Source organism: Lemur catta, chromosome 10 (assembly GCF_020740605.2).
Source record: "Lemur catta isolate mLemCat1 chromosome 10, mLemCat1.pri, whole genome shotgun sequence".
NCBI lineage: Eukaryota > Metazoa > Chordata > Mammalia > Primates > Lemuridae > Lemur > Lemur catta.
Window position 1 is genome coordinate 67,846,748 of NC_059137.1, and position 72,089 is coordinate 67,918,836.

The following is a 72,089-nucleotide window of genomic DNA, read 5'->3' on the forward strand; positions in this document are numbered from 1 at the left end:
GGAGCCCTGGGAAACATTGACAGTGGGGATTCGATTGGCACTAGCCACGTGGACAGACACAGTCCAAGGGGTCCCTTCCCCTGCCCAGCACCCTGATCTCTGACACCAGCTGTGCCTGGTGCTCTGTGAGCCAGGCCGGGGGTGGCCGGGGAGGGGCCAGGTTGCAGTGAGACAAGCTGTGGTTAAGAAACTCATCACAGCAGGCCCAGGAGGCGAACCTAGGTGAGCAGCAGGAACACCGGGGGGTTGTCTCAGAAGCGGCGGAAGCTCACTTCTAGGGGGGTGGGAGAACGCCTCCAAGCTCCTGCTGGATGAATACCAGGGCCTGGTGAAGTATACAGGAGACTGCCATTGCGCTTTGAAGTTCAGGCCTCAGCAAGCCTGTGCATCGGTCAGTCCAGGGAAAGAGGCCGAGCAGACAGAGAATGGCATGCTGGTGATGGACGCTGTGGACAGACAGCTATAGAGACGGCTCAGCAGCTCTTCCTCCCACAGCAAGGATGTCGGCAGGCACCCCATTGTCAACAGGACCCAGGAGCACACTCTGAAGAGCCCTGGACATTTCACAAGAGTGGTAATGGACCTTCCTTTGTAGCAGAGGTAACCCCACAAGTAAGCAAAGCCCTTCACCTAGAATAGAAATTACATGCGTCCTGGAATCGATACAAGAAACCCATCTACAGTGAGATAGGGTGTTGCTGCTTGCCCTCCTCTGGATAAGGGTAGCCTTTTAGAAGCAGGCTGAAGTTAAGCCCCTAAAAAAAAATGTTTGTGAGAGACCCTTCCTAGCACCCTGAAGTAAATATGGTAACGTAACCATAAGTAAAAGAGAATAAAGTAAAACAATTTGTCAAATGAATGGGTCGGGTGCACATGAGTTTGCCTCTTTCAGGGCCCTGCCCCAGTTGGAAGCAGAGAATTGGAAGGGACCCTGTGAAGTGCCTCTAACAACTCACACCTCTTTAAAATTGTCAGAAGTGAAACCTTGCATCCATCATACTAAAGTAAAGAGGTGGAGCCCTCAGTGGAGGGGCCAGCCTTAGGCGATTTAAAGTATCTGCTTGAGAAAAAGGGGGAAAAAATGAAAATGTTGATATTTTCACTAATTGTTTTTACTTCTGTCTATAGGATAGAGGGACAACTCCTCAGTGAGGATTTCCCAGGGCTATCGCCTCTTCTGTTGATCTGTCTTGCTGTTGGGTGTGTTATCCTAAACCTTGTTTGGTACAAGTATTTCTGTACATGATTTCTGAATTTGCAGAAGCTGGTCTCTTGGATGACCAACAGGGTACAACTAATAGCTCCACACTCAGAGGTCTCATGTTTCTTTTCTAACCCAGCCCTGTATCAGACATCGTGTGCAAGGTGACAGTCCATTTCACCTTGTCAATCCTCATGGTTGTAGTTATTGCTTATGCCCTTTTTCACCTGCTAATCTGTACCTTCTGTCTAAAACATCATCCCAGTTCAGCAGGAAGTAGCTCAATGACTATGTCACCCCTCCTCCCATAGATAAGGAAGGGTAAAATTGACAGTGGAGAATATGTAACAGAGAGAATGGCCTGAAAAAGGGTAAAAATGTTTTCTATCTCTTCAAACCACCCCCCCTGTTTTTGAAAACTAAAACCTATCTCCCTGCCGCAGGCTAGTGGTCGGGACAGGCAGGAGATTGTCCATTGTTGTTTGTGCCACAGGAGATGGCTCAGGGGAATTGCCTGGGCAGAGGCCACAAGATTGTCTTAGCCAAAGATGGGATTAATCAGAACCTTTAAAAGCTCTGTACTTCTGCTCAGAGGCAGGATGCTGGTACTTTGAGATGGGAGTCTGCCAGCCTCCTCATTTGCTGGCAAATTAATAAACTTCTCTTTCCTTCTCAAAAAAACAAAAAACAAAACTGTAATTAAGGCAATAGGCTACTATCTGCAGGTAGCCATGTCAGCTGCCCAGTAGCACATCCTTGCCTCCCCTCAGCAGGTCCCCAATGTCATTACATTTCTCATCTCAAGGAGAACTCTATTACCTGGTATACGGTCACTCGCCCTAGTCTGTCTGCACTTGCTGCCACGTGAAACACTTCCTGAAGTCTGCTGCTCTCTGCAGGAGAGACCTCATGAATCCTTCCTAAACACCTTGCAGAGCTCTGCATCTCCCCTAGACCCCCTAACTCCACCCATATTGGGCTGCAGCTGATGACCTGTTCTTGCAACACAGGTAATCTCATTTAGATAAGCATGAATTAGAGGAGTTTCATTTCCAGAGTTCATCTCAGTAGTGATACCCCTTTCCCTTCCATGGAAGAGAGATGAACCATCCCGTTTACTCAATAATCAATGAGAGCTTGGCTTTGACGTCTGTTCCACTCCTTTCCAGCTAAGAGCTTTCTTAACTTGACTGAGATAGCTTATGCCAGAGAGGGCAGAGTGAAGGTGAGATGGCCAAGAAAGTAGGCAAACAGTTTTGAGCATCAGCATCTACTCTGTGCTAAATACTGTACTCAGCTCTTTGGATTTTATTTCACCTAATTGGGACAAAAACACTATAAAATTGTCTTGTTAGGCTCACTTTCCTACTGAAGAAGCATTAAATAACTTGCCCTAAACTACATAGCTTTTAGAACTGAAGCAAAGACTTGAGCCCAGGAATATCTGATTTCAAGGTCCTTAATTTTTTCCTACTACATTTCTCTTGGAGACGCAGTTACTCAGTGATGCTCAGCCTCCTCAGTTAAGGAGGTCACCTCTGACTCATTACATTCTCGGTGCCCTTCCCATGTTTCTGGGAAGATTATGGGGAACACTTCTTCACATGTTTCTGTTCCATATCTCTTGGGACCAAAAAACTATTCCGATAATTCCTCTGTATTTCTCAGTGTATGCTCATGTGGTCCTGGACTCCATTTAGAGAAATGAAGCCAAGACTTTGGTGATAACTAAATATTTATATCTATCTGTTGATTATGTACTTACATTTAATTAAGTGGGTACCTACTGTTCTAAAAATGCTTTTGCACAAGATCCTGAAGTTGTGCCAGGGAAACTTGACAATGGATATGCTGGGAAATGTCTTATTTCCGTGTGCTGTATTCTTGCTCAACTTTTCTAGACAAATCACATAATGCAGTAGAAAAATGATTCTTTATTCCCGTTGCCTTTCCTTAACCCTTTTCCAAAATCGGGAAGTGTGACTATAGCTTTAAATAGCTTTCCTTAAGGATGGTAAATAAAAGCATTGTCAATGAATAAGTAGGTAAGATCAGTGAAGTCCCCATTTGAGTTTGAGTTTTATCATTGAGTTTCACCAAACTCCAAAGAACAATATGATTAAATAGTTACTTTTCAGAAGGATTTTCCAGGTAAAATATCTAAGCTATGTGTTCAGGAACCATAAGATTAAAATTGAAATGGATTTGCTCCTGTGTCAGCATTTTACAAAATATTCTAATGTGGTCCAATGTATAGAAAACAATAAACACAAGAGTTTTAATGAGACCACGTATAGATACTAATGAAATGAGGCTAATATATAGATATCGAAAACCGTATTTACAACAGTTCACATAAGTGAGCCACTGCACTGTCAAAGCTCACCCCTCTTTTTATTGTGTGGGCCTAGTTTGTGGGAGAGGAGATGTATGTTCTAAAGCAGTGTTTCCCAAATCTGGCTGATTAACAGAATCACTTAGGAGAGAGCTGTCAAAAATACAGATTCTCTCCCATGTTCTGATTCAGTGGGAATGAATTGAGACCCAAGTATGTGTTTGTTTTTCACTCTCCAGTTGATTTTGGTGATCCATAGGTTTGTAAATGACCTTGCTAAAAGATTTAGGCTACCTTTGCACTCTTAGATGTGATATAGGCAAATCTCATTAGAAGAGTTTCAAAGATTGATTCTAAGACATCCATCCAGTGATAGCAGGCTGGGGTACAGGTTCAGGGAGAAAGTATACACCCAAAGAGGGATCACTTAGTAATAAAGTGCTGTTGTCCTAAATAGACTCAGACCAAATTTCAACTTCTCCACTATTTTAGCCTTGAAAATAACGGTGCAGAGATGGTTTGGTTTCTCTCCATCACATAGAACAGTGTACCTTGATAAATCAGCCAGGGCTACAATAAGATATTTGGACTTAAACATGGTTGAGAAAAGCACCATTTAAGATGACACACTTGAAACTCACATTTCTTGGCTTGCAAATACATGCATCATGCAAAGCATGACGTCTTGAGACCCTGGTATGCATTTGAGAAGAGTAGGAGAGGGATTATCAGCAAAGCCCAAACTACAATGGCAAGGCAAGATTATTTTTAAAAGGACTAACTGGAGAACTATTCTTGTGACTCATCAATTCATTTCCTCCTTCAGTCTGTGGAACTATTGTTGCTGCCTCTAACAAGTAGAATAAACATATTACATTTTTTGTGATATTGTCTTAGCAAAACAAGGCAGATTTGATATTCCTGGCTTGTGTAACACTATTTCCCTCTTAAAGATCTCAAGTGTCTTCACAGGAAGTCCATTTAGATCCTGGGTCTTCTTTGAGTTATGGATTTCTTTGAAAATTCAACAAAGAGGCTATGGTGGCTCACACCTGTAGTCCTAGCACTCTGGGAGGCTGAGGCGGGAGGATTGCTTGAAGTCAGGAGTTCGAGACCAGCCTGAGCAAGAGCAGACCCTGATTCTACTAAAAATAGAAAAATTAGCCGGGCATGGTGGTGCATGCCTGTAGTTCCAGCTTCTCCGGAGGCTGAGGCAGGAGGATCGCTTGAGCCCAGGAGTTTGAGGTTGCTGTGAGCTAGGCTGATGCCAGAGCACTCTAGCTGGGGCAACAGAGTGAGAATCTGTCTCAAAAAAAAAAAAAAAATTTATTTGGGCATGGTGGCATGTGCCTGTAGTTTTAGCTACTTTGGAGGCTGAGACAGGAGGATCCCTTGAGCCCAGGAGTTCAAGGTTGCAGTGAGCTATATGATATTGCCACTGCTCTCCAGCCTAGGCGAGTGAGACCTTATGGAAGGAAGGAAGTGGGGGTGGGGAAGAAAGGAAAAAAAAGTGAAAGAAAAAAAGAAAGAAAAGAAAATTCTATTAAGAAACACAGACACCAAATTTTGCATGTAACTTTAGGGTCTTATGGACCCAAGCTTGAACTATCAGTCTTGCAGAAAAACTGCTGGTAGAATTTCATTTTCATTCTACCAAATGAATTTCAGTTGATTACATAATGACTGATTGTTACACTCCATAAATTAGAATCTGGCTTTTTATATATCTGTGAATATAGCCTTTTGCTGAGATTATTACCCTGTTAAAAGTGATGTTAAAACACCTAATCCGTATCAAGCCCTCACAATGTGCTTAAAGCTACTAAATGTATTTACATACAACATAATTTTAATTCTTAAAGTCTGCATAGAAGAAGGCAGATACTCAAAGAATAAGTAACTTTTGCGGAGTCACACAGGTTTTGAGTCACAAACTTTATAGGCAAGTATCTAACCATCATCTAGTCCACTGCTTTGCCACCCTGGAATGAAAAATTTATTCTCCACCTGCAACAGTTACCAAGGGTGTATGGTGTTTTCACTGGGAGAAGAGCTTCCATTCAAGTAATGATCTATGCCTAATAATATCCAACATTAATTCTGAATTCTCACCACCCGTCCTCACATAACTCAAATAAATTTACTTTCTTAGTTCTAGAATCAACGTGGCCAATTTAGTACTTCAGGTTATTTTTGTCCATTGTACTAGTTCATGGTCTCCTTGAAAGCTGAAACTATGCATGGCTCACTTACCCTGCTCACACATGGCATACCTAGGCTGTAGGGATATGTTCAGTGTGAAATTCAAGAATTTGTTTGCTCCTCTCAGATCTCAATGACTTCCCAGAAGATGATATAACTTCCCACAGATGCAAGCTGTGAGAATCCTCTTGTAACAACTTTTTGACAAGCTTGTTTTATTTGGTTTCTATTATACTGCATATCATAGTTCTAGCTCATTGGAAACCCAGCTATTGATTCTTAGCTTTACAAATGCATGCCACTGAACAACTCACTTTACTATAAAGTTTGAAACGCTCTAGTTCAGTGCCAAGTATTATAGTCAAACCAATCTGGGGGCTTCTGTATAAGGGCTGCACATCATTGGGTAGATTCGGTTAGCTGTGGGAATTGCCTAGGGTCCTCAAAGACGCCTTTCATAGTCTAGGACTATGCTATGGTGTAGAATAGCCAATAGCCATATATGACTAGTGAGCACTTGAAATGTGGCTATTCTTAATTGAGATGTGCTCAGGAAATCCAACATAGAAAAGAATATAAAATATCTCAATTTTTATGTTGATTACATGTTGAAATGATATTTTGGACATATGGAATTAAATAAAATATATTAAAATTAATTTGAGCCTTTTTATGTTTTAAAATGTGGCTATCAGAAACTTTAAAATTACATATTGACTCGCATTAAATTTTTATTGGACATCACTGATGTAGGGAATTTAAGGCACTAGCTAATGGCGCAAGAACTATTAGTAGACAGTATTTGGAAGAAGTAATTAAAAGCTGTCTATTTTTAATCAATTGTCAATTTTATAGACTATTTAATTGTTTTCATAACTTTAAGTTCTTAGTTTATCAGTATGAGGGTTAAAGGAACAATTCTCTTAGATTCCCTTCTGATTCCTAGAGTTTAATAGCCATCTTTTTAAAACACCCTCCTCAGTCCAGGAAAATTCTCAGAAAAACTCCTCTAGCTTGGACAAAAAGTAGAGTTTGAGATGTCCTAGTCTGCAATTAGTCAGATATTAGAGCACTCATGATGTTTCCTGCCTGGAGAGAGTGGAAATACTTTCTAGCAGTCCCTTAGAGCTTCTCGTGCTGTATGAGACTGTATTTGTGGTGATTTTATAAAACAACTCACATATACATATGGATCACCTCAAAGCCAAATAGAAATGACCATGTAGTATTAACTCCTCAGAAAATTTAACAGCAATTATTAAGAAGTACAAATGAAATAAACTGATGGTGGTTTTGAAGTGCTGTACCTTTCACATGCTCTCAATGTTTCCTAGGAGCAAATCCACACCATTTCTAGGTTTTGTTTAAACACACTTTAATTTTGTGAAACCTGAACCAGCCCATGTTTAATTTTATTAGGTTGCTCTTGGCGGGTGTTATATAAAATCAAATACATTGTGTTTAAGAATCATAGAGTTAAACACAAAATCATGACCTTAAAATGGAAAATCTTGGATTGGATTTACTCTATTCTTGATAAACCCATGAAAAGCCTGTTTGAGGAAAACCTTCACCAAAACAGGCTGAGCATGGTGGCCCATGCCTGCAATCCCAGCACTGAGAGGCCGAGGTGGGGGGATTGCTTAAGTCCAGGAGTTCAAGACCAGCCTGGGCAACATAGTGAAACCGGCTCTACAAAATAAACAAAAAAACCTTTCATGTTCTAAATATGAGTTTAGAGTTAGCCATCATGGAAGATAGGTCCCATAAAGGGATCAAAAAAAGATAAACCTATTCTGTTAATTTTCTCTCCTTTTACTTCATACCCTGAATCTGTACTAGTATAGTCCTTTTAGTATTTTTTCACTATTGCATTTTTTACTAGTGCAATCCTCTTCTTAGTATTATCAAGTTACATAGCTGTTAAATCTGTTTTATACTGAATGGATACCACAGTTCTGTGATAAGTGGGATACCTGCTATATTACCATGGGCACCAATTTATCAAGTAAAAACTGCTGCTCCTTAATCCACTTTAAAAGCCTATCTTTTAATAAAAGACCCAAATAAACATGTCTATCACTTGAATGCTAAAGGGCCCTGCCTGAATATGAGTGTATCATATTTTAATGCCTATAGATTGCACTTGCTTCTAATAGGTATCATTGCTTTATTTATCAAACCTCCAAAGTCTCATGTTACATTAATTTTGTCATCTGATATAATCTAGCCGCCGATAAAACTGGTTATGCTGCCCCAAATATGCAAAACAATCAAATTTTCATGCCAACCAAATAAGCTGCAGTATAGCTATAATAAAAATTAAAAACGAAACTTGTTTAAACATAGATAATTTTTGACTGGGTGTGGTGGTTCACGCCTGTACTCATAGCACTCTGCGAAGCTGAGGCGGGAGGATTGCTTGAGGTCAGGAGTTTACAATCAGCTTGAACAAAAGCAAGACCCCATCTCTACTAAAAATAGAAAAAAGTTATCCAGGCGTGGTGGTGTACACACTTGTAGTCCCACCTACTTGGGAGGCAGAGGCAGGAAGATCGCTTGAGCCCAGGAGTTTGAGGTTGCTGTGAGCTAGGCTGATGCCACAACACTCTAGCCAGGGTGACAGAGCAAGACTGTCTCAAAAATAAAACAAAAAACAAAACAAAAAGAACATAGGTAATTTTAGCAGGCATTTAAACATGACAAATGTTAAAGGCTAATGGATGGATGACAGATTAACCATTCTTATTTATTACAAGTTTTTTGTTTTTGTTTTTTTTTTTGAGACAGGGTCTCACTGTGTCACCCAGGTTGGAGTGCACTGTAACCCTAATTCCTGAGGTCTCAAGGGATCCTATTGCCTCAACCTCCCATGTAGCAGGGAAGTATTACAAATTCTTACTGTAGAATTACTTTTACAATAGCAATTATTACCGTAAACCTTAACATTAGAAGCCAAATATTTTTAGTACGCATTACTTCTATACCTACTGTGGGGTAGGTCTAGGGGAGGATTCATGACTCTAGTAAGAAAGTACTTTTCTCATTGGGGTGGACATAGAACCAGAACACCAGCATGCATAAGACAGTTTTCTTTAAAGAAATGTTTGAGGTTCTGTAAGAGTAGATGCAGTACCACACAATAGACAATCTGAATATTCGTTTACATGGTTTTCTAAGTCGCATGTTTGAACACAGGGTTAGTGATGGGGAGGGACAAGAGGGCAGAAGCATGTTATGTAGCAACAACCAGGTAACATTTTTAATTTGCCATGGATTATGCACACAGGATTAGTCTGAGAAATTACTCAGACTCTAGTATTTAAATTGAGCTCATTAATTAATTTATATTTTTTTCTGGCTGATGCACGAATTTTAAAAGGTAAGTGCTTAAGTAAATGCTATTTTGTGAACAGTTCTTGCACTTGACATTTAAGAATTTAAGAATTTGTTAGAAAGATTTCCTATTAATTTCTCAGTCGACTGATAACCCCAATTCCCGAACAGCCTTGGTTACATTATCAATCATTTGATATATACAATCTGAGGTTCTGTGGTGTCAATAAAAATCAGGAAGACATACTCAAAAGATTAACCAACTAGAAAATAATCCTTAACTTCTTTCATTTTGCTGTTAATGACTTAAGTATCATATGTAAAGTATGACTTAGCAACATCAGTACCCATACTAAAAGGAAAGTAGCACTTAGCATTACAGACAAAATGGAGTCTCACATTTATGCCACAAAATGGTGTTAACTTTTACTTCGAGGACTAGAACAGAAAGGCACACTTGGGGAAAACACAAAAAAGGTGCTCTTTGCTTTCATATAAATTAAAACCCAGCATTTGTGCATGGAATTAGCTATAAGTATTAAATGGCACTTCTGTATTCTCTTGCAAGTGTACACTTGTTTTTAAAGCAAATCGTACAAACACAAGAAACTGCTTTGTGAAATTGCAAGTTTCTTTTCATTAACAGCCTACTGCCTCACCCACAGAAACTCTACTAGGTAGTTTAAGGCTACATAATCTTATTGCTAATCAACTAACAACCATATCCATCACTCTGCAAAGTTATAAGCTAATGTTTAAAAAAATACCATAAAAATCTTGCATTGGAACAATTAGACAAGTCAAATTCTTTGTACATATTCAAATGTTTACATTATGTAGAAAAGATCTAATGACCCTTGTAAGTTATGACAGCTATCTGAAATCTGAGTGTTTTTGGAATGGAGGGTAAGGGTCAGGATGAGAGAGGCTTTGCTTCTCAATGTATTAATTCATTTTTGAACCCCGTGAATGTATTACGAAGCCCCCAAAGTAAAATTAGAACAGTAGTATGCTTAACATCTTGCTATTATTACTCAGTAGACATCTGCCCATTTTTACTTGCTTGCTAGGAACATCATTTAATGCGGACGTCTGCAAAGAAAGCCTTACGGAAAAGAACGATTCTAATCATTTTAAAGTTTAAAAGTTACAGATCTTTACCTTTTCACTATACAACTTAATGTATAACCAATCTTGTTAGTTCTCAACTTTATTTTTCAAGTTCTTGAAGTCATTTCTATAGGACACTAAAACTAACAATAATAAATTTTTACTATATGCCAGGCAGTTTCAAGTGCTGTATCTTCTTCACACTCCTGAAGTAGTTACCATCCTCATCTAACAGATCCAGCAGCCTGTGGGCCTAAAATAACTTGTCCATGACCTTAACCACTGGGCCCTACTGCTAAAACAAAAGCTTTCTTTTGCAAACTAATCCACATTGTGGGAAGCCTACCTAGTTTTACCTGATTTGGCATATTGAAGATTAGATTTGAAAAAAGGAGTAGCCACATCGTAATAGTTAATTTATGTCATCATGGCCTGTCCTAGCAAAATTTTTTGAGGGTTGTAGGTGTAAAGATTAAAGTCTGCTAATGTAATGGGAACATAGTATACTCTTAAAGTGCTTAATATCTCAATATACATTCTAGAGTTAAAGCCCATTCAGTCTGGACGGAAACATTCAGGCTTGAATCTTCCTAGGTGCCTTACTTTCCCTTCTCCCCAATCAATGGATGTTCTTGACAAATTATGTCCAAATCCTTTCTAATGTTTCTTATAAAAGTAGGATCATGGAAACATTTACTACTACAATCTCTTGCTACTATTCAAAGACCTTCAGAGACCCATGGAGCCTGAGGGCCTACCATCTTTCCATCTAAGTTATATTTTTCCACATAGCACTGATTTCATTTTAAACTTGAAAAAACTGTTTCCTTTCTAAATACTATAATTTTCAAGTAAATTGTGAAACCTCAATAGCCTTCACATTTAGGGAAATAGTACTCTTATGTCAGCATAGGGACTTTGACACAAACACATCTCCCCCACTTGGAAGTGGCAGTGCAAACTGTAACAGATAAAGGTAAACTAGGGTAAGTATTTCTATCCCAAACTCCATTACTGAGAAGCAGTGGTTTTTTCAGTTCCCCAGTGGGCAAAGTGTGCCCATAACTGTTCATTCCTTTTGTTCTTCATTATTTGGCATGACACCTGGAAAGATCAAGTCCATGGGTCCTCTACATTACAATCAAGCCCAAAACAAAAATCAAAGTTAACTGTTTTTGTATACAATAGATCATGCCTACTTTCCTCTTCAGAATTTTTATCATAAAATGTCATCTATCAAAGCAAAATATGGAAAAGGGAGAAAGGAAACTTGAACAATTATGGCCTTTCTCCTGAGTTTTAAGATTTTGATCTTTAAGGTGCCTGCCTGTTCATTCTTCAAAAATAAACTGCCTATCATGTACCACACTTGAAAATGTTTCAAACAACTCATCCCACGGTTCTCAAGTTCAGGGATGGCAAAGGAAATCAAAATTACAACGTAGCCATGCAAAGTCTAACATTTTCTAATTTTCCCTTTAGGATTCTAACTGTGGCTTAAAAACCCAATGAACAAGTGAAATTTCCCTCTGTACATGGCTTTTATTATTTACATAATACAATATAGCATCAATGCTGAATAGCATGATTATGTGCAATACATAAATATGAACTATCTGTACACATCTGCAGATCTAACTCAGAACTAAAGTACATAAAATTGAAAGCAAAACTGAATGCTTTAAGAATCAAAGTAAAAACTAGGACTGAACACTGCAGTAAATCAGTAGTGCCTCGTGTACATACTTAACTATTTACAGATGAAAACAGGCATTACCACAACACTAATCTAACTATACTCATTTATATATAAAAAACACAAGTTTCATACATCACAAAAAACCTTCCATTATAACACAGAAGTGATATTACCAGACAAGCATCAGTGAAGTATACTGCCTTTTCTAGTTGTTATTGTACAATGCTGTAGATAATGCAGCCCATGCAATACACCCAAGAACACTAGAGTCCTACACCCAAGTACAATTAATATGATAAAGCAGCCCTCTGCAAGTGGTGCTGGATACCACTAAGAAGTCTACTGCAGCCATGTTGGTTATGATTTTCCATGCAGAAGGGTACAGTTACATTAAGAACTGAAGTCTTTAAAAAGCTTTAAACATTCTTTCTTGAACCAAAACATTCAACAAAAGATGCACATGAAAAATTAACTGTTCAGATACCTTTGCAACTTAAAATTCAGATGCATGTTATTCAATAGAGCTGCTGTATGTGAAAAACCAAACGTAGTATTAATTTCTTCTTGTAAACAAATTCTAGTGCAGTTCTGTGCCACACATTTTTAGCAATGAGAGTAATGCAGACATCTTCTGGTGCAGGCCAGCACAATAAGCTTCAAAGATTATCTCAAGACCCTGTTGTTGGCTTGATGGTTTTACTTATAACAAGTTGCAATGTTTACCTTTCACAGAATGTCTTATTTGACAGCATTTAGAAGACCAAATTAAACCAGGCTTACATATGGCACCATATGGCACCAAATATTTGTTTCACTGGAAGGAAGATAGGTCTGATCCTCTTTACAGCTTTCTTCCTGCTTCCAAAGAACATGTGTAAATTAAGAGGGTGAAGTTTAACTATATATGGTAGAAGTAGACTGCCAGTCCTTTTCTGGTGTACCATTTTTTGAAAAAAATACAGGCACATAACACTAGCCAAAGATTATACCTCGATTACATTCCCAAAAGGCAGATATGCTGCAAACATGCAGAGATTTCTTTTATCTTGTTTGGCACATGGGAACTAAATTTTGTCCCTATTATCTGTGTATTTTACTTCGCTGTGCAGATTTTCATCCAATTTTATTCAGGGGAGGGCATATACATTTTGTAGGGCTGTATCTATCCAATTCTGCCTGTAACAAACACCCAAACACCCTAAAATATCAATTATAAGACAGACAAGTGTAAAGTAAAACTCTGGAGAACATCAAAGGAAAATGGCCATGCATCTGCTCTTTAATGTTTTCCTACGATATATTAAAATAAAAACAAAGTTTTCAGTCTCTTCACAAGTAGTAATTTATATTCTCTGGATTTTTTCAGCCACAACAACTGGATTCTCTTTTCTGATTTTTGCTGCAGCTTCTGCTTTGTAATCATATGGACAGTTGTGCTTGTCAGAGTAACGGTGAAGTCCACAAAATAAATTTCCACATCGGCAGTCAAACCCTGTACAAAACAAGAGGAAGCAGTTACTTGGGAAGTTGAGGCAAGTAAAAGGAAAAAAACAGCCTTAGTCACTACACAAAAGGAACCAGATTGCTTTGCAATGATGAAAAGACAGCCAACTCTTGATAAGAGTCTATCACTTTAAATTGTGAAAGAGTTTTTAACCTCCTTTGACATGGTTAAGAGATTCAAATAACTATGCTTAGTCGTCCTTTCCAAGGGCAATAGGGACTCTGTGAAGGGAAGTGCTTGGCAAGCCAAACTGCATGGAGAAAACAAATGGGCTACCTTCCAGCTAATTCTTCCAGCAATTCTGGATAGGCTAGAATTTACACAGGCTTAAGTCAGGCTGAGCTGGATTCAAAACCAGGTCCTACACCACGTTAACTGGGTAATGTTTCTTCAAGTGATAACTGAGGAAAGAACCATAAAGTTCTGAGATTTAAAGGAACTAAGTAAAAAGTACCTAGAACATTTTATGCCTAGCTCAAAGTAGGTGTTTACTGTTATTAGTTCATCTATACCTTTTCCCTAAATGTACAAAGAAAATAATCAAAAAAGGATGCATTTTAATCTAATAAAAGATAATTCAGAGGGCCTTAAGTTAATAAAAGGTTTTTCATATTAGAGAGACAGATGGAAATGGAAATTGAACCCATCTTCTTGCTACCCTAACACTACCTCCCCACCTTTCTTAGCCCATTTGTTTTCCAAATGTGTATTTTTTTGTGTGTAAGACCAACTAGTCCCATTGTTTCACGTGTTCCGTCATACCTGTAAGACCAACTTTCTTCCTACACATGAAACATCTATTCTTCTTTGGTTTGGGCAACTCAGGAGCTTTTTCTTCATTCTGAGAAGTACTGGGCTGAGAAACTGATGGACTGGGCTGAGTGACAACTGAAAAACAAGGATAAAAATGAGATTTGTTAAGAGTTCACTGGCTGACAATTATCTAAATCAAAAGATGATGCTTCTTAGTGAGAATGTTCAAGAAGCTTTTCTTAAAAATATGAACTTTAAATAAATAGAATCTTCCCTTTTTAACATCAGAACTTTCAAATCTGAGAATTTTCTGCCAATCACCATACCACTACTTGGTCCACTAAATTTTATGAAAGGATCATTTTAAGAAATTCCTTTAAACTCACTCTTAACATCAAGTACTGAAGAACAAAATTCTAATACTATGTTTCAAACAGTTGGGAGATGTTGATCATATGCTCAGTTTTTCTACATTTCAATTTTCTAAATGCAAACTCCTCAATTAGGGCAGTTCAAATTCTACTTCTCAGTAAAGTGGCCAACCTCTGAGGCACTTGGCTATAAAAGTCATTTTGATTTTATGCTTATAGAAGAGATCCTGTAGATGTAACTAGCAAATTTTGACAAATAAAAGCGAAACCATTAATCCCTAAAATCAACTTCAGATTCAAAAACTTCAAGATAATCATTTTGTCATTTTCACAGTTGCATTCCATTTTTATATGTAGAAAAATCACAAAGTTTTTTTAAACTTTCTTTTTAAAGATTAGCAACCAGTCTTTAGGATGTACTTGTCAAGTTTTGATTTCAGACCATTAAGGATTCCACAGGCAGAATAAATTCTTGAAAGTACCTTTACTTTAAGACAGTTACATAAAATGGGCACCAAATTGGACAGAGATAAGACCTACAAAAAGTCTCACCTTTCTTCTACCTAAAAGGGCTTTAACTTTTAACTTATACATGACATCAGTAGAATGTTACAATGAATAAAAAATAGATTACTGTATTAAAGCCTACTTTACTATTCATAGTTCCTTAAAATACCAAAATTCACTTCTACTTATATAAAATTCAGCACCTAGAACACTCTCTTAAGATTTTTTAGTATTAATCCAAACCTCAAGAATAGCAAATTTATGCATGGATTGCTGAAATTACTGCCTAAACGCCAGAACCAATGCTACTGGCATATATCCAAGCTCCTAGAGTAAGCTGATTGGTTTAGTGACAAATTATTCTAAAACTCTGCTGAAATTTATAATTCATCTGCATTAGCTTATCCACTGGGATCAATAGCCCAATATTAGACTAACAGAACAATATTCCACCTACTACTTATTCCTAATAAGCTATTATGACAACCTTAATTTTTCCTGATGGCATGAGGGTAAACCATAATCTACAGGAATAGTTGAGGATGGGGGCAGAATCAACCATTTCGTTGGCCACACCTGAAAAATGAATAGTGGTCCCTGAGACATACAAAGAAAGGGGAAATAAGAGAAAAGTGATACAGAAAAAGCAAATAGCAGTGACCCACAGAATGCTTACTAAGTAATGATAAATGCAGACTCGCTATATAGCTCTAATGTTAGCCAATACTGTTTTTTTTCCAGGGTTAGTAATTTAGTTTTTTTTTAAAAAAAAAAAAACATAAACAAAGGCATCACAAACATACTAATTTGGTCAGGTTTTTTTTGAAGAATGAAATATTTCAAAATACCAGATATAAACAGATTCACCTGCCAAACTTAAGAATTTGATGGTAACTTTATAAGATTCATACAGTACACATAAAGTTGGCTGTGGTATTAGCAAAAGCATGCCTTCAAACCAGTCTGCACAACCACCAGATACTATTTTTTCAGAATAAAGCTATGTATTGCATTAAATCACTCTACCAAAAAAGAACAAATTGGGAGAATAAACTGTGCACTGTGTAAAATGCATAGAACCTTTTTCTAGGACCTAGCATGGGTACTTCAAACAAGCCAGTCCTCCTGCAACATTATGGCACTTCCGGTGGTGCTATAGAAGCACAGCCTCAAAGTCACTATCTCATGAAAACCAAAATGACTTCCCATTTGAGTTTTAAACTCCCACAAAATGATAGGGATCCTGCACTTCAACTTTTAGTGTTCAATATATTGTTTAACTTGAAAGTTTCCTACAACACTGACGATATCAAAACTGAATAGTTACTGCTTTTGATTATAAATTTTTCTTTATGGCCTTGAAATTTAAGTTCGTAACATTCCTCACTGCAGGCATGAGTAGAAGAAAAAAAAAGTTTATAACACATCCAGCCTCTAGATTACAAAGTTTGCTGATTTAAATAAAGGTTATGGAAGTAGATGGGATAGGCAGAGAAGAGAGTAAAGAATGTGACTATTTTACATTTTAAGATACTTTAAAGACAGCCCTTTGCTTGGCCTGGTGCTTTACAGCTCTCCCTCCTCTTTGGTCCTTCAATGGGAAGGAAGGAATCCTCCCACCAACTCCTTCTCATGCTACCGAATTCAGAACTGAACTAGTATTAAACAAAAAGCATACCTGGCTCTGACACCTCTGTTTTCGGGGTAGTTATTTTGTCCTCTCTTGAAATGCTCATTTCTGTCATTTGCTGAGTTACAGGCAAGGCAGCCACAGGCACATTTCTATTTGAGTTCAAGCAAACAGTTATTTTTAAAGATGTTAAGGGTACTTCTCTTTGAGATAATGAGTAAGTTTTCAATTTAACTTTAAATTATGTATTTTTTCCAACATGGTCAAATGGAGATAGATAACCTAAAATTTTAAAAAGGATGTTATAGGATACCCAGAACAAATGATTGAGAATAAAGAAAGTAATTTGATAAATGGTTCATCAACTCAAGGCTGCATCATTTGTATAGGTTACAATATTCTACTATACCAACTAGGAATTTTTAGCTGTGCCTGTAACCTGGTTAAGGGCAAAAGGGGCAGCTTTGCCAAAACACCTTCTGTGGCACTATAATACAGTCTATTGTCTCTCAATCCCTAAATCTCAATTACAAATAAAAACAGCACAGCATTTCCAACACAGTACCCTTGAGGGCGTTAAGGAATACACTGTAATATACATCTTTACTCATAGATCTAAGAATCATATATTAAAGGACACTGGAATTCCTGATCGTATAACACGTGCAAAGCTAAGAGCATCTGATATATTAACATTTTTATTACTGTATGGTTTGTACAGACATCTTAGTTTCCTCTTTGCAGTATCATAAAAATTCTGAAATGTTCAATCTTACCTTGATTTTTCAGATGTGCTGCCAGCAGCACCTTCACAGTTGTTTAAGCTAGTGTCTGCTCTCTGTACAGATGCAGAATCTGAGGTAGGACTGTTGGAACCACTAGCTGTCCCTATTTAAAAACAGGATTTGTAAGGAACCAATCAACACTACAAAAATTCACTCACTATCAAGACTTAGTAACAAATACTTGCATTTAATGAGGTTAGTGATTTAAGCACTTTCACTGTGCTGCAATCCTACACTTGAGTATCCAAACAAAAAAAAAAGGCTGGAAAAAAGCTATAAGATGTTTGTACGTATAGTCATTCATTTTTGATGCAGTCATGTCAAATACTTGGGCTGTTACTTTAATTTCAAGCTCTTGTCAAGTCTTCTCTTTTTGGGCTTTCAGCATTCTTAGTCTTTGGCCCCAATTCTTGGTTCTATATTTTCTGTCCACCAGTTCTTCAAATGTGTTTTTCCTTGGAAACAACTTACCCATTGGGCTCATTCTGCCACTATTCTGCTGCCTCTGAAGATGTTCTTTGTAGCAAACAGAACACATTCCATTTGTCCTAGGATTCCCATAAAAGCCACATCCTGTACTACACAGCATGGGCCCTGGGGTCTGGTTAGTCTCCTGAGCCATATTTTTCTGCTATAAACAAAACAAAACAAAAATTTAGAAATTAGCATGTCACCAATGTACCTTTGTTATTTTTAAACAAGCTGGTTTCTAACAAAGGCCCAAATTGTGCTAATCATTAAAAAGAATGGGCAGAGATAATTAAGACCATTTTGCTGCCTTTATAAAATAAAGGGCTTTAGGACTAAAAAAAAAAATTTCCATCATTAAGTATTAAAATGTATTATTTTTAACTTCTGAGGTCAGTCTGCCAGATATTAGAGTTATATTTTAATCAATTTGGAAAACTGGTATCTTTGAGTTACTTTCTGCTCTCCTGCACTATAGGCAGACCATTTCAAATGATGTTTTTACTTCATTGGCTAAAAATATTATATGAAACTTGCAAATGGGAAAAAACCCACAATCACTGACTCTTGATAAGTATCAACTGGCTGAATATTGGATCTAACCCTAAAGCTTTCTTAAAATTAACACTTAACCATACTTGGGCCCCATCAATAATTTGACAATTCTGCTATGAGGCAAGTTATCTGTACTCTTTAAATGAGGTATCTTTATAAAAGACTGAAAAGAGAGCTGGTAGCTCTTCCTGCTACCCTGGCACCAACAAGTGAAGTTCTTTAAGAATTTAGGGGTCAGCTGCTTTTGAAACTCCTTTTATGATGTTCTACCATTTGAGGTGTGAAAATCTATTTCAGAGTACTTTACAGCCAATGCCTAGAAACCTGTAATCACAAATTATAAGCCATAGATTTATCAGCCAAAGGCTCTTAATTTTGACAAGTACTTGTCTTCCTTAAATCAGAAAATGAAACCTTTCCAAGCTCAAATACAGTAAAGGCAATATAAATACATAACCTTTAGTAATGGTTAATATTTAATGCTAGGTTACCAGAAAAAACTTCACACAGTAAACATACCATTGCTTTTCCAGAGGTCTTGCTAAAATTAGCAAAATATAGTAATGTTGAGCTAAATTTAATATGCTTTCCTCTAGACAAAAGAAAACAAACATTTAAGAAAAAAATCATTTTTAAAAGAAAATTATGGAGGGTTTTCCTGTCATCTTAAACTATGTATAAATGTATAAAAAGCATATCTGAGGCTATTCAATAAGGGAAACTGCGCGCTAAAACTGCCAATTTTCCAAATACCACATACTAGAATATACTCTATTGAATTACTAAAAACAGTATTTTAACAAGTGTTAATTCTTTACCAAGAGGGAAGGAGACCAACTAATTTTGACCTGGCCAGATGTTCATAATTATTTCCCAAAACATTTAAATGACAGTAACCTTTCCTTTTGCTAGTAAAGTGCAGCAGACAAATATTTCAAGCCAATCAAGCTTGTATAAAGAGTAACCAAGATCTACAACATATTTCAAACAATACTATTAATTTGGTTGACACTGTCTCTTTAAATAGTAAATGGAATTTAGCTGACTCATTTTGGAGTCAGGGTATTGTAAACATTTCAACATCACTTATGAAGTTTATTAATAAACACTTTCAGCTGGGTTTTTAAATACTGAGTATAATGAGCAAAATATGATTCAAATAATAAATGAGGTATTTATTTGCATGCCCACCATGCACAAAGTATGTGAATCTTTGCTTTATGCAAAAAGTTGGGCCATTCCTTAAAGCTAGTTAAAGAATTATGCTAGTTTACACTTCCTATACTAACATACACTCATCTGACATTGTCTTTAAATGCAAACCAGTCTATGTTTAAAGATCATCAACCGACACTAAATCATTTTAGTTAATCTGATTCTTAAAATCCATTTTAGATAAATAAAATGGTACGGACTTCATCTATTGATTTCACCCACTTTGCCATATAAAGCAGTCTACCTTTCCATCTTCAATTTATCATAAATATCCTTCAACTGACACACAAGACACCAGGACATTAGAGTCTCCTACACGGCTTCCCATCTTACATTCTTTTCCCCTAGAAAGCCAGCTTTTAAATGCCATCACATGTGCACAGCTTGCTTTAATATTTCTCAGAAGCTTAGATCACATGGGAGGGCGCTTCAGCCTGTCACAAGGCTGCAATGTGACAGGCTGAGCTGGATGGAGGCTCTCACATAAAGCCTAGTCAACAGGGGCCTCTGAAATCAGCTTCTATTTATATCTCAGAGCCTGCCAACTCCTACACAACCCCAAGAACTAAGGATGCAGCGTTCATGTATCTAACATAAAAAGAAAACAAAACAAAAAAGGCTGCTAGTTTTTTTTTTCCCCCTAACATAAGGAAGACTAGAGAACAATCTTAAATTCAATCTATAAGATGCAAGGATGATTAATCACTCATGAAGCTAAAATGGTCACAGTTGTTTAGAAAAAACTAAACAGCAGAGAAAGCATCAGAACAAAGAATTCTTACATCTTACATTTAGTGGTAATTACTGGAGGAGTGATGGGGGGAGGAGGAATCTGTGTTCACCATTAGGTATACTGCCTTTTCCTCCTACTTGTCTGCATTTTAGAAAAATACAATACCATTTCTATTTTGTACCGTTAAAGTAGTTAGAAACTTAGTGTGTGCTTGTGTCAGCACTATCAAGGAATAGCTGGAATGAATTATTTTTATAAAGTTTATGGCTTACTCTAACTCATAGCTAAAAAAAAAAAAAAAAAAAAAAACACACACACACAAACAAAAAACCCGGGTTAACAATAATTCTCCAACCCCAAACCAGAATAAAGGGGTTTTACACCTATGGAATGTATTTCTTTCAGGTAGCACACGATGTTAAAAGACAGCAAGAACGCCTACTCACCTGGGAGTTGAGAACTGAGTTCTAGTCTCTAACCTGCCACTAAGTCAGTGACCTTGGGCAAGTCCTTACTCTCCAGATCTCAGTACCCTCTCTTTGCCAAATGGAGTATATTGATTTTTAAAGACTCCTTTTCAGGCTTACTATCGGGTCCGAGATAGAAAACGGGAGAGAGAACAAACCACAAATTCTCAAATTTTGGGGGGATATTTTAAGGAAAAAAATCTAGAAAGATAAATTGCACTATTTTAACCAATTGACTTCTGAAATCCTACTTTAAAAAAAACCACCATAAAAATAAGGAATAAAATAAAATGCATTTAAATTTCAGAAGTTTGCAAATTACCTCAATCTCGGGCTTAAGAACAGGGCTCTATGACCTATATACTACTTTACCTTAACATCTCCTTAGACATCTTTAGGAAACAATAAAGGTAACTGGACTCTTTCCCCGAAACACAGCTAAACGAAGTGCGTGCAATGAAGCAAAAAAATTTCACGTTCACCAGCCTAAAGGCACGAAACAAAGGGGAAGGTGCTCCATTTCCTCCACGCAAGAGATCTTGGGGGGCAAACGCAGCGATATCGGGAAAACAAACCCAACGACGGAGAACCCCTAACCCCGTGTTCCAGTGCATTCTGGACCAAGTTTGGGTCCCACTGGTGCCCCAACCCCCTCCGTGCAAAGGCCTCACTCAGGAAAGCCCAGCAGGGCCTCCTCCAAAAACCACTGAGTCATGCAGAACAGCAGCTCCGCAGGCCCGGCCGGCCCCACACCCGCCGGCTCCGCGCCGACCTCCGACCCTGAATGGCTCGTCTGAGGAGGGGGAGAGCTAAGGGGTACACCGGGCAGGGGGCGCGGCCGCCGTCTCGGTCCCTTTGTTTATCCGGGTCAGGCTGTCCGCAGCGGCACCGCCGCCGAGGGCAGCCGGGACCGACGCAAGGCCCGGAGCCCGGCACCGCGGAGGCTGCGCGCCGGCCATTGTTCCCCGACCGTGCTGGTGCGAGCGAGCCGGCTGTGCAGGGAGCCAGGTCTCGGGCCGCGACGACAGGATGACGCCTCCGTCTTTGTGCTTCCTGAGCTGGCGGGCGTGCTCCCCTCCCCCGGACGCCGCCATCTGCGGCCTGCTCGAGCTCCGCCGGACGCCCGCGGCGTGCCGGTCCCCTTTCGCCCGCCCCCGGCCCGGCACGAGAAGCAGGGCTCCCGCCCCCAGCCTCGCACCACTCACTCTGCGGGGACCCAAATGCAGGAGCCGGGCTCGCGCGAGACGCCGGCGCGGTGGGGCCGGGCCGAGGCCTCCGGGAAGGGCGAGCCGGGCGCCCTGGAGCGGGTCCGAGCCGCAAGCGGAGGAGGCGCCGCCGCCGCGGGGTCTTCCTTTGTTCCTGAAGCGGCGCCGAGCGCGGCCGGGACACGCCGGAGCTCGGGAGGTGGGAGGAGGGAGGCGGGGGGGCCGAGGAGGAGGCGGAGGGAGGACCGAGGCCGCAGCGGCTAACGCGGCTCGAGGCGCTCGCCCGCCGTCGCCTCGCGCCTCCACAGGCGGCAGGGCAGGCCGACGAGGGGGATGAGCGGAGGGCGTGCGGAGAGGCCTGGGCGCCGTGAAGGCCCACTGATGGCGCTGTCCGTCGCTTCTGCCACTGCCAGAAAAGCTGCGCGGCTCCCGGCAGCGGACGAGCCGGTGCCCGCGATGCTGACTGCTCCGCGACCCGGCCGACTGACGCGCTCTCTCCGCCCGGCTCTCGGGCGGTGAGGGAAAAGGGGGGCAGGGGGTGGGGCCTGTGCGTCAGCGAAAACCCCGACGGCGGCGGCGGGGAGCGCGGTGACGTCACGGGCCCGAGGCCCCGCCCCGGCATCCAGTCACCGGGCCCGGGAGGCGGGGCCGAGCGTGGCGGCGCTGCAGTCGCGCGGCGCCGAGTCACTGGCCCGGCGGCCGGTGTCTGGGTGGGGTTGGAGAGAGCGAGTCCTGAGCAGGCTACGTTTCTATTTTTAACCCAATTGTTCGCTCCCAGCCTCCCTCCTTCGGATTTTCTCACTCTAGCCGCTTTCTGCCATCTGAGTTCTCACGCTTTGTTTCCAGCCCTGGGCAGATATTTCTCTCCCCTCCCCCAAGTACTTTTTTTTTTTTTTTTTTGAAGAAGGATTCGCCTCCAGAAAGGAAAAAGAACTGATTGATGGCTTCTAGGTCGTTTCTACTGTTTGCGAAACCTCTCCATTCCCCACCCGCCCTTTTCAGTTCCACAGTCCAGCCTGGGCCCTGCGCTGACGCCGCCGGGAGGAGCGGGGCGGGCGGCGCGCGCTTGCCAAGGTCACGAGCGCTGGTGCCGAGTCAGGGAACGCTCGGCCGACGGCTGCCAGTCCTCGGCCCGGCGTCGCTGTTCGGAACAAACTGTTTTGGCCAGCCTGTAAGATCCCTGGAAATTGACTATTCCAGCAAAGCATCGTGAACTGGGAAAGCACCAAATGTTCTACTCAAGAAATGCAGTGAAGAGACAAACAAGCCAGACCTGAGGCCGAGATCAGAAAGGAGATGAAGCAGGAGGAGACTGGCCGCAGGAAGTTCAAGAGAGGAGGGCATTAGGCAGGCAGTTCAGAAAGGAGGCACAGGGCCCGGCCAGTATGAAAGGGAGAGTTACTTGAAAACACTGAGAACCTTTCCAAAGCACAAACAACCCCATTTCCAACTGACCTCTCCAAGTGACTTTCAGTTCAACTCAAAATAAAATTACTAAGTCAAAGGACTTCTGAAATGTTCTAGTAAACAATGGTCTACCGATTACATAGAAATGATGTTGACTTTAGCTGTAATTAGAATGGAGTGAGAGGTCTCTTTAGTATTTTTCAAAGTTGTTGATTAGAAAAAAATCACCTGGGGCGATGATTTAAAGATTCCTAGGCCTCTCTCCAGGACATGCTTTTGATTGGTCCAAGGTGGAGCTCAGGAGCCTATATGTTTAAGTTGTGCTTCAGGTGATTCTTATTTATAATCTAGTGTAATTGGAGGAATGCTGCCCTGGTGCCAGGTGCCAACATTTCCAAATCAAACTGCTCTTTGCCACAGTAAGCAGGGTGCCTGGGACATCATAACGTTTGTGTGTGTGTGTGTGTGTGTGTGTGTGTGTGACAACTTCAGGATTATTTCGGTGATCAACGATCAAGATCAATTAATATATTAGAGATTTAAGAGATTTAAGTAGTTTGGAACACTGATCCCAGGACCATTGGAATTTATTTCCTTAAATTAGTAGCTAAATTATTAAAAACAGTAGCTACCATTTACAGGCCATTCTCAGTGCCAGGTATTTTCCATTTAGGGTCTCATTAAATCCTCACAGCAAGTCACTGAGATGGGTACTGTTATCATGTCCCTTTCTACAGATAAAGAGATAATGACTCAACAGGCTTGCTTGGAGTACTGAAGGGCAAGGAGGCAATGGAGTTAGTTATTATTGAGGACAAAATATAAGAGTTTTTCCCCTCCCAGATTTTTAGTTATAACAAGTGACACAAGATAATTCCTGAAGGAGCTTAATTGCAAAAAAAAAAAAAAAAAAAAAAAACAACAAAAAACCAAACCCAAGGATAATAAGGCAAGGTTGTTATTTAATGTATTCCATAATGTATATCACCTTCTGATAACTTACGTTTCTACTAGCCATTTATCATTTTCTCTATGAAATTGTTTCAACCAAGAATGTTGTAGGTATTGAGACTACACAGAGCAAGATGCCCTTTTAGCAACTATTTTCTAGTGTGTTTCAAAAGTATGGGCACCAGACCAGCAGCATCAGCATCACCTGGGAACTTGTTAGAACTATAGTACTAACTCTGCCAGGCATGCTGGCTCACACCTGTAATCCCAATACCTTGGGAGGCCAAGGTGGGAGGATCACTTGAGGTAGGAGTTTCAGGCCAGCCAGGGCAACATAGTGAGACTGGAGACCACCCCCCTTTCTCTACAAAAAAAAAGAAATTAACTGGGTGTGGTGGCATACACCTGTGATCCCAGCTACTTGGGAAGCTGTGGTGGAAGGATCGCTTGAGCCCAAAAGTTCAAGGCTGCAGTGAGCTATAATCATGTAGTAGCAGAATGAAACAACATCTCTTAAAAAAAAAAAAATGCTGTAATCCTAACACTCTGGGAGGCCGAGGTGGGAGGATCACTTGAGCTTAGGAGTTTGAGACCAGCCTGGCTAGAGCAACATACTTGTCTCTACCAAAAATAGAAAAAAATTGAGCCAGGTGAGGTGGTACATGCCTAAGGTCCCAGCTATTTGGGAGGCTGAGGCAGAAGGATCTATTAAGCCCAGGAGTTTGAGGTTGCGGTGAGCTATATGACACCACTGCATTCTAGCTGTGGTGACAGAGCAAGACTCTTGTCTCAAGAAAACCCCCAAAAAAACTACTAAAAGAAAAAGCAAATTCTCAGGCCCCCACGCTGAACCTATGGAATCACAAACTGGGTATTAGCACAGCCATCTGTGCTTTAACAAGTCCTCCAGGTGATTCTGATGCACACTCAAGTTTGAAAACTATCACTGTCCACTTACCCCTGCCATGCCATCAGATGACTCCTTTCTTTCAGATGGCTCACATGATGTGAAGGGGAAGGGTTTTAAAAGAAGGAAAAAATGTCTTCATATGACTGATGTAACAGATTAAGGGATATGCTTCTAACAAAGTTTTTGTTTTCTGGTGTTCTAAATTTTCAGTTGGACTCTAAAGACAAACTGAATTATAAAAAACAAAATATAGAATGTTCCTAATATAATGTGCAAAAGGGCTTTACTCTATACTCATCCATCAGAGAAAGGTCAACTTTGGCCTGAAACCAACCAACCTCTGTAAAGAAGAAAATAAAGAAAATAGGGAAAGTTGGGTGTGCTTGAAAGGTGATATTACCAATTATGGAACTGTTCACAGCAGATACTTTTTGTAGAATTTCATTACATGGGACATACCAAGTGACTGGCACTGATCCATTTTCTTTTTTTGGGGGGGGAGACAGAGTCTCGCTCTTTCACCCCAGCTAGAGTACAGTGGCTTCATCATAGCTCATTGCAACATCAAACTCCTGGGCTCAAGCCATCCTTCTGCCTCAGCCTCCTGAGTAGCTGGACCTAGAGGTGCGCCACCATGCCTGGCTAAATTTCCATTTTTTGTAGAGATGGGGTCTCACCCTTGCTAAGGCTGGTCTCGAACTCCTGAGTTCAAGTGATCCTCCTGCCTCAGCCTCCCAGAGTGTTAGGATTACAGGTATGAGCTACCTCACCCAGCCCATTTTCTAAGTATTCATTGAAAACAATGTAAAATCTTAGTATTTTCTATTTATTTTTTTCCATAAAAGATGTTTTGCACACTTACTGCATTCTGGCCAACTTCTGAACTGGGTGCTGGAATACACATTGGTGGGAAAAATAGACATTACTCTCATGGATCTTACTGTCATGTGGGAGAGAAGGACATTAGTATTATCATACAATATATAATTATGAGCTGGTAAATATTTTGAAAGCAAAGTACAGAATGCTATGGGAGCCTATAACCAATCATAATGGATCCTAAAAACCCACCCAGGTCTAAGTTCCAACGATCTCCATTGCCAACAAAGCCAGGCTTATTTCCTTAAAGTGGATAGATAACCTGGTATTCTGCTTAAGAACTCAGGTTCACTTACAGTTTTCTGTGTAAACTATTAATGGACTGGAAAGGGGATTAATGATTGGAGAAGAGTGAATGTAATTAAATTGCTTAGAAAGTGGAAACTGACATCCCTTAGTAATAGCAATATAAGGTATTAGTCCACTGTAAAATATAAAAGACCTGGAGTTATTTTATCTTGACATGTAACTTCCCATTATGGAGATGAGAATTGCTTCTGTGGCATTATAGTAATACTCTGTCATGGATAACATTTTCTCTCTGTGCCTGAGGAGAACTTTGTGAAGCACAAAGCCTTTGCTGGGGTTTTAAAAACTTTTGGGTATCATTTGACGTTCACCTAGTGCCCTTCCTCCTTCTCCTTCTCCAGCTCCCTCCCAAACTTCAAAGATCAAGCTAAAGAGACTCAATTTTTTTTTTATTATTTTCAAAATGTTTAGCTAAAAGGATTACAGTACTGAATTTAGAGCAAATCAACTAATGAAAAAATTAAAAGTATAAGATATAGTTATTTAATTAAAATGTTTTCCTCTTTAATAATTAATAACTAAATAATAAAGTATCAGTGAATCCAATAATGGATTGTGTCTGGACCCAGCTCAACAAGTGATTGGCTGCATTTTTTCCCAAGAAATTGATAAAGCAAGTAGCAATTTCATTACCATGTAGACCTTCTGGTAATTTAAAATCCATACTTATTTTCACTGAAAACAGCTTGATCAAAGAAACTTCAAATAAATGGTGTGGATAGCTTACTAGATTAAAGAAGACTTTCTAACACAATCTAGATATTGTTAACATATCCCTAAACAATTCTTGAGACTATATGAAAGAACAAAAGCCTTATTATTTATGTAAATCAAGAACTTAAGTTGAAGGAAATTGATGACTTAATATGTATATACATTTTACTGTGAATTTTACCTTTTAAGAAACAAAGTACTTTGGTTTCAAGGACACTAAGAAATTTTTTGACTGAACAAACTAGGTGTGAGGTGTTATGTATTCTGAATCTTAGTAGTTAGCTCTGGGATGGCCTCAGAAACAATGCTTGGGAGCATATCATAAACTTGGATCATGGGTGGTGGGGTGGGCCAGGAAGATAGTCAGGAATGGTATTGCTGATGCAGCTAGAGCCCAGCAACTGGGATGGTATGAAGTTTAGGTAGTGGGCAATTGGCCCTAAGGCCCTGGCAACAGACAAATACTACAGAAGTCAGGAGGCTACCTCAAAGGAGGTCAGGATTCAGGCAGAAGACTGGCATGAGAGAGCAGTGGGTAAAGAGGTCCTCTATCTTAGAGGAATAAAAGTTCTAGGCAGAGAGCCAAAGTAAGTGTCTTAAGTTTGTGTAATATTTTTTCTCTTACAATGTACATGCAAATGCATTAATTTGATAAATTCTCACAACAGCCCATTGAGATAAGTATTATCACTTCTTCTTTCGTGCAAGAGTTGACTGAGGCTCAGAGCAAAGTTATGTGTTCTGTTGATTGGAATATATCTAATAAGAGTACAGCCCTCTGTTCCAGGGTTCAGTGTTCTGCTTCTCCAGGAGCATGTCCCCTTATAATTTACTTCACAATTATGTTTCCCATTATGATGTTAACCATTCTTATCTTGTATGTCATTCATCTCACCTAGCACTGTGACTTACTCTTAATAGAAGCTAATAGGCAACTCCTTCTGTCTCTTTTGCTGGTTCCAACTCCTCTGTCCAGCTTCTAAATGTTGGCCTTCCTTAGGTCTAGGTCTTGAATGAACTCTCTTAGTTTTTCTGTTGCACACACTCTTTCAGAGCGATTTTACCCACTTCCATAGATTGAAATGCTATCTGTACTTATTCTTTGGCTTACAAATACTTGATTTATAAATTTTTCATTTACAAAGATATATCTATCTTAAAATTTTACTTATAATCATTTTTCAATTTAACCCAGAAAACTGTTTTTTGCAAACTGAAGATATACTGTGTCATTGGAAGAGAAGTTCATAGCTAACCAATGCTATTGTTGAATAGTGAATAAGTGGGAGGATCTAGAAATGGAGATGAGTTTATATTTATTCCTTGTGGATCAATGGCTCTAGAGTGGCCAACATAAAGTTAGAACCTTGGAACTCCAGATCAGGTGCTTCAGGTATTGGTATATGTCTGATTTAAATTCTTTTTATACTATAATTTACAACATCATGACCAGTTTTAAATGTGAAACTTATAAATATGTAAAGAAAAATCTTACTTTTTACTACAAAATTAAAAGTGATAAAACAAACTGAAGCAGGACAAACAAATAAAAACATTAATTTCACCAAAGATATGCAAGTGGCGAATAAGCATATGAAAAGATCTCCACATCATATGTCATCAGGGAAATGCAAATTAAAACAATGGGATACACTGTATAGCTATTAGAATGGCTAAAATGCAGAACACTGATGAGGTGTTATGATACATACATACATACATATATATATACACACACATATACATGCATATACATGTATTGATTTTCATCCACAGTTCCTGGCTCATAACTCCCATAGGCCTTGTTGCAGTCTTTTGTTATAATGTTAGGTGTGTTAGGACTCAGCAAACAGAATCTCTCTGACCTTCACCTACCCAAGGCAGGACTCTCATCTTCCCTGCCTTTCTGACTGTGGGTCACTAGACCCTCATTCCAGAGAAGATCCCACCCCATACCCTGAAGGATAATCACAGTTTGACTCAGTGATCCAAGGCAGGTGCAGTGGCTCAAGCCTGTAATTCTAGCACTCTGGGAGGCTAGGAGGATTGCTTGAGGCCAGGAGTTTGAGACTAGGCTGAGGAAGAGGGAGACCTTGTCTCTACACAAAATAGAAAAATTAGGTGGTCACGGTGGCTTGAGCGTATAGTCCTAGCTACTCAGGAGGCTGAGGCAGGAGGATAGCTTGAGCCAGGAATTTGAGGTTGCAGTGGGCTGTGATGATACCATTGCTGTCAAGCACTCTAGCTGGGGCAACAGAGCCAGACTCTGTCTCTAAAAAAATAAAAAAATGAAAATAAATTAAAAACCCCCAAGAGGACTGGGTTCTGAGAGCTTCCAGATAGGTGAACACATGGATGTTCCTGGGGGGGGCGGTGATGGGCCCAGGCAGGACATGGAAGCTGCACACCCCTTACCCCACACCTCCCCCTACTCATATCTTCATCTGTATCTTTTGTAATATCCTTTATAATAAACTAGTAAATATAAATGTTTCCCTGAGTTCTGTGAGCTGCTCTATCAAATTAATTGAACCCAAAGAGGGGATTGTGAGAATCCCAACTTGAAGTTGGTCAGTCAGAAGTTTCAGAGGCCTAGGCTTGTGGCTGGTATCTGAAACAGGGAAGGGGGGACAGTTTTGGGGACTGAGCCCTCACCCTGTGGGCTCTGATGCTATTGTCAGGTAGACAGTGTCAGAGTTGAATTAGAGGACTCCCAGCTGGCATCCCCTGTTTGATGTGTGGGGAAAAATTCACACATTTGGTTACAGAAGTCTTCTGTGTTGATGATTATTGTGGTGTGAGAACAGAAGAAAAGCACTTGAGAGGTTTTTTTTCAACATAACTGACAACATCAAATGCTGGTGAGAATATGGAGCAACAGGAACTCTATTGAGAATGGGCATGCAAAATGGTACAGCCACTTTGGAAGACAGTTTGATGATTCTTTACAAAATTAAACATATGCTTATCATACAATCCAGCAATCACACTTCTTGGTATTTACCCAAAGGTGTTGAAGACATATTCACATGAAAACCTGCATACACATGTTTATAGCAGCTTAACTCTTAATGTAACCACACCGGAACAATCCAGCTTAACCTTTATGTAACAAAGCTGTGAATTGTTTTTCGAGTTGTTATGGACTCACAAGTTGAAGGTCAGGTAACCTGAGCATGTGTGCAACCATGGGTGGAACGTAAGTGCCCAGACCAAGGAACAGGGACTGAATTAAGAAGCAGACACCACATGGCAGGATCTAGGATCCAATTGGACTGAGCCCTGACATCACCCCATAGCAGGATCTGGTCAGAGTACGTTGTCTGGCATCACCCCATCCCAAGATCCCATCAGATCATGCACTGTCACTATAAAACCAGCTCAGCACTCTTATTCCGGGCACACAGCTTTGGGAACTAGCTCCAGTGTGCTGCTACTTACTTGCGCCAAGTAATGAAAACCCCCTTGCTATAACCAACTTGGCTGTGTCTGTTGACTTGATACCCACCAAACGAATGAACTTCTCTGTTTGGGAGGTAACTATAATTGCCAAAACTTGAAAGCAACCAAAGTAGCCTTCAGTAGGTGAATAGGGAAACAAGCTGTGGTACATCCAGACAATGGAATATTATTGAGTGCCAAAAAGAAATGAGCTATCAAGCCATGAAAAGACATACAGGAAACTTAAATGCATATTACTAAATTTAAAAAGCCAGGCTGCAAAGGCTACATAGCTGTTAATTTCAACTACATGACATTCTGGAGAAGACAAAACTATAGAAACAGTAAAAAGATCAAGTGATCGCCCGGGGTTAGAGGTGAAGGAGGGCGGAATAGGCAGAGCATAAGAGTAGAGAAACTACTTTGCATGATACTGTAATGGTGAATGCATGTCATTATCAATTTGTCCAAACCTATAGAGTGTACAACAGCAAGAGTGAAACCTACTGTAAGCTACAGACTTTGGGTGATAATAATGGGTCAATGTAGGTTCATCAGTTATAACAAATGTTCCACTCCAGTGGGGAATATTGGATAAGGGAGGCTATACATGTGTGGAGGCAGAGTATATATGGGAAATCTCTGTAGCTTTCTCTCAATTTTGCTGTGAACCTAAAATTGCTCTAAAAAAATAAAATCTATTATTTAAAAAAACAAAACAAAAAACTGAATCTCCTAGATTCAGGTAAGTTCTAATTGTCATCTCACCAGGTTTTTAAAAAAATTATACACATCCATTAACTGTTTGGATAATAAAAAATGGGAAAAGAATGGAGATTATTAGGTCTTAATAATAGTACTATCTCTGAAATGTATCTAAGGTTAAGCCTGAATTATTAGGATTTCCCGAAGCTTTTGATGCTGGAGAGAATGCTGTCTTGCGTTTCCTAATTGCATAACAGAAGGTGATGATGTCTTTGAAGACCTCAAGAAGGCAATTGAAGAGGGAGCGCAGCAGATGAAATAGGAGTAGAGTTCAAAGGACATCACTGCTGGTTTCAGAGATTTGAGAAGAAAAGAGTCTTAGAGTAAGGACTAGACTGCAGCTGTTGACTACGAAGTACTCAACAATGGCACGGAAGAACCTCAGAATAACTTCAGCATCTATCTTATCATTGTCTTTGAAGGAGGTTGATCTTTTAGGGAAACAATTTCTCTGATATTCAATGCTCTCTTGTACTTTTTATCAGATATAGAAGGATGGTCCAAATCAATCTTCCCCAGCTTTCCTAAGAAGATCAGAGAAGAGAAGATTGCTTTATTAGTGGCTTCCTGTGGAGACTGGAAGACCACACTGTGCAGTGGGTTTGTCAGAAGGAGGTGCCAACGCCTCAGGCACACTTGTAGCTTCTCTTCCAGGCCAGTTCCTTTCTTTCAAAAAGACTTCTCTTTAGCTGGGCATGGTGGTGTACGCCTGTAGTCCCAGCTGTGGCTGAGGCAGGAGGATTGCTTGAGCCCAGGAATTTGAGGTTGCTGTGAGCTTGATGCCCCGGCACTCTAACCCAGGCAACAGAGTGAGACTCTGTCTCAAACAAAACAAAACAAAATAAAAAAAAAAAAAGAAAGACTTCTCTTCTCCCACCTTTTTCTGGCTAAGAGGTTAAGCAGTCAGTTTTCAGAAGGAGAGGTTGAAATAAAGGATTCCTGCAATAGGAATTAGATTCAACCAGATGACTTCCAAAGTCCCTGGCAGTTATAAGATGCCATGATTTCTTTGAGTGCTTTTTTTTTTTTTTTTAATTTTTTATAGGGACAGGGACAGGGTCTTGCTCCATTGCCCGGCTAGAATGCCATGGTGTCAGTCTAGCTCAAAGCAATCTCAAACTCCCAGGCTCAAACTCCTGGGTTCAAGCGATCCCCCTGCTTCAGCCTCCCCAGTAGCTGGGACTACAGATGTGCATCACCATGCTCGGCTAATTTTTTCTATTGTTAGTAGAGACCGGGTCTTACTCTTGCTCAGATTGGTCTTGAACTCCTGACTTCAAGTGATCCTCCCGCCTGGGCCTCCCAGAGTGCTAGGATTACAGGTGTGAGCCACCACGCCAAGCCGCAGAATTAAAACTTGGAATGAAATCTAGAAGGTCTTCTTCAGTCCACCACCCAGCATAGATATCCACTAATACCATATCCAGCATTCAGGTTGCTTTGTGCAGATAGCACTAATATTGTGAAAGGATTTGCTCACGAGGAATTCCGTTCCAACCTCCTCAAATGTTGAGACAAGAAGTAATCTAGATTATTACCACTATTTTGTTTGCAAAGACCTAAGAAAAATGGAACTTTAATATTCCATTTAAACATATGCCATCACTATTAGGATACCATTAGTTAAGAACAGCTAACAAATTTTATTTTTTAAAAACTTACTGATTAATCATGCTCAATAGTACAGCTGTTTCTTTCAGTTTGTACTTGGGTCTAATTTTGTGAACACTTTAACCATGGTCAACTCTCATTATCACTAATTAGTGAGTTATATGCTGTATACCTCAACTACAGCAATCTGGATACTTTGACACTTATAGCAGATTTGTTTTCCTTTTTTGGAAAGATGTTGGGAGGGATGGAGGAGGGACAAAACGACAGCAGAAGAATTTATAGGTGGAATTCTTTCCTCCAGTTGCTTTACCGTTACTTTTTTAAAATGACAAAGTATTAATAGTATATGAATATACTCTTTGTAAAAATTTCAAGTAACAGATAATTTTGACATCAAAGTAAGTCTCCTCTTTAAAGCACATTTAATCCATTCTCCTCTCCTCAGAAGTAATCCTTAGGTATTTGAGTGCCTATCATTTCAAACCTCGTGCTATGCATTCCTGTGCTTATACATATACAGAGACAGCTTTGTGACTTGTTTACATACATGGGATTTTGCTTTATGTATCATTCTGCCACAGTATGCCTTGGGGCTCTTTCCATGGCAGCATATAAATCTACTTTATTCATTTTAACAAATTGCAGAGTATGGGTGTAACATATTATTTTAATCATTACCTTACTGATGGATATTTAGGTTGTTTGCATTTTCAGCTATGCTAAACAATGTTGATAAGAGCAGTTACTTATCCTGAAAATGCAGAGTATATTAATATTAATTATTTGCATTTTAAAAACACTTTTCAAGGCTGAGGTCAGTGGCTCATGCCTGTAATCCTAGCCCTCAGGAAGGCCAAGGCAGGAGGATTGGGAGGACTGCTTGAGGCCAGGAGTTCAAGACCAGCCTGGACAACATAGGGAGACTTCTGTCTCTGTAAAAAATTTTTAAAAATTAGCTGGGCATGCTGATGCATGCCTGTAGTCCCAGCTACTGGGGAGGCTGAGGCAGGAGGATCTCTTGAGCCTAAGCTTTCAAAGTTACAGTGAGCTATGATTGTGTCATTGTACTTCAGCCTGAGTGACAAAGACCCTGTCTCTAAAATAAATAAACAAATACATTTTTCATGTGGGCTTTGTCCATGCTCAAATGTTGGTCCTTATGGGTAGAATTAATTTTTAAGAAAGAAAATGAATTTTATTGACTTAATTGACCATAATTTTTAACTAACTTACTTACTTGCTTTCTTTCTTTCTCTCACTCTCTCTCTCTCTCTTTCTTTCTTTCTTTCTTTTCTTTCTTTCTTCTTTCTTCCCCACTTTTTCCTCCCTCTCTCTCTTTTTTAACATTTGAACAGATAATACACTCAGGATGTTTAAGATTCACTGGAAGAGAATCAATCACAGAGCAGAGAAGTCCTGCATCATTTCTTCCTTATCTATAAGCTAATGATCGTAGCAGTAGGTAACATTTGTTAAGCACTGATTATGTGCCGGGCTTTGTTGTCAGCATTTTATGTATATTAGGATTAACTTAATTCTCATAGGAGAATTAGGAAATAGGCACAGCTATTATCCCTATTTTGCTAATGTAGAAATTGTCAGAGGTTAGTTACCCTGATAGTGGAAAAGTGAGAGGACCTCCACATGGTTCTCAAAGGCCGGACCTTGAGGCCTTACCCCTTGTGGTTAAAAGGGAGCAGAGCAGCTCCACCAAGGCCCAGTGCCCACAGCTCCCAGTCAGGAACCGCTCCATTCTTTATGGGGGTCCAAGTTAGGGTGAACAATGCCTCTGCTTTGCCTGGGACTTTCTCAGTTTTAGCATTGAAAGTCCTATGTCCCAGTCAACCCCTCAGTCCTGGTCAAATCTAGATGGTGGTCACCTCGGTCCAAGTATGTTTGTTTGAGGGTGGGAATGTATCTGAAGCAGGCGGGTGATACTCCTATCTCCTGGTCATGAAAGAGTGTTGACAGGACCTTCATTCTGAACTACTAAAGTGAGTATCTTTGTGAATCCAGCCATATAAATAAGGTCAAGGCTACTGACTTCTCCTCTCCATGGGGTCACTAGGGTACCCCCTATGGGACAGGAAAAGACTAAAAGGAGAAGAAGCCTACACCTAGGTTGCATTCTAATATATTAGGGAACTAAGGATGCTGAAGAGTTACCTAATCACACAAATTTTATGATGCCAAAAGTTCCTATCCTTTTTGGTTTTTAATGTCAGTCAATTTAAATGTAATGTCCTACCTCTATCCATGATAGAGCTAGCAAATATCCTGGTTTTCCTTGATCTAGAAGACAATAGTCCAAGCTACTGCATTATCAGTGTTGCACAGATTTAAGGTTGTGTGTGCATCATGTGTGTTTGTATGTGTGGGTGATCTGAAATCAACCTCATTTCACCAAAGATGAAATGTTCCTTTAAGATAGAATTTTAAAAAACAAAGATTGCATTTTTTCCTTGAATAGTCTATCAATCTTGACATATTTAGAGTTACAAATGGAGAGACGCTTTTTTTTTTTTAAACTCAGTTACAAATCATAAAGGGAACAGAAAACCAGGAATCAGTCATGTTTCTTAGCAGATGGTGGGTGCCAAGACAGAGAACGATGGAATGATTGTCTTTACAAAAAGCAACACAAGACATAGGTCTATTTGGTAAGATTTTATAAAGCCTGCCATAAAAACGATCTCATTTGAAAATTACTCCAACTAAAAAATGATGCTAAAAATGGCCTGCTCCCAGAATAGAAAGATAAGAACAAACTATTTTTCACTGTGTAATACCAGATTAGCTCTGAAATTGTGCTTAATGCAGTACTAAGTGGCAGAGTGAGAGATGTTGTTGACCAAACAACATGGACAGAAGCCCTGTGAAGCTCAGGGCTACAGTGCAAGGCCATTGATATTGTAACAATTTGTTTCTTTTATGATTTAAAACAAAAGGTGATTTTTATGCACCAGGGTATCTAATCTATTATGACATTCATCCTTTACGAGTCATCATTTTCCCTGGAACATGCCATACTATGTAATCTGAGCAATAAGAACATCAGAAACTAACTCTGGGAATGTGGTGGGAGATGTGGCCCTGAAAACACTGGAAACTCATTGTCTCCAAGGCAGGGGTCACTGGAAAGTGAGACAACACTCTCCTTAAGAGACGGGGACATTCTGAACTGTAATCAGACAAATACATTACAAAATTTGCCACCTCAGATTTTTTGATGAAACTCAGGAATTAGATATGCTCTCTGACACCTTCTGTTTGTTAAACCAATGAACTTTCTGATTCTCTTCAATACATATTTATTGAACATCTGCTACATGACTTGCTGGTGGACCTCTGGAGACAAATGTTGAAGACGATCTGGCCTCTTCCCTAGAGGAACTTATGTCTTTCTAAATTCATCTTCTACTGCTCTTACCCTTGCTCACTTTGTTCTTGCCACTTGGTCTTTGCTCTTCCTCAACCAAGCTGAGCACTCTCTTGTTTTAGCAATTTTGCATCTACTGTTTCTTCCATTGGAAGAGCTATTGCAAAGGAAGAAACAGTAGAGCTATCCCAAGGGAGACCTTTCCTGACCCACCATGTAAAAGAGCATGTACATGCACACACACATACACATACATACTCACAGACATACACCCTTTCACTGGTCTCTTATCCTATCTCACTTTTTTCATATTCATTTTTAAAATCACATGTAACATATATCTATATTTAATTTATTTAGTGTCTTTGCCTGCTATCATGTAAGTTCCATGAAAGCAGAAAATTTGTCTCTTTCGTTTATTGTTATATCCTTGGTGGCTATAAGAGCACCTGGCACATCATAGGTATTCTGTGAATAATTGTGGAAAGAATGAATGAATGAAGTGTCCAAATAGACTGCTCTGTGATTTACAGAAGATTCCTTTAGCTCCGTGTTTCTATGTTTCTAATCCTGAAGATCATGAATCAAATTTGAAGTGCCCTCAGAAAACTTCAAGGTTTAGTTTTATTCTGTGTCCAGCAAATGACTTATGGCCTGGGTGAGGGTAAATGATCAGGTCTCCATTTCCCTCCCACCTCTTTTCCTTTTCTCCTTTAACTGCAACAACTCTGCTTTTAGCAGTGTTATATAGCAGGCTTCTACCTGAGATTTCTTGTAAAGATAGGGTTCCCTAAGCTAACCAACAAGAAACAAGCATATACCAGAAAACAGAAAAAAGAAAAGCAGTAGTTTGGGGTTAGGGAGGTTAATTTGGGAAATTATGGTAAAGGAGGTTAATTCTTTGCTATATCACATCTCTCACCATTTCTCAGTAACCAGGAAGAAGTGTCTGAACTAGGTAAGTGAGTCAGCCCTGGATCTTATAAAGACTCAACTTTCTCCAGTATAGAATCTGGGTGGGGTGGGGTGGGGGACCATAAAAGAAAGGAAGAGTTTAATGATTTAACTATTTCAGAAGATAATCCTTGAAGGTAATGTGATATTTGGAAATTTTAATCTTAATTATTTATATTTCAATGTTAGAGAAGTTGAATCAAATGCAAGTCTTTGTTAACATACACAAGATCTTTCCTGAAAAAATTCTTAGGTTTAGAGATCAAATTGACATCATTAGTATGGAGGCTATTAGAAAAACAATAGCACCCAAGATTTAAACAATAAAAAATTGTTTGGATTCTTACCAGTTGTCCACTGTTGACTGTTGAAATGAACAGCTGTGAGCTCTGTGCTCATAGTTTTCACATGGTCTACATGTCCTTGGGAGAATCCTACAGTTGTCATTTAAACAAACATATCTTTGTCGTGTTGGGAGAGGCGTCTAATTAAACTCTGTGGGAGTGGTGTGATCCGGAGTTTGAACTAGGCAATTGGGAGCATTTAGTACAGCTCAGAGCACGGTAGTGATGAAGGTACTCTCTGTCCTTGGCATCTGCTTTTTGAACTCTCCGAACTCTGAGCATACATGTAGTGTCGGTGCCCTGCCCAGGGGAGTGTGTACATCAGCCACCTATTTGGCAGTGTTGTGTGCTTAGCATGGTGCTAAATACCACAGGTGGGGGATTTAAAAAAAATATGTTATTATTTCCCTGATCCTCTTCCTGCTGCCTTACTGGTATTGTCAAACTTGCTAGAAGAGAAGCTTGTTCATTTTTTTGAACTACTTTGCTAAACTCTGGCTCCTAAACTCTAACTCTGTTTCAGTAATTTTTATGTTCTTCAAGAGCTGCCCTATTGCCCTCAGGATCTACTCACTTTCATGTATTTTGTACACATCCACAAATCACTAAAAGTAGATTTGAAGAGAATTTGGTTTGGAATCAGAAGATTTGGACTCTAGGTCTGGTTTAAAGCTTATTCTACTGACAAATACAGATACTCCTCATCTTACAATGGAGTTACAGCCTGATAAACTCATCATAAGTTGAAAATATTGTAAGTTGAAAATGGCTTTAATACATCCAACCTACTGAACATCATAGCTTAGCCTAGCCTAGCTCAACCATGCCGAGAACACTTACATTAGTCTACAGTTGGGCAAAATCATCTGGCAACACAGTACACTGCAGAGTTTTGGTTGTTTACCCTTGTGATTGTGGGGGGACTAGGAGCTATGGCTCACTGGCACTGCCTGGCATTGCATACCTTATTGTACTGCTTTCTACCGAATGTGTATCATTTTTGCAATATCATAAAGTTGAACCATCATAAGTCAGGAACCGTCTGTAGTAATAACACCTCCACCACTGAATTGTGGCGGGGATCAAGTGACATCATGTATGTAAAAGCCATTTGTAAAGAGTAAAGATCAATATAAAATAAAATATAATTGTCATTACGCACTATTTTATTATGTACCCTCTCAATAATAAATATTGTCTATAGAATAGAGTTCCCATGCAACAGATGGCCTGCCATAAGATGCTCTCTGCAGTATGGCCCAGCCCCCATACCTTCTATATGAAACCTGTTCTTCAGGAAACTCAAGCTTTTCCCAATTCCCAGAAGAAAGGCTTATTTTTTCATATCTATAAACTTTGTATGATTTTTTTTTTTTGTCTGGGGAAAAATAGTGATAGAGATGGAAACTTTTTTTCTTCTGAAGGATTCTGTTGAATTCTGCATAAAACCTGCCCTGGAGAATGGAGTCATTTGGAGAATGTATTTCATTTCCTATTTGCTTTTTAATTTATAAAGTTCTTTCTTGTCTGTTATTTCTTTTCAACTTCACAACAGTGGTGAGACATTTGTATTATCATTCTGCTTATAGATGAGAAACGTGTGACTCAGAAAAGTTTGGTGACTCAACCAAAGTGATGGAGACAACAAAAGCAGAGCCAGGCCTCAAACCCAGAGCTTCAGATGCCAAAGCCAGTGTTCTTTCTTCTGCAGCACATCTGCCATCTGGAACCTGGCAAGACATTTTACTTTATTTCTTGTGTTTCTCTTTAGTTGGGAATAACTTCCCAAAAGAAGTCTGTCCTTTGCCTTGAGCTTCTGAGAGGTCATCATTAAACCCTTGGAATGTCCTGCCTGATAGAACTATCTTTGTTTGCCTAGGAGCCTTCCACTAGCCAGACAGTAACAATGTGACTAGGATGGAGCTTTGATCTATTCCAAAAATGTCATTTAGGGTGAAGGCTTTGGGCCAACCAAATAGTAACAGTGTTATTTAGGGAGGTGGCTTTGGGTCACACCTTGAGAGGCAGGAGACTGAAACTAGCCATATGGACAATCAGTCATGTTTACTCACGGAGCCTCAATAAAAACTCTGAATGTGGAGGCTCTGCTGAGGTTCTCTGGTTAACAATATTCTGTACTTACTGTCATATATCAATGCTGGCAAAGTAATGAGTTCTGGTCCACCGGGAGAGGACAATGAAGGCCATGCATTTGCTACTTGACCAGACTCTGCTCTATGTACTTCTTCCCTTGGTTGATTTTCATTTATGTGCTTTCTCTGCAGTAAATCTTAACTGTGAGTATAATAGCTTAGAGAGTTCTGTGAATCCTAGCAAATGATCAAAACTGAGTGTGGTTTGTATAATCCTCCTAAACTTGCAATTGATGTCACAGATGAGGGTGGTCTTGTGTGTTTCCTCTAACTTTGCAGTTGTCTTGTCTCTTTTCAGGGATACACAAACAGTAGTACTTGTTTAGGGTGTTAATAAAACAGTATCCAAGGATGACAGTTGTGCAGTAGGCCAAGAAGGAAATCAGTCTAGCTCAAGACAGAGATCAGCAGACTCACAGATGACTATTTTCAAGGAATATATTTCAGATAGTAGCTGCTGCTAATGAGAAGTTGCAATATTTTAGGATATGGTAGAAAAAGCCTATGAATCTTAAGAAGGCAAAAAAGAATAACCAGAAACCCTAGATAATTCAAAACATTTACGAGAATGTCATGTTCCAAATATGAAATAATTTAAAACATGATTATTCTTTAGCAATTGGTAAAATACAAGAGAGAAAAATCTATTTAACCTAGGTTATCTAAATAACCTAGTTTATTTTCCTTTGAGTGGCACAAGGATTATAAGATCAGAAATGGAGTCAAGGGAATATCATTATTAGCACTTTCTGGCTCTGTGATGAATAGTCATAATGGTGTAAAACTTGTTTATTGGTTATCAGCTTTTAAAATAAACTCATGCACAAAGCATGGAGGAGTTAATCATGATTAGTAACAGAATGTAAATACTCGGCTTTGAGGATTTCAAGTAAAGCTCTAGCTGACAGATTTTGAGAGATGAAAAGTAGACAGGGGAAGGGGAAGGGATGGTGAGAGTGCATATACCCTCGTTTTATGAAATGAGAAGTCAAGAGAATCTGTTGAAAATTGATGGAAAAATTAAATAGTAATGACAAAAGTGACCCTGCAGAGCAGTGTGACAGAGAATGTTCTATCTGGTAAAAAAATAAAAAATAAAAAACCAGAACAAAACAATTTAATCTGCTTTACTATAAACAAAAATATGAATTGTAGGTAAATTGTAGACCTGTTAAATATGAAAGCAAAACAGTAAGGCTTTAGAAGACAATGCAGAAAAATAGATTCATGATGTCTGTATGAGGGCATGATTTTTAAATGTATTGAACATTAACAAGCACCAACCCTAAATATAAGGATTGATGAATTTGATTATGGTGAAGTTAAGAATATTAAAAATAAAATAAGAAGGCCGGGTGCAGTGGCTCATGCCTGTAATCCTAACACTTTGGGAGGCCAAAGCAGGAAGTTTGCTTGAGGCCAGGAGTATGAGATCAACCTGGGCAGCATAGTGAGATCCTGTCTCTACAAAAAATTTGAAAAAAATTAGCCAGGTGTGGTGGTGTGCACTTGTAGTCCCAACAACTCAGGAGGCTGAGGTGGGAGGATGACTTGAACCCAGGATTTTGAGGTTGCTGTGAGCTACGATTGTGCCACTGCACTCCAGCCTGGGCAACAGAATAAGATCCCATCTCAAAAAAATAAATAAATGAAAAATTAAAATAAAAATAAAATAAAATAATAAAAAGGCAAGCCACAGATTTGGAGATATTTGTAACACATATCTAATAGGTATCTGTTACAGCCAACAAAGAACTGTAATAGAATATGTGAAGAACTCCTAAAACTCAATGAGAAATGCAACTCAATAGAAAAATGTACAAATAGACTCAATAGCCACTTCAAAATTGATCGATAAACATATGATAAGGTTCTCAATCTCAGTCATCAGAGAAATGCAAATTAAAATTGCAAAGAAATACCACTACACATCCGTCAGAATGGCTAAAATTTAAAAAGACTGAAAATACCAAGGATGTGGAACATGAAGCACTCCCATACACTGCTGGTGGGAAAGGAAACCAGTTTAGCCAATTTGAAAAGCAATTTGGCTTTATCTACTAAAATTAGAGATACCGTACCTTGTGGCTTAGTTTCTCTCTTGGGTATATATCCGAAAGAATTATATGTCCATGTATACCAGGAAACATGCATGAAAAAGTTTATAACAGCTTTATTCATAATAGCCTAAACCTGGAAACAAACAAAATGTCCATCCTCGGGAGAATGGATGAATGAATTGAGGTAAGGTTCTACAATGAAATTCTATATAACAGTGAATGTGAATGGACTACAACCGAATGCTACAATATGACTGAATCTCATAAACATAATATCGAGCTAAGAAAAGCCTGATGCAAAATAATACATAGTGCATGATTCCATTTACATAAAATTCAAAACCAGGCAAAACTATAGTCTTAAGTGATGCGTTTTTGGATGGCAAAAGTGTAAAGAAAAGCAAAGAAGCGATTATCACAAAAGTCAAGAGAGTTAACATTTTAGGAAAAGGGAGTGAGTTCTGCCTAAGAGAGGCGTGTGGGGACCTTCTGGGAGATCGTTCTCCTCTATGTGACCTGAGTAGCCATTACAGGGAGGTTTGCTTCAGAATACATCCAGGCTTTATGTATTTTTTTGATGTGTGACCTCTATCACAGAACAAAAAGAGGATTTAGTAAGTTTAAGTTGAACTAATAGTTTAAGAAAATCATTAAAATGATAAAGGCAACCAATAGAGAAACTAAAACTTGTGCTATAACTGCTAAAAATTGAGAGATGTAGAGAGATGTTATTGTTACAGCAAGTGTTACAGCGAGTGGTCCCGAGGACAAACCGAGCGGCACACGGAGAGTCGGAGAGTTGGAGAATCAAGGTTTATTCGCCAGCGAGTTCAGAGGGGGTCTCCCCAGCAAATTCCCAATTTTTCCCACTTTTATTAAGTTGGGGTGATCCAAGGGATGGGGTCTCAGGTGACGAATGCCCACCAGGTAATAGGTTAGTTGATGTGTCAGGTAATAGGTTAGTGTTATGTTGATGCACCAGGTAATAGGGTAGTTGCTGCACCAGGTAATAGGTTTAGTGTTATACTGATGTGCCAGGTAATAGGTTTGGTGTTATGCTGATGTGCCAGGTAATAGATTAGTTGATGGGCCAGGTGTTAGGTTAGTATTATGCTGATGCGGGTCTTCCGTGAGGGGTGGAGGTCTCAGGTGGCTGCTGTGCTAAGTAATAGATGGGGGTTTTCCTTATCATTATGAGCTGAATTCTCTTCTGTAGTCACAGAAAGTTAGTAAGAAAATCTCCAAATTAATGCACATATTAAGCAGAAATAAGAACCAAACAAACTATAGAAGTGTTGTTCTTTGTTCTGTGATTTCCTTCTTGAAATAATGTGTACTTATTAATTTTATAGTCAAGAAAATCTATCATCTTATATTTACACTTTTGAATTTTAAAAAATATGTATGACTGGATGTAGATTATAAATAAGTTTGTTGGAATGAGTTAACTTAGTTTGAGAAATTTTAATTTTTTAGTGAATTATTTTGTACTGCTCTAAATACTTATTAGAACTATATTTCAATAAAATGTCAGATCTTCTATTTTCTCTGTTTAACTTTTCATATCACTTGTGAGAACTTTGAGGATACAAATAAAGAGATTCAATGACTTTTTATTTTAGTAGCAAAATCTCATTTGTACCATTATTTATAACTGTGATAGTGAGAAGAGTTGTTTACTGTTAGAAATTGACCTTTTATCTTTCCTGACTTCATAGCATTGTAAAGGCATTTATATTAATAAATAACATAATGTTGAACAGCTTTCATAAACCACCCCCACCAACACCCCCAGAAAGCCAAACAAACTGAAATCTCTAAACCGCTATGAAAACTCAGTGTGATGGTCTCTCAAAGAACTAATCTAAGGAAACAATGTCCTCATCACTCACCATTTCAGGGGTGCTGCACTGTATTTAGGTGGAAGTGTAACTTTTAGTAACAATATCAGACACTCACATTTTATCCAATGGTTTTTTAACAGTGAGGTTAAGATACCTACAAGTCATTTTAATGATCAATTTAAGTGCATTTGAATTCACTGATAAATCACACAAAATAAAAGTTGCTTTTCCATATAGGGAAGGTACCTATTTTTTAATTGCTTGTCTGCATTTACTTATTTTAGATTAGTTTTTTTTTTAAAAGTAGAAGCAGATTTAGCCTGAAAAAGGTATGCAAATTTTCTTTCCAAAAGGGCTTTATTAAAAAAAAAAAAAAACTCTTAAAAAAAGTAGTATGAAACAGGCAAATATTCTTCCAATTAAAAGAAAAGGAATTCAAAAATTGAAGTTCCACTTCGTTACATTAACTTGGAACTATTTTGGTCTTATTTCAATTGTTAACTATCTGACTGCTTATATTATCTCAATACTTTTGAGTATTGACAATAAAAAGAATAAAGACACTTATTTACAACATGTACAGGAGCCACCCAAATGTCTGCTTTCAGTTCTGCCAGGCCACTGAGAGCCTCTGGTCTTGTGTCCTGTTTTGGTTTGGTGGGCTCACCTCTGTCCTTCTTAACACTTTCAATCCACGTTTCCAAAGAAAAGTCTTTTTAGTCCACATATACTAAAAGCATTGATTAGGTCTTGTTTCTCTAAGAAGATTGCATTTTAAGTATGGGACTTAGAAAATAACTATTTATGGGCATAAAAGTCAACCAATCAGTTTTTAAAACAGGGCTGACAACCAGCTGCAGGCCTAAGTTCATCCTACAAGTGTATACTCTACGTGAAAATCAGTTCTGAGTCATCTGCTCTGTGTGTTTGGCATCGCTGTTTATAGTACATCTTGAGCCTTCTCATGTCGCAATGCTATTGGTAAACAGTATGGGTAAGAAAAAAAACAACCACCTGATCTTGGTTGACAAAATGTGCACCTTATGTGTGGTGAAGGGATATTTTGGAAAGTCTTGAGCAATTATTTAAATGCCTTTGTGTATATGTGTATGTGTGCTTGCATGCTTTATGTAATATTTAATGATTCATGCTCTAAGGGGGTGTGTTTTTCTCTCTTAAAGAGCTGGCAGCTGGCCCATCCTCTCAGAAATGGGAAATTTCTTGAGCTAATTTGTACAAGCAGACTATGTTTTTAGACCATGAAGCTGTGACTCTTTGTTCAGACAGTAATGCCAATTATCTGTGAATATCCCTATTCGGAAAAGACTCCAAAAAAATAACAAAAAGCCAGATCTTTTTTATTAGCCTGTTTTGCACATAAGCTTTCAGGATAATTGTATATTAATGTCACTTCTAAAGCAAAAAGGAGTTATTTAAAGGGATGACCTGATTATCTTGATAAAGAAAATAATATAGCTGCAACCCATTTTCTGAAAATTTGGCCTTGGATTTGAGTGCAATCTGGAAGGTGAAAACTTTTGGATTAAATTCCCAACTCTAGGACAATAAGGTTTGGGACAGATCACTTACGTTTTCTGTATGTTATTTTTCCAGTCTGTTCAGTGAGAATCAAAGCATTTATGTACTTTTCTCCTTGCAGGAAAATAAAGTATTGGTCATCGATTTGAAGATACAAATCAGTGCAAATGCATTTGTTCTGTTTGAAAGGCTAAGCCAAGCACTGTCTTTTAGTCTGTTGCTTCCTAACAAGACCAGTATCCACCCTTGTGGCCACCACATTTTTCACTGGCAGAGAAAAGATCTGTGCCTGTGGTAAGAATCCTGACATACATTTTTGTGCCATGTACAGCTCAGTTCACCAGGAAATAGGCAAAATAAAGACAGATTTTGTGAACGTTACATTTTGTGTTTTTGAAAATATGAGAAGGCAGCATTTTCTCAGAGAGAGAAAACATGCATGAATGGGGCTAGAATGACCTGCTAGACGAATCACAAATAGAGAAGGTAGAGAAGTTGTAGCATTCACTTTTTTGAGGGTCTTTAAAACAGACAAATAAAAACAAATAAAAATAAGTGTATCTGCCAAACTGAGGCAGGAGGATTGGTTTTCTCGCTTTGTTATGAGGAGGTCCTTTTAGTTTATAACATGCTGGTGCGTGTTACTGAGTTTGCCACCATTTAACATAGGAAGCGCGGACCTAAATGCCAAGCTGTGAACTATGTGTTGGGAACTCAAAAGTGAATAAGAAACAATTTTTCCTCTCAAGGTCTTCTTAACCTCCCACGGGAGAGAAATACATACAAATAATTACAATACTATGTGATAAGTGCTAGACTAGTAGCAAAAACTGTGCTGTGATTATGAATTTTGCCTGGGGTGGTTGGGACTAAAGAATTAATTATCTGCACTTGGCCTTGAAGACTGAATGGAGGTTAGGCAGGGGAGATCATTCTAGGAAGAGGGCGCAGCTTGAACAAAGGCATGGAGAGATGGATGTCAGTGGTTTACGGGGAATGTCTTAGAGGAGAGGAAAGAGTAAGTGTTTGAGGATCAAGCAGACCAAGGTAACCCTGGGAGGCAGCCATTCACTGGCTGTATGATTTGGGATACATTACTAGGCTCTCTGTACCTCAATTTTTGCATCTGTAATATGGGGACATTATTATCTATCTTAGAAAGTTGTGAGAATTAAATGAAACAATAAATGTAAAAGGTCTGGAACAGTGCAAGGACATAGTAGATTCTCATTAAAATGGTCACTGTTATAATAACACTCATCTCTCAAAGACCAAAATATATGCATATTTTCCTTATATTGAACAAATTGTGAATTTTTTAAATTTTTTAATTTTTTTAATATTTTTAAAAAAAATCAAGACGGGGGTCTCACTCTTGCTCAGGCTGGTCTCAAACTTCTGAGCTCAAACTATCCACTAGCCTCGGCCTCCCAGAGTGCTAGGATTACAGGCGTGAGCCACAGCGCCTGGCCAAAATTGTGAATTTTTGTATGTGTACAGAAGTGCACTTTCTGCTAGACCAAAGGCAGAAAATCACTTTTGAAAGCATGATATTTCCCCTCAAAGGTAATGTGGCATATTAATAAATACATTTTATGCGTGAGCTGGGATAAGTGTCATTCTACCACGTTTGTCTTTTTCATTTTTGTCCCTGCACTGGGTACCGTACCAGGTACCCAGGAGATGTTTACAGAAATAAATGCTACATGAAATAGTGGGTAGCTCTCTAACTGGTTTTCCCAAACACATTTTTTTTAAATGGAGGAAAACAATTTTAGATCCTGCAATTGCCTTTTGAAAACCAAGTTCCCAAACCACGTGAAAAATTGATTATGTATAAATTCATGTGGCATCAGCTTGTGGAGAGGATTAGGCTGCTCCAAAATCTGTGACTGGAGGATGCATTGGTCCAACCTGTAATTATAATCGTTAACAGTTATTATATTTGTGGTTATTATTATGACACTTCTAGTAACTATCATTGTGGAGGTTAATCTAATATTATATCAATAAACCAGAACTGGAATCTCTCATGAGTTAACCTTATACTTTTTCTTCTTAGAACTTTATTTAGATGCCAGAAATTGTAAAAAAATCCAGCACATTTTTGGTTTCCTAAGGAGCCCTTCTTACCTTTATCCTCTGTCCAATTGCGTATGCTTCTGAGAGGTCATGTCCCCACTGTTCTTTCCAGTTTTAATTAGGAGCATGGATAATAATGGAGATAGTTGCATGTAGGTTGGCTCAAGCTTGTGAAAATGACACTTACTTTCTGACTTAAAAATAGTGGATTGTGGAAGGAAAAATCAGCATGGATGCACTTGAACTTCCTTGTCACATAATGCAGCTACAACCTCAAAGTACCAATTATCTCTTCTGTTGGCTCCTAAGCAGAACTGTACCTAAGTCGTGGCACACAAAGGCATTTCCATCTTAATCCCCTGTGGAAAAGGGGATTCATAGCTTTCCTTGAAAATCTATTCTTCAAGAATTTATTTGGTTGAGATTCTAAGTGAAACTTTTGTAATATTACAAATTTAGCCTAGGTCCTCTTGTTTTTTCCTTAGTAGGAAAGGAAAGAAAAAAATATATATATAACGAACACTTTTTTTGTTGTAATCGGTTATTTAGCCCACCTAAATTTAGATTCCTTCAGCTGGTAAAAAGTTGGAAAATCCATTTTTTCATAGACTTGAAAACTAGGGAGTTTAGTTGGGAATTTATACTCTATAGTTTTAAGAGGCTCCCTGGCTTGTTCCCAAACCTGTACCCACTTTTAGTTAAGACATTTGATATTTTAGGTGCTGCCTTTAAGATTCATAGCTGTTACTATCCTAGTCCTTCATGTTCAATTGTTCTTTTTTAATCATTGTCATTTATTCACTGAGTAGCTACTGTTAGGTTGGACATCTAAAATTGCTATTGTTGTAAGCAAAAAGAAAAAAAAAAAAGAAAGATGACCTAATGATCAGTCTCATAAGTATTTATTGAGCACCTACCATGTACAAAGCAAAGGTTCAATTATGTGTGGAAAGAAATCTAAGGGTAGCATATCCAACAATAGCATTTCAAAGATTCTCTCTGTACTGATTAGGTATAATTTTCTATTTATAAGCAATGTTTTGTTTTGTTTTGTTTTGTTTTGTTTTTTGAGACAGAGCCCAGGCTAGAGTGCCCTGGTGTCAGCCTAGCTCCCAATAACCTCAAACTCCTGGGTTCAAGTGATCCTCCTGCCTCAGCCTCCTGAGTAGCTGAGACTACAGGCACTTGCCACCACTCCCGGCTAAATTTTTCTATTTTCAGTAGAGTTGAGGTCTCGCTCTTGCTCAGGCTGGTCTACGGGAGTGAGCCACCATGCCAGGCTAATTTTTTCTATTTTTAGTTGCCTGGCTAATTTCTTTCTCTTTTTAGTAGAGATGGGGTCTCACTCTTGCTGAGGCTGGTCTTGAACTCCTGACCTCAAGTGATCCTCCCGCCTTGGCCTTCCAGAGTGCTAGGATTACAGGCATGAGCCACTGCTACCAGCCTGTAAGCAATGTTTTATATGGAACCTAATTTTATAAAACTGCTTCTTTGTAAATCATGTGATTAATTCAACTGCCCCAAAGAATTCAACCACTGGAAATATCCTTGAGGAAGGAAAAAAGAAAAAAAAAGAATTCAATAAACAATTTTCTTATGACTTGTTGGTTTAAAAAGTAAAAAAGTTGTGCACATTTATTGAAAAAATAGTTAAATGATAGGGAAATCTATACAATAAAAACTGAAAGTTCTTTCCTTGCCACCTGGAGTAAACTGTGTTAACAACTTTTATTTTATTCCAGACCTCTCTCTTTTCTCTTTATTTTGCATATGAAATAAAATTTGCAAGTTTTTTTTTTAAGGCTAGTCAAGTGAAGGTTTTTTTCACTCAGAATTATAACATGAGCAATTCTTTTACATACAGAATACTTTACCTTTGAAATCAAGAAGAGTCAACATGTCCACTCTTAACCAGTAGTCTTTGTGAAAGTCACTTCCTACATTCAATTGCTTTTTAATTGAGTACTTTTTCAAAATTACTTTTGATTGTGGTAATTGCCCAAAAACATTAAAAGAAGGCTTATATTACCAAAACGCTTTCATTTAAAACCATCTTTTAAAGAACATAAGGTACATGCAGTAACCACATGATTTTAGCACAGTGGGATAAAAACAAAACAAAAATAGTTACTCAAAGGTTTTAGCTAAGCTGTACCAAATAAGAACCGACTTAGCATCCTCAATAAAAAAAAAAAAAGAAAGAAAGAAAGTAAAAGAACCCTCCTCCCAGGGAGCACAGATGTGCTACTGCTGATAAGAAATAATGTTGGTCCCATCTTAATCTTAGAAAAAAAATATAATAAAGTTAGAATTTCTACAAATAAATTCATCCTCCCCTTAAATTTTTCTTAAACCTTTGTCATCTTTTACTGCTTATTTGCTGATGAATGTGGGAGACAGAATGAATAGGTAGCATACCACTATTAAGAGAAAAATCTCTGAAATAACTAATTTTGTTTAGTTTAACAACCTTTTAGTTGAGGTTGCGTATAACATATATGCTATAGAATCTTATTTTCTGCTAGTAAAAGTTCTGGTTTCCAGGGCAGTCATAAATATATCATCATTTTATAGGTTTCCACAAAAGACATTGATTTTTAGGGGTTCCACCACCTAACAAACTTGAGAACACTGTCATTTGGCAAAAATTCTGCACTGAAGTCAAAATGCTTATTGTTGCCTCTAAAGTAAAGAAGGAAGTTGGACTGGGTAATCCCCAAAGTCTCTTCTCAAGAACACTTAGTTCTTAAGTTTATTGCAAACTGTTTATATTTCCTTCCCCCAGATACAGAAAAAGCAAAATCTATATCTATAAATACCAGTTTATTGAGCAATTCAGGTATTGATCCCATTGCTAGTAAGGATGTTTTTTGGTATCTTTTTTGTATCTTCCAAACTTTGGATATAGCCTACTGAAAGAAAAATATTAATAACATGTGCATATGAACATACAAAAAGGTAAACCTGGTCTTTTCAACTTGAATTATAAATGTATTCACTCCTTTATTCCTTCATATCGTAAGCTCTATTAGTGAACCTAAAATGTTATGAAATTTGATTTAACTGAAACATCAAGATAACTATTTTAAAGCTCTGTGCATTTGTACCTAAAAATTACAAAGTATAAACAGGATCAGCCTATGGAAATTTAGGCTTCATTTTCTTGTGGCATGGAAGGTGAACATGAATGTCTTAGGAAAATACGAGGTTTTCTCATTTTCCCACCTCCACATAAATATATTACCCATTATATATTGAAATCTAAAATATGAATCATTTGAAACAGATTGGAGAGGTATGTGGGAATCCTATTATTTTATCTGTTGAAAATGACCATTGAAAATGCTTTAAAACTCCATAAGACAAATAATACACATATATATTTAAAAATGCATAAAACTGATTTTTATAATTTCTTTGTCGTATATTAGGATCTGACTGTAGGCTATCTTGTTTGCTTCCTTTTTTTGCAGTTGAGAGAAGGAGAGCTCAACAAATGGTAGTACTGCTAAAGTTATCAAGTGTTGTCATGGTCTGCACTGATAGAAATGTAAGTGGAATATTCTTGATGCTCAACCTGCATCACGGTTAAGCCATTTTATACTGATGAGTGATATTTATATAGTAGGGGCTCAGTGTGCAAAACTGCATTGTCTCTCCATTTCTACCTTTGGAAAGTATTTTGATGATTACCTGAAATGGTTAAAAAAAAAAAAAAAAAACGGCTTCTAGTAATAGATCTGGGAGAATTAAACCAGACTGAAAGATCAGACTGTCTCTTTATCAAATGTACTAGCCATATTCATTTATTATTAACATGTATTATTTGTTTATCTAAAAAAATTACATGTATTCATTGTAGAAAAATGAAAAACCACAAACACCACTAACAAATTACTAGTGTCACCTAGAGAAATTACCACAATATATGAATGTATGTAGCACAATGCTTAGTCAGAAAGTTAGCTAGTGAATAACCTTTCCTCTCTTTTTAAGTGAAGGGTTTATTAGTCTTATGTTTAAGGAAATGAAAAGAAAAGTTGCCAGGTATGAGATACCAGTAAGCAATTCCTAAATCCTCCTGTTGCGCTTGAAAGATCAGTTAGTTCCGGCCGCTAAATTTAATGAATGAGAATAAGATCAACTCTTTCTTGTTTAAGAGCCTTAAAGGAAGAATGACTGAACCCTAAAGGAAAAATAGGGGTAAGGGAAGAGGTTTAGGTTCTTAAAGCAGTCAGAAGAGCTCTGATCTGGTCATCAGTAAGACTGAATTTAGATCATTGCTCCTAACTACTGTGTGGCCTTGGGCAAATTATCAACCTCTCTGGGCACCAGTTTTCCTTCCTATTAATGAAATGCAAGAGTTGAGATAAAGAAGAGTGTAAGGGAGGAAAGAGATCACAGAAATGTCTAAGACATGGCTTCTTCTAATTTAGTTGGAAAAATTGGCCTGAGAAAGAACTACATTTCTATATTGGAGGCAGGGGTGGGGAACACAGCCTTAAAGCCACATGGGGCCTTCTAGTTCCTTAAGTATGGCCTATGACTGAATCCAAATTTTACACAACAAATTATTAAAAGGGGTGCAGCAGAGAAAGATGAAGCATTTCTTGCCTCCTTTTGTGCTTAAAAAAGAACAATCTTGAAATCAGAAGGCTGCAGGTTCCCCACAACTTAGTATAAAAAATATAAACTATCCCCTTAATAATTCTAAAATATTGATTAAATGTTAAGACAAAAGTTCTTTGACTATATTGGGCTAAGTAAAATAAATTATTAAAATATATTTTACCTGTTTCTTTTAAGAATTTTTAACGTGGCAACTAGAACATTTTAAATTACACATATGGCTCACATGCTATTTCTACTGGATAACACTGATCTAGGGTGTGACATCAGTGGAGTACATTTTGGGAAAATGTGCAATCACTAATCTCTACGTAGATGTGGAAGATGTTAAAATTATTTTATTTTATTTATTTATTTATTTTGAGACAGAATCCCGCTCTGTTGCCCAGGCTAAAGTGCTATGGCGTCAGCCTAGCTCACAGCAACCTCAAACTCTTGGGCTCAAGCGATCCTCCTGCCTCAGCCTCCCGAGTACCTGGGATTATAGGTGCACACCATCATGCCTGGCTAATTATTTCTATTTTTAGTAGAGCAGGGGTCTCACTCTTGCTCAGGCTGGTCTTGAACTCCTGACCTCAAGTGATCCCCTCACCTTGGCCTCCCAGAGTGCTAGATTACAGGTGTGAGCCACTGTACCTGGCCAAGATGTTAAAATTCTAAGAATAGTCAATGAGTGTTACAGAAATCCAGATATTAAGTAGATAAGAGAAGAGCAGGAAAATAGGAATGAACAAAAAACTTGAAGGGAAATAATGATAACAGGTTTACAAACTACATATGAACATGAACTTCCTCATGGCAAAAAGTCGTTCAAACCTCATCTGACTGCAGAGAAACATGCCAGAGAGTCATGTCCTGTTTGTGATGATTGATTCTTTGAACTGAGCCTTTCTGCAGACTGCTTGCACTTGCTTTAGGCAAAAACGTAGAAGAGGGAGAAGAAACGGGGAATGATTTACAAAGCATGTTTATAGATTTGGTAGATTGGCCTCCCCAAAGGAAGGAGTTAATAGATGTCAATAAATGATTGCAACAACTGTACTCTGATAAGCTTAATGGCGTTTGCTAAATAGCAACTCTTCTTCCTGGTAAAATTTCCTTTACCTCATAAGGAAAGATGAATCACATTGACTTCCAGAAAATATTACACTTACTGTAGGCTCAGTTCAATCCCGGTAATTAAATTCGGTTAGCCAAGTAGGGTCAGATTTCATGGTAACATGACAGAAGGGAGAATAAACCTCTAAAAAGACACTGAAAATGTCCTAAACCCCATATCCAATGGATTTTCACAGTCTTCATCCTTCTAAGCTTCAGAGCACCACTTGGCAGTTAATAACCTTCCCTTTCACATTTTCTTCTCCATTGCCTTCTGGTGATGTGATGTCTGACCTGTCCTGACAGAAAAGCAGTATTGATTGAAGAACAAAGGCTTGTGGGTTGTAGTGAAAGTTTGGGGTAATAGTTTATGTATAACTGCATAGTAGGTTCTTGATAAATTACAGCCATTAGTGTTTTTTATTACCTTTGACTGAATATTTTCCTTCACCCCAGCCTTAAATTTAAGTTCCTTGCTCTCCATATATTAAGGAATTGCATTTATTCCTTTGGTTTCGAACATTAGCTCTTTATTGATAAATGGCTGCAAAATGCCACCTCCGAACCTCTCTGTGAATGCACAGAATAAGCATTTTTAATGTTTTCTAGGCCTGGGCAGCTGTATAACACACAAAGGGTTCTTTCCCCCAAATCTGTCTGCCTCTAAGAGCCCCGATGTCAACGCACCTCTCCATTTTTGCCAGGTGTAGCATCACAGCCATGCGCCTGGGTCTTCTGCCTATTCTTTCAGCCTTGCACACCCCCAGAGCTCTGTGAATACAGGCTGGGATGCCAGTACCTTTCAGCAGGAGCTTAGTTTCTATTCATGTGGGAGTCCCAGGAGACCATGGAAGTTCCATGATGAGGTCGAGATAACTTTCTGTGATTAGCACAAAAGTGAGAGAGATTGTGTTGACAAGCTTTAGCTGTGGGTCTTTGGGCAGGTCATGTCACCTGCCTGTCTCAGTTCCTTCATGTGTAGGATGAGTGATTTGGACTTGATCTCGAAAGTTCTCCGTGCTAGGATGCTGACCTTCTTGGAAGCAATAGGAATGTAGAGGATGGCAAGACTCACAATATTCTTTAAGTTTTCAAATGAAGAAAGGTTGTTGAAGGCAGGGTAGTGGGAATGGATTGGCGTTCTCAAAAAAAGTCAGATTAAGGGTAAATTTCGATAGTGATAATAAATCTACGCTGTGTGAGTAAGAGCTTGCCATCCTGACAACCTCGTGTACTTGTTACTACTTTTGCTATTGAAATGATTATTTATTGATCATTTTAATCATAAAAATCTTGCTGATTTTTAATTTTGTAGATTATAAAATAAAAAGCTTTATTTGTTTTATATTAAGTAAATGTCCAATACATGCTCATCGTGAAAGATTCAAACAATACAAAAAATTAGAAGGTAGTAAAACTCACCCCAAATCCTGGCCACCCAGAAGCAATCATTTTTAAAATTTTGGTTAGTATCCTAATGTATGTGATCTCACATACATTAGATAAAACTATAAATGCTATCTTGTAACTTGTTTTTTGAAAAATTCTTTAGTGTATCATAGATATCTTTCTTTAGTAGTGCCTGTTGATTTAGAATAATCTTTTGTGATGGTTATATTCCATTGCCTGGTGGTTCCATAATATGTTACCATTATATATTTATTTATTCTTTTCAAAATGGACATTTAAGCTATTTTTAATTTCCACTATCACAGACAGAACCATGATGAACGTCAAGCCAAACCAAAGCTTACAAATATATTTAAATACATTCAGATTGAAAGAGACTTATTTTCTGAGTTAGGTAATTAAGAGGTATTCAGTAAATATACTTGGATAATCAGATTGTCTCTGCAATGCCCCAATTCCTGATTTGCAATAGATTAGTGGATTGTGACCATTATTTTCCTGGAGGGTGGGAACTTATACTTAATCACTGTAGCTAAAAATTAATTTCATGCTATTAGAGATGGGAAGATAATATATTTTGCTGAAACTATTATAGTTATTTCTAATTAAACCATTACTGATGCACATAATAAAACATGTATTGGCTTCTTATCTCATTTGAATATGAAGGTTTATTGTCATTCATATTAAATGCTCTTCTTTGCTTTTACCTAAGTTAGTAATACCTCAGACTTGGGCTAACACCATCTTATCCTCGACTGTGGTTTTGCAGGGTTTGGCTGGAACGAATAACAACAAAAGTCAAATGTTTCTGTGAATTAAAAAATTTTAACTTAAAAAAATTCAAAATCCCAAGTACATTAAAGGAACATAATGGAGTAATTTTCAAAGGATTGTTCTGGAAATGAATTTGTCATTGTTCTTTTATCCTAGTACCTTATATAGTGCCTGAGACATAGTGGGTACTCAATAAATATATATTAAACAAATGAATGAATGAATGAAGCTACTTTCAATTTGTGACTTAAATATTGGTAAATATCTGAACCAGTGGAGCCAATTATTTCTACAATTAAAATTGTATCTGGGTTACCATAGAATTGATTTTTCTATACTTAGGAATAAGGTGAGTATTTTCCACTAAACGTAACTCAACAGTCTTATTCTCAATAACTGTTGTTTATGAAAGGGACTGACTGACTCCTGAGGGCCAAGTCTAGCCTGCCGCCTGTTTAGTACAGCCTGTGTGCTAATAATTATTTTTAAAACATTTTTAAGGCCAGGCATGGTGGCTTACGCCTGTAATCCTAGCACTCTGGGAGGCCGAGGCGGGTGGATTGTTTGAGCTCAGGAGTTCGAGACCAGCCTGAGCAAGAGTGAGACCTCGTCTCTACTAAAAATAGAAAGAAATTATATGGACAGCTAAAAATATATATAGAAAAAATTAGCCGGGCATGGTGGCACATGCCTGTAGTCCCAGCTACTCGGGAGGCTGAGGCAGAAGGATTGCTTGAGTCCAGGAGTTTGAGGTTGCTGTGAGCTAGGATGACGCCACGGCACTCACTCTAGCCCAGGCAACAAAGGGAGACTCTGTCTCAAAAAAAAAAAAAAAATTTTAAACGATTGAAAACAATCAAAAGAAGAATCATCTTTCATGAAAGGTGAGAAAAAATTTTTTTTAAACAGGGTCTTGCTCTGTTGCACTGGCTTGAGTGCAGTGGCGTTCTCATAGCTCACTGCAACCACAAACTCCTGGGCTCAAGTGATCCCCTTGCCTCAGCCTCTGGAGTAGTTGGGACTACAGGCATATGCCACCAGGCTCGCTTAATTTTTTCTATTTTTTTGTAGAGATGGGATCTTGCTATGTTGCCCAGGTTGATCTCAAGCTCCTGGCCTGAAGCTATTCTCTCACCTCAGCCTCCCAAAGTGCTAGGATTACAGGCATGAGCCACTGTACCCAGCCACATGACAGGTAAGAATTACAACAAATTTAAACTTACTGTCTGTAAAGAAAATTTCACTGGAACATTGTCATGCTCATTCTTTCATGTATTACTTATGGGTGCTTTTGTACTCTAATGGTGGAGTTGAGCAGTAGTCCACAAAACCTAAAATATTTACTATCTGGACTTTTACAATGTTTTCCAACTCCTAGTTTAGACCCAAAACTATATCTTGGGGACAGGGATGCATATTGTTCTCCCAGTAGCAAGAATGCATTTCAGGTTACCGGCCTTACTGAATGCTAGAGTGACAGGCAATGTTGGCAAAGGCAAGTCAAAATAGTTATGTCTATTTTGTTAACAACCTGAAAACAAAAAAGTGGTAGTATATATCTTTTTTTCTTTCATCATCTCTAATGAGAAGACCAATCTTATGCAATGCAAAGATGTTATTTGAAAACATATCCATACAACAGAATCTCTGATGCCAAGGTTGCTTAGAACCTCTGATAGTGGGCCCAGCAGTTCACTTGTGACCCCTCTGGTCTCCCTGGTTTCCCTCCAGGTTGCTGTCTGCCCCATGGTTGCATAGGCTGGGGATACTAATGGTTTCCCAAACAGTCTAAGGCAGGATTTTAAAAATTGGGCTCTCTGGAACTTCTGTAGCAAAAGGAAGGAGTTTATAGGTACGTATCTTCTATTCCTGACTACCTCACAGTCATTTTTAATAAAGACCATTTCAGGATCCACTCAATTTTAACTTTCTGTTGTTTGAATTTTTCACAATGGGCATGTGTTGGGCATGTATTTAATCCTAAATAAATAAATAAAGCTTTTTATTTTGTAATCTACAAAATTAAAAATCAGCAAGATGTTTATGATTAAAATGATCAACAAATAATCATTTCAGCAGCAAAAGTAGTAACATTTGCTATTGCCTATTATATTAGTCAGGGTTCTCCAGAGAAATAGAGCCAATGGGTGTGTGTGTGTGTGTGTGTGTGTGTGTGTGTGTGTGTGTATGTGTGTATATATATATATATATATATATACACACACACATATATATAGGAATTTATCTATGTAATTTAAATTATAGGAGTTTAAAGCTATATAAAATTAAATTACAGGAATGTAAATTATATATATTTTTAAAAATTAAAAAAAATTTTTTTTCAGGAACTGGCTGAGATTGTCGGGGCTGGCAAGTGTGAAGCATGCAGGGCAGGCCAGCAGGCTGGAAATTCCAGCAGGATTGTAGTCTTGTATCCTAGGGCAGTCTGGAGGCAGAATTCTCTCTCTTCCTAGGGTGACTTCAGTCTTTTCTCTAAAGGCTTTCAACTCTCATTACGGAGGGAAATCTGCTGCATTCAAAGTCTACTGATTTAAATGTTAATCACATCTAAAAAGTACCTGCACAGCAACATCTAGACTGGTGTGTGACCAAACAAGTGGATACCATAGCTTAGTTAGTTGACATATAAAAGTAACCATCACATCTATGTAAATGTACATATGCAAAAATATATGTATATATAAACAATAGGTGTATAAATAAATGTATGTATGACACATGTAACACCTTTCTCTTTGTTGAATACTGTGAACTTCATTTTTAAGTTTAAGAGTAGTGTGACTCTAAAATCCCAGGAATTGAAAGCACTATTGGGATACTGAATTTACCTCCTCAGGCTCTCTTTTATTTTGCATTTAGCAAGCTTGTCCAGATTCTAGGAATTTATTATGGATATGATACTGTGATAGCCAGAATAATGCCCCCAAAGATGTCCATTTCCTAATTCTGCAGTCTGTGAGTATGTTCTCTTATGTGGCGAGGGGGAATTCAGGTTGCAAATCAACTGACCTTAAAACAGGGAGATTATCCTGCGTTATCCAAGGGGGCCCATTGTAATCACAAGGGCCCTTAAATGTGGAAGAAGGCGGCAGAAGAGGAATTCACAGTGATAAGATGTGCTGTGGACTGAATTTGTCCCTCTCAAATCCATAGGTTGCATCCCTAACCCACAATGTGATGGCATTTGGAGGTGGGACCTTTGAGAGGTAATTAGGTTCAAATGAGCCCATGAGGGTGAGGCCCCCATGATGGAATTAGTGCCCTTATAAGAAGAGACACCAGAGAGCTTGTGAAGATACAGTGAGAATGCTGCCATCCGCAAGCCACAAGGCTTGCCCACACCGGAACCTGACCATGCTGGCAAACTGATCTTAGACTTCCAGCCCCCAGAACTTTAAGAAAATAAATGTCTGTTGTTTAAACCACTCAATCTATAGTATTTTGTTATGAGAGCCTGAGCTGATTAAGGGTATGAGAAAGACTTGGCCCAATGTGGCAGCTTTGAAGACGAAGGAAGAGAACCAAGAGCCAAGGAAAGTGGTCAGTCTCTGGAGGCTAGAAAAGTCAAGGAAATAGATTGTCCTTTAAATCTGCCGGAAAGGAAGACAGCCCTGCTGACACCTTAATTTTAGCCCTGTTTCATACTTTTGACCTAGAGAACTATAAGATAATAAATTTGTGTTGTTTTAAGCCACTGAAGAGTATAATAATCTGTTATAGCAGCAATAGACAATGAATAAAGATATTAAGAATCAGATGGGTTGGCCAGGCATGGTGGCTCACGCCTATAATCCTAACACTCTGGGAGGCCAAGGCAGGAGGATAGCTTGAGCTCAGGAGTTCGAGACTAGCCTGAGCAAAAGCAAGACCCATCTCTACTAAAAACAGAAAAATTAGCTGGGTGTTATGGCACTCACCTGTAGTCCCAGCTATTTGGGAGGCTGAGGCAAAGGGATCCTCTATCCAGGAGGGCGGAGTGAGACTCTGTCTAAAAAAAAAAAAAAAAACCACAAAAAAACAAACAGATGGGGAAGGCTGAGCATATAATAGTTCAACAAATTCAAATATGCAAAAGTTCAAGCTACAGTTATTAAAACTAGACATAAAGGTGCTTTAAAAATTTTGCTAGCAAATGTCTTGTACAAAACATCAAAAGCTGCAATCATTTTTTTCTTGCTGTTTACATCAATTCAGGGCATTTATTTCAAACACTATTAAGAGAATCTCATTGGTGCTTATATTTTAGCATTATTGAATAATTTATAAGAATGAAATCAAGATTTAATTTGCAACTAATTTCCACATGAAGATTTCAGAGCAATAAATTGATTGCTGTGATCTTTATATACTTAATCTTTTAAAAAGTTCTAACTTAGCCTTACTCCTAAAAACAGAAAATAATTGTAGAAAATTCAGTATTTGGTAACATTATAATAGCCATGCTTACTCCATGCTAAGGACATATTATTTTATTTAATTCTTCTAATCACCCAGTGAAATAGGGATTCTGTTCATTTTACTAATAAAGAAAGTGAAGCATAGTGTTCAAAGTGACAGTCTGTACCCAGGCAGGCCGACTCCTGACACTGTGATTAAACCATTTAACACACTGATACACACAAGGTAACTAAATTACGCCTGTAATTGTAGCCTTAACATCCAGTAAAGTAAAAAGATAAACAGAATTTTAAAAGGAGGGGGATGAATTCTCAGCAGGATTCTGAAATTATCTATCTATCAATCAAGCCATTGGCCAATCTTTTTTGGTTTTGAGTTGAAGAAGATCTCCAATCAAAGGCTGGGTTATAAATCATAAAGGAAGCAAACAAAGGCCTTCCTTTTCTCCTATAATCTCTTTTGTCTTTTCCTAGAGTAATCTTAAGAAAAGGGAATTTTCTCAAATTTAAAGTATGCTTTTATGACCCACCTCCTATCCTCCTGCCATCCGGAATGAAGACAGAAGTTTTTGGAGCTTGGCTATTGACCATAGGTTCTTTGCACCACTCTAAAAGAAACAGTGTGCATAATAGTGAGTCCACTAAGACAGAAACCAGAAGACATGGTTCAAATCTTGGCATGGATATAAAATCTAATCTGATCACAGTTTTCCTATTTAGAAAATGAGCGAACTTATAGCTACTTTTCTGGATTGTTTTGAAGATTAAATAAAATAGCATATTGAGAGCATGTGCATAGTGTAGGTATTCAACATTGTTAGGGATATGAGTTTTTTTCCCTTCTTTGCTCCCCCCTCCAGAATCTCTTAACTTTTCCCCTGTGTTCTAGACCCAGAGCTGTGGCTCACTAGTTTTGTGGCCTAGGGCAAGTTCCTTAATCTTTGTGATCTCTCAATTTCTTTTATCTATAAAATAGGGAACAAAAAATATTGGTCTTGGCTCCTTGAGCATTTCTTTTTCCTGTTTTCCTTTCCTTTCTTTTTTTTTTTGTTCAGATCAAAAGAAACTGTATCTATGGGCTTGAAGACTAAATCACTATTTAGCTGTAAATGAAAATGCTAATAAAGCAGTTGGAATGTGTTATTAATTAGTAGCAAAAAATAGCAGTTTACATGCATTCTCATTGAGACATATGATATTTTTTTTGGTTGAGATGTATGATATTCTTTTTATTTTAAATTTATTTATTTATTTTCTTTTAAAAAAATTTTTGGAATATTATGGGGGTAGAAACATTTTGTATATTCCTAAATTTAAATTTCTTCTTGTCTTGTTCGTGCTTAAAACTCAACAATGGCTTCTCATTGCCCTTATGACAGAGTCTAAATTCCTTAACAAAGCCTTCATGTGGGCCCTGCCTATGTCTTCAGCTTCATCTGAAACTCCTCTTTCTCTACCACATTGTTCTCCTTTAAGTGTTTCATAATATACTATTAAGTTCCTTTCCATGCCAAAGTCTTTGCGTATGCTAAGAATCTTTTTTCCTTTTCTTCCCTTCTGTCTGACCAACCTTTCAGCCTTCAAATCTCGACCTAAAACTCACTTCCTCTAGGAAGAATTCTCTGTCTTCCCCAGTCTTCCAAGCGACTAGATCAGTTGCCATGTCATTTACACTTGATCCTTGCTCATTATTTTTTCCTGTTTGACATTTGCCTCTGTCAGTTAAATCCTCATTTGTGTAGTTATTTGTTTGATGTCCATTCCCTTGAAAGGTTGTAAGTCTTATTTACTACTGTCTCCCTAGTCCCAGGTACAGGCTTGGGATATATGATTTACTCAGTACATATGTACTGAATGAATAACAGGTGTTTTTGCAAATGATAAAACTAAGACCTGGAGAGGTGAGGTAGTACACCCAAGCTCAAGTAGATGACCAGTGGCAAAGCCAGTCCTTGGATCTAAGTCCCCTGATGCCAAGGCTCCTGCTTAAATATCTTCTTTTTTGTTTGGGAGTATAATTGACTTATTTGAAAAGTCTAATAAAATTATAATTGAGACACGTAACTTTTTAATATTTATTTTTAAGTTGACAAATAAAAATTGTATATATTTATCCTGTATAACATGATTTTTTTTTTGTTTGAGTCAGGGTCTTGCTCTGTTGCCTAGGCTGGAATGCAGTGGCATGATCACAGCTCACTGCAGCCTTGAACTCCTAGGCTTAAGCCTCCTACCTCAGTCTCCCAAGTAACTGAGACTACAGGCAAACACCACCACACCCAGATAATTAAAAAAAAATTTGTAAAGGTGGGCCTTGCTATGTTGCCCAGGCTGGTTTCAAACTGCTGGCCTCAAGTGATCCTCTGCCTTGGCTTCCCAAAGTTCTGGGATTACAGGTATGAGCCACAGTGCCCAGCCTGATGTTTTGATATGTGTATATATTGTGGAGTGGCTAAATCCAGCTAATTAACATATGCATTACCTCATACACAAGTATCATTTTTAAGCATTATCAAAAAGTAAGTCTATATTCTCATCCAAAATTGCCTCAACAAGGAAAATATCTAAAAAAATTGGGGAGGGTAGCAGTATGATGATAGTTCTTAAGATAGTTCTTATCAGAGGAATGTGGACAAAGGAAGGCAGAAGAAAAACCTGTCTTATGAAATTAGAATTGACAGGTTCCATATTGTTCTTCCTATTATGAAAGTTGCGTGAATGGGAATTTTAAAGAATTCCTAGATTATTAGATCATGATTGTAGTTAGCGGTGGCTTCAAAGATTCACTTCTTCTAAAATTCTGTAGTAAGCAATCATCAGCTTGCATTTGAATATGTATAATAATCATCCTTGGAAATAGTAGCGCCCCTCTCAATTTCTGACCCAGCTTCTACGTTTCAGTTCTTACCTGATCAATTGTCACACAAGGGTAAGTGTATTAGTTTCCTTGGGCTGCCATAACAAAGTACCAGGACTCTGTGGCTTAAACAACAGACAAGTATTTTCTTACATTCCTGGAGGGAAGAAGTCTAAGATCAAGGTGTTGGCAGGTTGATTTCTGCTAAGGTCTCTTTGAGTGGTGAATGGCCGTTTTTTCCTTGTGTGATCACATGGTATTCCCTCCACGTGCATGCATCCGAATTTCCTCTTACAATGATGCCAGTCAGAGTGGATTAGGGTCTACCTACAAGATCTCGTTTTAGCTTGATTACCTTTTAAAGGCCTGTCTCCAAGTACAGTCACATTCTGAGTAACTGGAGGATTAGGACTTCATCATATGAATTTGGGAGGGACACAGTTCAGCTCACATTAATGATATTCAAAATATTTAAGAACCTGTCAGCCATAGGTTCAGACCCCTAGGAATAGATGCTGACCATAGTTCTGGCCAGGCACTGTGAGCACCCTGCTATGCTTTAGTTGCTAGAACGTAGGGAGATGGGGGACCAGGTCCACTGAAGCAATAGGAGGACACCTGGGGGGCCAGGAATTATGGTTATTTATAATACAAACTGCTAGAGAAATATTTCAATATTTTAACAGCAAGTATGGTGATTCTGGGACAAGCCAAGTGAATGTCCATCTTGAACACACACAACCATCCAATTTGAGTGCTCTAAGCCCAGTCTGATTTTCTTAGAGACTTTGCTAAAGTTGAGCTCAATCTATCAGGATTTGGGTAAAGAGATCCTGGATGTGTGCTACAATCAAAGTATGAGCAGGAAGAGTGTGTTGGCTTCTCTTTCCTTGGTCTACCTGGGTGTTAATTGCTTTCTTCTGAACAGGGGGTTGGTAGGTGGGTGGGGGCTGGGGTAAAAGGTCATTGAGATGCTACAAGCAGGGGAGTGGATCGCAAAGCAGCCTGCAGAAGATTGGAGGGTATGGACAGGGTCAGAGAGAGGCAGGAGACGGGACGCCAGTTAGGATGGATGGAACCAGCCATACAGGATGAAAGCCTTAAGTAGAGCAAGCACAATGGAAATGGAAAGACAGAGATGGGTTGGAAAGAGGGAGGTTGTGGACTTTCTTTGAAAGGCGTGAGTGATTCAAATGCCCACTGCCAATTATCCTAGCAGAGGAAAGAGCTTCCCACTGCTAGGACCCTGGCAGTCCCCATCGCCGGAATTGCAAAAGCTGTACTTTTCCTTATTGTCAAGGCTCGTTTGGTCTTTCCAAGGCCCAGGAAGTGGAGAATGCTTCAAAGAAGACCTAGAAAGTGGCAGACATGTGAAAGAGACTTGTTTCTCATATGAGTTGCTTTCAAACCAGGATTATGAATAGTTGGAAGAGGTAAGATTGACTGATGGTTTAGGGGGAAATAGTGCCTGTTATGAGCTAGGCAGAGGCCCGTTGTTGGCGTTTTTTACACTGATCTAAGGTATATGTGAATGAACATTAAAAAATATCTGTTATCTATTGTAATACAGATCAAAATGAGTTAATTTAAAGAAGAATATAAAATGAGTATTAGTATAGATGATATGTGGATATGGTAAAATCACTAAAGTTTGGGAAATACTGATATAGAGGAATGATCATCAAATAAATCTGACTAGGCCTTGGAGTCAGGAGATCTGAATTTAAATCATGACTGTGACACTTATCAGTTTCAAGACTTCTGTTTTCTTTGTGGTAAAATGGAAAAACCATCACCAACCTTGCTTATTTCCTAGTCTTGTCGTGAGGTTCATTGAGTGTCATTTTGTTAATTCCCTCAAGCATTTACCAAATTTGTACTGTATTAGCAAAGAAAGCACTATAGAATTAAAACAAATTATTACTGGAGGGAGAATAGGCTTTTGAATTTTTTGCACAATGACTGGTATTTAAATTTAAACTCCTGAGAGTGACCCTCATTTCAAAAGATCACTCGTATAGATTTAAATTAAAATGAGACATTTCCTTTCTCCACCAAATATGAAAATAAAATGAGTGTTAGTTGATAAGGGCATTAACATTAGAAACAGAAGGTGCAATTTTTCATTCAGTAACTTGAACACATAGAAAATCCACCTTTAACCTACTTTTATAGTTTATGCAGTGTTGGGAATATATGTGGTACCTTGCAAAATAAAAGTGGAAACGACAAGGTCTTTCGGCGAGGAGTTCAAACCTAAACATTGTTGAACAAATTTGCTCAGAATAGCAGTAGAGCGTGTAACTGAGCTGGTATGATGGGAGAGGTCAACCTGGGGCTGTTGGCTGAAGGTATATGAAATGAGCCATTTGAAGCCAGTTGGTTTGGGGCTGGGAAGGCAGGAGGAAGACTATGCTCCAGAGTTCCCAGTAGGATTAAATAGTGAATGTGTAGCAAGTGAGAACACGGAGAGGCAAGTCAAGTATGTCACACCACACCAAGAGTGGCTCAAAGAGTCTGTTGGGCATGATTTCCTTTTTTTCCTTGTCATTTGCAAGAAGCCTGTCTTAGTCTGTTTATGCTGCTATAACAAGATACCTGAGACTGGATAATTTATAAAGAACAGAAATTTATTTCTTGCGATTCTGGAGTCTGGGAAGTCCAAGACCAAGGTGACAGAACATTTGAAGTGTGCTGAGGACCTTCTTGCTATGTCCTCACATGGTGGAAGAGACTGAAGGGGAAAAAGGTGGCTAGCTAGTTCCCTCCAGCCCTTTTATAAGGTCACTAACATTACTCATGAAGGCTCTGCCCTCATGGCTTAATCACCTCCTAAAGGCTCCACTTTTAAAAATTATCACATTAGGGTTTAAGTTCCAGTGTGAATTTTGGAGGGACATATACATTTAAACCATAGCACAGCCTTTGGAAGTTTCTTGTCCTGAGCTGCCCCAGTGAACACAGCTTTTTCTATGTCTGGTTTATAGGTGAAGAAGGGGAGTGGAAAGCTGAATATACTCCCAGGAAGGTTTGGTCAGTTTGATAGCAGAGTTCACAGTGAGGGGGAGAGTCACCGTACATGGAAGTGTTGAGTCCAAAGTGCTGTGAAAAGGGCAAACTTGTCCAAATCCTAGGGATTGTTCACAGCATTGACCATGCAGCCCAGCATGCTAACAGGGCTGCCAGAGTGAGCCCTTTGCTTTTTGCATGTCTGCACTATGCCCGCCACTGTGCGTTTGCCCTGCTGTGGCCAGAGTCAGTAATTCAGTCATCATGATGTCCTTTCCAGTATGGCTTCAGGTCTTCTAATTTTCTCCTACTATGAGGCATAATAATAATAACAACTAATTAATAACAACTAATATTTGTTGAGAACTTAGTCTCTGCCAGGAAGTGTTGGAAACAATTCACATATAAATGTCTCACTCATTCCTCAGAACAAGAATTAGTAGAAAACTCCACTCTATAGATGAGGAAATGGAGACTCAAAAATGTTAAGTGATTTGCTCAAGGTCACTCAGCTCCTAAGTGGTAGGGGTGGGGTTTGAACGAAAGTTTTCCAGTCCCTGCCCTTCTTCTTAACCACCTGACCACTCAAATCTCTCAGGAGGCCTCGTTGAGGCTGGAAGGAGGTGGGGGCTGGGGTCATGGAATTGCAGGGTCCAAAGCCCCTCACAGCCTCACTCCCTCTCATCGCCCATTCCCAGAGAGAATCTCCCAAATGTCATCCCAGACAAATGATGCTTTGCTTCTCCTCAGACGCTACTGGTGACCTGGAACATGGTGCCACATGAGGCAGCCTAGTCCATTTTTAGATGCAATGATTGTCACTCACTTTTTCCATATTTTGAGCAGTAATCATTTCTCTCCCTAACTTCACCTACTTGTCCCAGTTCTGTTTTCAGGAGCTCTACCAAATTAGACTCTTCTTTCTTCTGATGGACAAACCTTTAAATATTTGGAGATCCCAGGGAGTTTGGAACAGTTTCCCAGTAAACCTCAACCTGCTTTCCCTACTCGCAGCAGAAAGGCAGGACTTTGTTTTCTAAACACAACAGTCCTTTGCATTCATTTCTGTGAGCAGCTTATTATTTGGGCTTATTAACCCGGAAGGACGCAATTGTGAATATGAAAGACTAGCTTTGTTTTAGGGTTTATTTGATTGGAACAGTAAACACACCTCTCTGCAGTCTTCATAGTTCATCGTTCAGCTTCATTCGTTCAGGACACTGGCTTTGTGTCTGGCCCCAGCTAGGCTCTGGTGTTAAACTCTTAAGACAGGTCATCTTTGTCTTCGCAGCTTGAAAACAACAAGAGAAAAACACTGTTATACTACAAATATGCTTGTGTGAAAATGGAGGTCTAAGATGTAGAGGAAAAAAAGGTGAATTAGTTTTGCGTGTCATGAGGCAGGGCTTTGAAAGAGGTAAGGGGGCTCCGGTGTGTGTTCACTGGGTGGAGAGTGGGGCATTGGAGACTTTGAAGGACAAATCGGCTGCTATCCTTGAGGGAAATAAACTAAAATACACTTGGCAGCGACTTATAGTATTTCTGGTTCCATTTGAGGAGGGGTGAAGATTACAGAATACATACAGATGGCATTATTTTTGTTAAATTAGGCATAATGGTTAGGCAAGTTGTGAGTTGTTTATGTGTATTTGCATTCTTGAGAGAAATTTCCAGGAGGCCCAGGGACTTCTGTTTTTCAGCGAAACACTTGAAATGTATAAAGAGTATTCCATCTTTAGGACCTTATTACTGGAACTGATTCCTTCTTGCTCGGCGAGAGGCTGCCTCCCCTTCCTCTGGTGTGTTTTGCTGCTGTGTCTTGGAAGGTGACTTGGCCCACCTTGGTAGGCCACTAAGCAGTCACATGACTGCAGGAAAGAACCTTCCTCTTTTGGGGCCTCAATTTCCTCCTCTGTGAAGTGAAGGAGTTAGATTAAGGCTCTTTCCAGTTCTGAGGATCTTCTTTCTTATTTTAAGCCCTTCTTTCTCACTTTGGTGTGGTGGTTTCCTGATATAAAGGCCTAGTATGGACATCAGTGACACATTTTCCTGGTGAAATTCATGGTGGTGTTGATTGAATTATTGGTTGCAACTCTTCATTCCCCTGATACCGTGATATTATGCATTCAAACACTCGCCATGGCTTTAGGGCAGGAAAAGTATATTTCCTGGCTCCTTGGCTCTAGGTGTGGTCATGTGGTTTGTTAGCACATGTGATATAAGCAGAGGCTTGAGACATGCTTGTGCATATCTTAGGTACTAGTCCCAGAAGGATAAAAGAAATATGGAACTAGACCTAGATTCAGCCCAAAGCTTAAAGCCCAGCCTAGATCAGCTGAACTCCAGCAGGTGCATGAGTGAAAAAATAAATCCTTTCTATTTTTGCTGTTGAGACTTTGTAGTTGTTTGTTTTGCAGAGTTAATAAATCATGAAAGTAAAACATGGTTAATGTATGACCTGACCTAAATCTTTGTCCTCAGTGGACATCAGACATTCATTTATTTCAAATCTTGTTTAATGTTTATATTCTGTGTTTTATTTATATTCATATTCTATATTATATTTGTATGTATTTTAATCAAGGCCTTGATGCCCTTTAGTGACCAACTTTTTAGTTTGATTTGCATTGTTGTCTCACAGGGATGTTAGTCATTAAAATAAAGGTGGTTTTGTCATTCAACCTATTTATTATACTTATGAGTGGAACTCCAGGTTTCAGAGGCTGAAATGACTCTCATTACCCTGGTAAGCTACCTGAATGCAGCAATTTGGGTTTGAACACACACTAGGAGGCATAGCTATTGAACTGTGGACTCCTTGCTCTCAATACTGAGTCCTTGTTCTCAGCCACAAACTTCATCTGCAAGCTTGAATAGCTGGCATTTATTTACTGCTGCCCAACAGGGGGAAGGAATCACAGCACAAGAAAAGTAGCATCAGCAGTCTTTGGGGGCTTAAAATTAATGGATTTTTCCTATCATGCTGTGTTCCAAAATTAATCTGGTTTCTGCCTGCCATGAACTGACACAGATTGTTGTTTTATGGTTATTTAAGGCAGAGAATTTACCCTTCATAATTAGGCTTTCTTGCGCTCTTCCATTATAAGATCAAACACAGTGATCTCCTGCTTATGCCTTTGAAATCTGTGAGCTGAGTTGCCCATTAGCCCCAATATACCCACTTTTCTGCTCAACTGCTACTAAGTCCTCTGAAATTTGATAGACTTAAACACTGTGTATCCAACACATTATTATGCTTGCTCAGGGAAAGTGAATACAATTTAAGACACTCCTACATCACTGGAAGAAAGAAAATTCATGCCGTGGTCATGGGTCATGCACAGTTCTTTTAGAAGAACTGTTTCGTTGTATCCATCATGTTATCTGATAACTTTCCCTTCTTAATATTCCACAAACTTTCCAACCTCAAACTCAACATTTAGTCTATCAGTTCTTCATGGTAAGGGTGAGGAAAAAATGATTGGGGATGAAAGGCATTTTACAGTGAAATTAATCAAGGAAAAAGTATTTCAGTCAAACAAAGGTTTTGAGTTTGTGTTTTCTTTCATAAGAAAGAGATTTCTGCTCTACAGCTGTTGATTGGTGTAACTCTTCCAGGTATGACACTACGTTCTTACATACCTGGGTAACAGTTCAAGGTAGAAGGCAAGAGAGGAGAAAGCCACTTAATCCTCTTCAGGAGCCACAGGATACTTGCCCAAATTGTCTTGGGATTCATACATATTGAGTATGACTGTCCCAACACTACCTGTTATAGGAATGGCATAGCACACGTTTTTAGTCAAGTAATGCAATAAAAATAGAAAACCTCTTCCAGTGGAAATAGGATCATAGCACGGAATCTTTAAAAATTGTTTTATTATTTATTAAGTGCTCTCATAAATTGTCCCATTTATTTCTCAAAATAAATCTATGAATATAATTATTATTGTATCCATGTATCAAGCATCATAGCCTTGTTTAGAGGTACCTTGCAATTCATCTTCACTTCACATCTATGTGTCCTTTCTGCCCTCAGATTGGATTCTACTTAGAGGACAAAGCTTTAGGTTTCAAATTTTTAGATATCCCCTGCAGTGTCTGTAATAATTTGATGATAAAAACATTTTGGCTCCAAGGCTAAAGGATTTGCCAAAGAACACAACTGGTGAATTGCAGACTCAGATATTCAAAGACTTGCTTAGGCTAATACTCTTTCTACTATGTGATAGCTGCATTCCTGAGATTCTTATAAACTCTCATAAGCTTATTGTATTCTGTCTTGTATTTTATATAACACGTTTTGTATGTCTTGTATATTATGCTATATGATTTTTATTAAATTCAATGTGTAGCTATTTTAGTAACTTGACTTGAAGATGCTAGTGGTGCTCATTTAATCCCAGAGTGGACACTACTTGGACATGCCCTGAGTGGATAGTACCTGGGCACTATATAAAGAAAGCAAAGCAATGTTTTGCACCCTTCAGATCCTTCTATTAGGATAGGGGAATTAGGCATACACACATGGAGTAGGAAAAAATTTTTTAATTCTTATGTGTGTGATTTTTTGGTCTGAAATTTTATGTTAGAGAGGAGTCTCAATGTTATTATGCAACTATGACCAGAGCAAGATTCCCTTTTCTTCTTTCAACTTCCCTTGGACCAGAGGTTTCAGGGTATCATCCTACATTCTTCCAGAAGCTAAGTGAAGGAACCCCCAAATGTGAACAATTTTGACTATGAAGTTCTTTCCCTAAACTGTGCAAAGAAAAACAATAGGAAATATTTTCTAATCTTTTGGCTCTTAGTCCTCTTTTAAGTGGGGAACTTAATCATTCTAAAGATTGTATAAAATTAATTACAGTTGGAAGAATATTGCCAAACTGGTGGATTCCCAGGGTTTGGGGGTGGGGTGGTTTTTTCCTTCCAGCCACAGTCATATTTTTCCATAAAGTACCCATAAGCTGTTTTTGTTTTCCGTCCCCATTATGGCCTTGGCATGGGCCCCAAGGAAATTGACTTTACTGAGTCTTAATTTTCTTTAAAATAATGCAGCTATGAAGGCTGATAGATATCACTCTACATCAATGTTGCAGATGTGATGCTGATACTAAAGAACATTGAATTTAAAGTCTATTTATTCTTACTTCAAAAACAAGCTCTGTATGGTGCTTTTAAGTAGCAATCTCTCTTAGTGTATTTAAGATTTTTCTTCCAGAGAGAGTGGGATGCAAAAGAGAGAGAGAGAAAAGCTATAGAGGAATTATCTGTCAATAATTATCTGTCATTTATTTATCCATCAGTTATCTGTCAATAATAAACTTAAGGATTAGGAGCCATTGTCAACAAAATATTGTGTGAAATCAAAGTGAAACCATCTCTGAAAATATGTAAATGGCATGATATATGATTCAATTTATTGACTTTGATTTACATCTAACAGTTCAAGAATACCTATCATGTACACACACTTGCTGATAAAGGTGTAGACTTTTGAGATACTACGAGAAATCACAATATTTAAAGAATATTTAATGGTATAGGAATAAGGATCGAGAACTCCGAATATGTGCTCCCTATTCCATCAATGCTTTATCCACAAAGTATATAATACGGTGCAGTAGTTTTAAGCCTGGACTCTGGGCCAACCTGCTTGTTTTGTGTTCTATTAATAGTTCTTCTCCTCTTACTAGCTGTGTGACTTTAGTCAACTCACCTAACTCCACTTGCCTCAGCAAAACATGGTTCCAATTACTATTTATCCCATAGGATTATTCTGATATTTTAATAAAGTAATATATAGAACACTTAGGTAAGTGCTTGATATAAAGTGATTGCCTAATAAATTCTAACAATTTTTGCATATTTGTAGAGAACTGGACCAAAATGGAAACATTTGATCTTCGAAAAATTATAGATTTTTGCTTATTTGTTCATTGATACACACTCAGTGCTTAGAACAGTGCCTGGCACACAGTGGGTACTAATAAATATGTATTCAGTGAAGACCTGTCTTAAAGGCATTAGAAGAAAAGGACTCTAAATAATCTGACCTAAATCCCCAGTGTTATGGGTCAAATTGAGCCCCCCCAAAAGATATGTTGAAACCCTGACCCCAGTACCTCAGAATGTGACCCTATTTGAAAATAGGGTCATTGCAGATGTAAGTAGTTAAGATAATTCCATACTAGATTAGGGTGGATCCTAATCCAATATAATTATGACCTTATAAGATGAGGGAAATTTGGACACAGAGACACACAGGAGAGAATGCCACGTGAAGACAGAGTCAGGGACTGGAGTGATGGAGCTACAAGCCTAGGAATGCCAAGGGTAGCTAGCAACTGCCAGATGCTGGGAAGAGTCAAGGAAAGATTCTATTCTGAGTCTCAGAGGGATTCTGGTCCTGCTAGTATATTGATTTTGGACTTCTGGCATCCAGAACTGTGAGAGAATACATTTCTGTT

At 38.6% G+C, this 72,089-nt stretch overlaps 1 protein-coding gene across 3 annotated transcripts; it reads right to left on the reverse strand.

Annotated features, from left to right (window-relative positions):
- Positions 1–11,706: 11,706 nt before the first annotated feature.
- Positions 11,707–22,559, reverse strand: ZFAND5 (zinc finger AN1-type containing 5). Of its 3 annotated transcripts, none has more exons than XM_045563766.1 (6): positions 22,077–22,559; positions 17,905–18,061; positions 17,425–17,536; positions 16,697–16,800; positions 14,150–14,275; positions 11,707–13,375 (listed from the first exon to the last, which is right to left on the reverse strand). In XM_045563766.1, the coding sequence occupies exons 2-6, from the start codon at positions 18,053–18,055 to the stop codon at positions 13,227–13,229; spliced, it is 642 nt and encodes a 213-aa protein (XP_045419722.1). In that variant the 5' UTR covers positions 18,056–18,061; positions 22,077–22,559; the 3' UTR covers positions 11,707–13,226. The 3 variants fall into 3 exon arrangements, with proteins under 3 accessions (XP_045419722.1, XP_045419721.1, XP_045419723.1); XM_045563765.1 differs by having other exon boundaries at positions 17,905–18,064; XM_045563767.1 differs by having other exon boundaries at positions 22,070–22,082.
- Between the last annotated feature and the right edge of the window lie 49,530 nt (positions 22,560–72,089).

Coding starts and splice junctions, on each gene's coding strand:
- ZFAND5 (XM_045563766.1), bottom strand. CDS start 18,055: ATGGCTCAGGAGACTAACCAGACCCCAGGGCCCATGCTGTGTAGTACA. Junction 16,801..17,424: donor AGCACATCTGAAAAATCAAG/GTAAGATTGAAC, acceptor GAACTCAAATAG/AAATGTGCCTGTGGCTGCCT. Junction 14,276..16,696: donor AACAGAGGTGTCAGAGCCAG/GTATGCTTTTTG, acceptor CTTGTTTTTCAG/TTGTCACTCAGCCCAGTCCA.